This window comes from Hakea prostrata, chromosome 9 (genome assembly GCF_041222555.1).
Source record: "Hakea prostrata isolate BN-2017 chromosome 9, UWA_Hpros_2, whole genome shotgun sequence".
NCBI lineage: Eukaryota > Viridiplantae > Streptophyta > Magnoliopsida > Proteales > Proteaceae > Hakea > Hakea prostrata.
Genome location: NC_142608.1, coordinates 57,259,699 through 57,331,787, shown reverse-complemented (window position 1 = coordinate 57,331,787; position 72,089 = coordinate 57,259,699). Strand labels below are relative to the sequence as shown.

Sequence of the window (72,089 nt, the reverse complement as noted above, 5' to 3'; positions counted from 1 at the left end):
ATGCACAATTCTTTAAAAATTATATTATAATATAATTTTATATGGAATTTTAGTTAGAGTTTAGAGAAAAACTCAAAGTTACTCCAACAATTGGTATCAGATCAAGCTTCTACTAATTTAATTAAGACATCGATATGCTAATATGTAGGTATGATCACGCCAGAAAGAATATAACCAAATTAAGCTTGTAACTACTTTCACACATTTTATTTGAAAGTTTTAGGTGTATGAACACGTGAACCTATGGCAATGTAGAAACTACAAGATATTTACATGGTTGGTAAGATTGTGAATGTTTATAAATTCTCACATCTACACGCTTTCCAGATTATACAGGAAGGAGGAATCTGTAGAACACCCAAAAAAAAAATTAAAAATACTCCAATGGAGAGGAAGTAGATTTCGTAGATCCATTTGTTGTCTATACATCACTCTTTGATAGATCCCTTCCCTAAAATACCCAACTGCACCTAACTTTTATTCCTCATAAAAATTTTGACCAAATTCTTCCAATTCTAGAATGAGTCCAATTCACATTTTGAATTGCTTTCTACTTTTGCTTTGTGTCTTGAATTTGATTATGTTTTTTTGACGAAGAGCTTATTTTATCGAGTTCAATTGTAAACGCAAAAAGTTATGTTAAACAAGTATGTATCACCTTTGCTTTTCGACCCAATAAATCAAATAAAAAACTGGCATTGATCTAACATTGATTGTTTTGGGTTTATCCACGCCAAAGTTTACTGTGGTATTTGTGTCTATTCCGTATTAAGAAACAGATGTTTGTTAATTATTAGGAAGAGTCAGGGTTTCATAAGTAGAGAGAGCTAAGCATGAAGTTGCGACTTATCGTTAGAGAAAGCTAATAATCGCTCGAGAAGAAGGGCGTGGTGAGTTCATAGAGGATAGAACTGTGGATCTCTAAGGAAACCCTATTCTCTCGTTATTATTATTGTTACAATGAAGTTGGCCATGTAGCTAAAATGAAATATTCTTGGTCATGCAATTGTGGATTTAAATCTTAAGAGGACACTAAAAGAGACAATTGTTTAAATCAACTACATTTCAAAGATTCTTCTATAAAAGCAATTGGCATCAGAGCAAGATCTGGTTTAATATTGTTCAACATATGTCTGGTGTAAAGTATGCACAATTCTGTAAACACTATATTGTAGCCTAATTTTTATATGGAATTTCAATTAGGGTTTAGAGAAAAACTCAAAATTACTCCAACAATTGGTATCAGAGCAAGTTTCTTTAACAAGGTTATGAATTTTCTCAATCTCTTCATTTTTATCGTTTGATTAACTAGATGTTCTGTTGATTTGATTTTTAAATTACTTTGAATCTTCCATATTAAAAAATAGATGTTCATCAATTATTAGGAAGAATCAGGGTTTCATAAGCAGAGACAGTCGTGCAAGAAGTAACGCCTTATTACAAGAAAAAATTATTTATGGCACGAAAAGAAGGGCATAGTGAGTTCACAGAGGATGGAACTGTGGATCTCTAAAGAAACCCTATTCTTGTATACAAGACAGGAGGCAAGACTATCTGTTCATTCATTGTTGGTAATCTCTCTCTCTCTCTCTCTCTCGTTATTATTATTGTTGTAGTGAAGTTGGGCATGTAGCTAAAATGAAATATTCTTGGTCCTGCAATGATGAGTTTAAATCTTAAGAGGACACCAATTTAGACAACTGATCAAAGCAACTACATTTCAAAGATTCTTCTATAAAAGCAATTGGTATCAGAGTAAGATCTGGTTTAATATTGTTCAACATATGTATGGTGTAAGGTATGCATATTCTTTAAACACTATATTGTAGCCTAATTTTTATATGGAATTTCAATTAGGGTTTAGAGAAAAACTCAAAATTACTCTAACAATTGGTATCAGAGCAAGTTTCTTTAACAATTAAGGTTTTGAATTTTCTCCATCTCTTCATTTTTATCGTTTGATTAACTAGATGTTCTGTTGATTTGATTTTTAAAATACTTTGAATCTTCCATATTAAGAAACATATATTCATCAATTATTAGGAAGTGTCAGGGTTTCATAAGCAGAGAGAGCCAAGCAAGAAGAAGCGCCTTATCACCAGAGAAAGCTATTTATGGCACGAGAAGAAGGACATGGTGAGTTCACAGAGGATGGAACTGTGGATCTCTAATGATGAGTTTAAATCTTAAGAGGACACCAAAAGAGACAACTGGTTAAAGCAACTACATTTCAAGAACTCTTCTATTTAGCTTGAGTGCTTGATTCACCAGTTTTTAAAAATTGCTAAATCTTACACTCTCAGGATGATTTCGTCCTACGATGAACTCATTTTCATTATTTTTTAGATGTCCACTATAATGAGAATTCATAATAAACAACATTAGATGAGTAGATGACAGTGGTTTCTGAATTTTCGGCACTTGAACATTTTTGTTTTAGATGGATGTTCTTGTGGTCACAGTAAACCCCAACTCGTCTGATCACAAAGGACCAAAAAAAATAATTTCGTTTGATCAAAAATAAATTTTCAAAAACAAAAGCGCTACAAAAATAATTATTGCATGCCAATTTTGTGCTATATATTTCACTACATATTTCAAGCCATTTTCGTGTGGTATCACTACATTCTTATAGAATTTATTCAGATAAAATTAGGCCTGTAAACGGACCGGATTCGGCTCGGATACACCAGTATCCGAATCCGATTAGCAAATCCGCTATCCGAATTCGAATCCGAATTCGGCAAAAATTTAGAGAAGGCATCCGAAGCCGAAACTTTATCGGATATCCGATAATAATCCGATCCGATAAAATATCCGATTATTGATTGATAATTGTCACTTTTTACATTTTTTACTATAAATTTCTAATTTCCGATTACCGAATACCGCTATCCGAATCCGATTACCGGTATCCGAATCCGATTATCATCTATTTCTAAAGAAAAAATGTTAAATACTTTACTCTATCCGGATATTATCCGATCCGATAAGCAATTATCCGAATCCGAATCCGGTTGCTTAACGGACGGATACAGATATTTTCCGGTAAGAAAATTTTCGGATACGGATACCCTTAAACGAATACGAATGCGAATTCGGAGGCGGATTTCGGTTATCCATTTACAGGTCTAGATAAAATGGCTTTTTGGGTATCATTACAAAAAAAATCATATATTCTCCTGTTAGGCCTAGGTTTAGAATCAAATAAATTCGTGGATTTCATTTTATAAATTTATAAAATAATAAATTTGTTATTGTTAAAAAAATTTATATTTACGCCTGTATCCCCGCATTTTTTTATCACAACCATTTAGTTCGTTCTTGTACACGTGAGATCGCAACAACCCCCCAATACTATAGTAAATAAAAAATTGTCGACGCAGGGTTGGATAAGTGGTAAAAATCCATACTTCTCAATGGAGAGGTCGTGGGTTCAACCTTTGCATACAACATTTCATTTTCAATATTAAAAAAGCACCGGTACCCCAAAAAAAAAATCCAAAAATCTACTTGTTGGAGGTTGAGGAAACTTCTTTCTTTCCTTCTTGTTCATCAAATCAAAGAATCTCCATTCATTTTTAATTTATGCAAGGACAAGTAGTTATTAAGTGACAAACCATATCAGAAGTTATGCAGCTCTAGTCGGCTAAAAAATAGAAATACAAAACAACTGTTTTCACTCATCAGAAACCCTAAGCCCAATTCCAACCTATTACCTTGGACATTTCCCTTTCCACCTACTTAGCATACCTTAACTATTCAAATACATTTTTTTCCATATTTGAAAGCAAAGAGATTACATATTTTAAAGTATCGAAGTAACAACATCTAGTAAAGAAATGGTGGTTGAAGAAAGTGATATAAAGCAATGACCTCCCTTTTGTTTGTACCATGGATGTGTCTTCTACTCTCTTGAGTGCTATTTTGGCTTCAATCTCAGACCTCTCCGCAAACACATTCATGGGTAGATATAGGAAAGACTTGAAGGTCATCAGCACCCATTGAAATACAAGATTTGAAGAATAAAGACCAGATTGAAGTCTGCGTATCTCATTTTTCTTCTCTTGTAGATTAGGGACTTAGACACCATCGACCCATGCTCCTATTTTCGATCTGCAGAATTGATTTTCTTGTTCCCCTTTGTAAACTGAACTGACGAAGATTAAAGTATTGCATTTCTTCAATGTTTTGATACATTTTGCCGTTTTGTTAAAAAATTTATCATCCGTTTGCCGTTGAAGGTAAATGAGAGGAGCCAGGATTCAACATGTGGAATATTCTGATCATATAGCTTTAAGATTTAACTAGGCACTTAATGGGTCATTTGTGGTTAATCTGACACATATAAGTTAACCAAAATTTTGATGGGCAAAACCAAAGCACTCTTGAGAAAACGGAAAAACAAAAAAAAAAGGTAGGTGGTCCTATTCATTTTCTTGTATCGCTATCCCAAATTGATTCTCTTTAAAAAAATAAAAAGGTAAGTGGTATCAAAGGTATGCACAATTCTTTAAATACTATATTGTAGGTCAAACGCAAAGCACTTTTGAGAAAAAGGAAAAACAAAAAAAAAGGTAGGTGGTCTTATTCATTTGCTTGTATCGCTATCCTCAACTATTTCTCTTGAAAAAGAAAAAAAACCAAGAAAGAAAGTAGGTGGTATCAGAGAGAATTATATATTTAGGGAATTATGTTTGAGATGGGTCAATCCGATCCATTGTGAAAAGTGGATTAGGATTTGAGATTGCTATTATAAATAACTATGATAGGGTCCCCCAATCACTTAAGTCTTGTTTGTTCTATTCTCTCTCCACTGCAAAAATGTACGATAGAAAAGACGAGGAGATTGGAGAAGATTTCGTCACTTTGTACATTTTGCATTCAAGATTTAGTTTAATATTCTTCAACATACATCTAGTGTAAGATATGCACAATTCTTTAAACATTATATTGTAGTCTAATTTTATATGAAATTTCAATTAAGGTTGAGAGAAAAACTCAAAGTTACTCTAACAATTGGTATCAGAGCAAATTTCTATAATAATTAAGGTTATGAATTTTCTCCATCTCTTCATTTTTATCGTTTGATTAGCTAGGTGTTCTATTTATTTGATTTTTAAAATCCTTTGAATCTTTCATATTAAAAAACAGATGTTCGTCAATTATTAAGAAGAATTAGGGTTTCATAAGCAGAGAGAGCCAAGCAAAAAGTAGTGCCTTATCACTAGAGAAATCTATTCATGGCTCGAGAAAAAGGGCATGGTGAGTTCACAGAGGATGGAACTGTGGATCCTATTCTTAGATACAAGCCTGGAGACAGGACTGACTGTTCCTTTATTGTTGGTAATCTCTCTCTTTCTCTCTCATTATTATTATTGTTGCAGTGGAGTTGGCCATGTAGCTAAAATGGAATATTCTTGGTCCTGCAATAGTGGGTTTAAATCTTAAGAGGACACCAAAAGAGACAACTGGTTAAAGCAACTATATTTCAAGAACTCTTCTATTTAGCTTGAGTGCCTGTGATGCGTCCAAAATATGCTCAGCCCTTAGATTTTCTCGTGATTACCTGCAAAACGAAAGTGTCAGATGTGGCCCGACCGCTGGGGTCGGGAGTCCACCTCCGAAGGCTAAGTCAGTTGATGAACTTAATCACAAATGGCTCTGCTAGAAGCACAGAGCTAAGGAATGAAGAACCGGGAAAGGTGATCTAGATAGCGAGATCGGCGTGATAGTTTAGGTCTATCAGTACGTATCTGAACCTGAGTCTCAGATAGTATTCTTTTCGATCCCCTCACCTTGTATGGTAGTGAGGTTTATATAGAGTGTACCTTCGAATCTCCTTCGTTGGATGCACTTGAGCCTTCTTCGGGTAGTCGTTGGATCTTAACAGTTAGATTCGTTGAGCAATAGACTTCTACTAGTTTGGACTAGTAGAGGACTCCTGAGATAACCTTTAGGTTATGTGATGATTATCCCTTCGATAATGATTATCCGCAGCCGTCAATTCGAGTCTGCCATCATTAGGGTGATTACCCTAATCCATAAGTAGGATTAGGGCACGCTTGCAGCCGAATAAGCTTTCTTCTGGATCCGGTTCGCTCGGGAGCGAGTCGGTTCTCTCCGTCTCGACTGGAGTCGAGGGTCGGACCAGGTATGAACCCGGTCTGATCATAATCTCTCCGTATCACAAGCCCCCCAGACCAAGCGTTCGATCGATCCCGAGGGCTTGGTTTTTAACTGGGTTCGTCGTCAGGTGATAATCTCTGCGTGCTTCATTAAATGTCATATCACATTTAATGCGGTGGTCACTTTTCCTCGAGCGTTGTGAGTGTAAGGCCACGTATCTCCTTGCAGTTGATCTGTCGTGGCTCACGTCATCCAAGCGACGGTTTCCGAACGCCTATTTCGGATTCGTGAGTTCAAACTTTCAAAACGTCTTTCAATCTTGATCGTTGATTTTGAATCAATCTCGATCGTTCAGATTCCCGAACACTCGTGCGGGAGTTTTAAAAGCGGTTCGTTGTCTTCGTAGGTTTCATTCTTCTGTCTGGAATTTGAACCTTTGTTGTGCCTTCGCGCCTTCTTGCTCTCAAGCTTCCGCCTCCTTGAATCGGTAAGTTTCTTGGTCTTTTTCTTTTTGTAGTTCTTGAAACAAGTAATGGCGGACGATAGGGCTTCTCTGGTACCCGGTGTTGGTAATAGCAGTGAGGCTTTTGCTTCTCCTGCTCCCGAACAATCGGATAGTGATAACAAAACCCTAATTGTCCTCTGGCGCGAGTTTGCTGAAGTTTCTCAAAAAGGTTTAGAAAGAAAAAACCGAAACTTCTCTGTCCTTCTCGAGTCTGGATCTTCCAAGATTGTCGAGTCTTCTAGGCAGCCTCAAACTTTCGGGTCCGATGGTGGACACGGCTCTCATTCCCTCCATTTATAATGAGGAAACCCTTCTTTCAGCTATCCAAGATTTTGATTTTCCTTCCTCTTATCAGGTTAGGGCTCCCCACCCTGATGAGAGGGTTGATTCAACCCTTTCGGGTGAATTTTCTCTGTATATAGATGCACTGGAAAGCGGGGTTCGCTTTCCCTTTTTTAATCCTTTGTTCTCCACAGTTCTGAATCATTGGAACATTTGTCCCGGAATGCTCCTCCCCAATAGCTGGCGTCTCATCGTCGGCTTCTTGGGTTTGTGTTTTGAACTTGGCATTACGCCATCTCTTTCTCTCTTTGTACATTTTCATGTTCTTTCTATCTCCCATCCTCCCGGATGGGTTTTTCTGTCCAAACGCAATAAGGCTGAACTTGATTGGAGGGGCAACATCCTTGCCAAAGGAACTTGCCCTTCTAACCACAAAAGATGGCGCGAACGATACTTTTTCTGTCGAGCGCCTCCATCAGATCTTAACTTCCCAACCGCCTGGAGGAGGTGTACTTCTTCTTCCGAGAATAACCGAGGCCTTCCCTTATCCAGAGAAGACGAGGCGGCCGTCAGGAAGATCAAATCCATTCCATGGTATCAAGAGATACATGGACTTGAAGTGGAGTATAACTCCATTCTTGATCTTGGGGCTTGGCTCATTGTGAGCTTCTAACCACCATCCTTTAATTTTCTTGAAGTGATATGTCTTTAATTCGACTCTTGTCATTCTTCTTTGCGGTGCCTCCAAGAATGAACCACGAGAGCACTGCGGGTGAAGGCCGCTAGGGCCGTTGTGACAGCCGAGCAACGATCACCCAGAGCCTTGACCGTAGATCAAGAGGCTTCTGTTCCCTCTCCCGACCCCTCTTATAGGGGTATCAGGAATATCAGGCCCGTGGCTGATGCTTCGGGTAAAGGGAAAAAACCGATGGTGGAGAGGTCCAATGTCTCTTCCTCCGTCCGAACCAAAAGGAGGCATGACACAATTGATGCTTCCTCCAATAAAAAATCCAAAGCTTCAACGGATTGTGAGGAGGTCTTCACCCCCCAGTGGACCCTGAAGCTGACCGACAGGGTGACTCGGGATCCTGAGAAAGCTGCAGAGTGGAGCTCCCTCAGTCTTGCTCCTTCTGATCGCCAGGAATTTGAAGCCCTGGATGACACCTCCCTTGTTAGTCAATCTACAAGGTACCGGTCTTCTTGCTTACTTATTTTTTCATAATTTCTTATGACTTCTTCGATATTTTCCGCCTTCCCGGGGAATCTTTGTGTTGAGCTTTTATCAACACATGGAAGCATTGAGCCGGGTTGGTCGCACCAGCTCCTTGCTGCAAACCTGTGAAGAGAATTTGGCCAAGGCCAATTCTGAAATAGACCAGCTGACTGCAGCTGCCGTGGAGCTGCAGAAAAAGCATGAGGAAGAAGTGATCTCCCTCAAGGAGGCCCTCGAAGCTTCGAAGATTCGTGCCGCTGCTTTGCTGCAGCGCGAGGCCGGGAAGCAAAAAGCAGCTGCCACGTTGTTTGGTGACAGGCTTGAATTCAAAAGTAGGGAGCTCGAAGAACATCTGAAGTTGGCGATCCCTAGCAAGCCCGAGCATATAAAGCCAGAGCTTCGGAAGGAGTGTGTTCGGAAATACCTGAACAGCGTACCTTTCTCCGAGCTGCTAGGTATCTACAACATTCAAGCTTATCGCTTGGGGCAGAACGACGTTTGGGAGCGAATTCTCGCATCAATCCCTGCCTTCGACACTGCTCCCTTTCGTGAGGTGTGCCACAAAGAGGTCTTCGGGAAAGTTGGTATGGATCTCCCGGACTGGGCTCAGGAAGAAGATGATCCTTTTCCAGGTGACCCTCAATATGAGGCATACAGGGTGACGAGCCGGCACTTCCGGAGGAGAAATCACAAGCCGAGTCTCAAGTTGCTGCTTTGTAGAGGACTCGGCCGATGCCATTCTTGAGGAAGGCTCTTCTCAAGATCTGAGAAAAGTCCTCCCGACCAGGGTCCCTCGGGCAACAATGAAGAAGAGGCTTAGGGAGTTATCTTTTATTGTAAAGATTTACCCTCTATTTAATGAATAGACATTTCTTTTTCATGTTGGCCTTTATATTTCCCCGTCTCCTGCCGAAATCTTGCCTTGAATATCAAAGTATAAATGATAAAACTTATCACTTAACTTTACATTCCTCACCGAATAATAATCTTGTAGAAATATTGTGAAGATGCGTTTCGGAAAGATGCATTAATCTTCCCCACCACTTCATTTATTGCAAAGTCCGCACGTTTCCCTTCTGCGAAGTTCAAACGTTTTCCTGCTTTTGTATACCATTCATTGTTTTCAATGAATCGGAAATACATCCATTATTTTAATGGCGGTGCGACGATTGGAGGTATCTCTGCGTCAGGTGCTCGTTTCCACATGTTTCCATGTGGCATCCCTCCGACCGTTGATCTTGCTTTCTGCGGATTTCGAAGCGTCATTTTGATCTAGGTCGTCGGTTGTCCTTAGCCTTCAACCGTCGTCTTAGTACCTGAGGCTATTTAAAGCCTTCGTGGGTACTCTCCATCTATCGTGCTATCTGCAAGTTAGATTTGCTAAAGTGCTAAAGCGACCTTTCGTCCTTCGGCCTGCTTCCGTATTCCTCGTACTCCAACAATAGCTCTATCAACTTACGAACAAGTGAGTTTCTTGATTACTCATCTCTTTCCCCACTTCCCCCACAGAGTAAACTGCCACGGTAGTTATACTTGGGGTTTAGTTATTTGGTTTTGTCGGAAGTGATAAAAAACTAGGGTTTTCCCTCTTTTTGTCGTCGTTTGATTTCTGTACTGATACGGCTTGTTTGTTTGCATAGTGGCTCCCAAGATCAACCCGAACTTTATCAGAGCAAAATCTTGCAAGAAAATCGTTCCGTCGGTGGTGGTTGGGGCCAGTGAGGTGGTTTCAGCTAGTGAATCCTCCAAGCGTAAGGCGACTGCTGTCGGTGAATCTTCAAGTCAGATTCCCACAGTTTCTATTGATGCCGTCCCTGCGCCTCTTTTGCCCGAAGTGATCGCTCGTCTTTCCCAGGAAGATCTTGATCACTCCGTTGCCGATGGTCTTTGCCGACGCCCCTGTGTGGTGAGGCTGTTGGTGCACCCCCGAAGGAGACTCTTCGGGCATACGAGGCAACTATGTTGGCGTCTGATGAAGGTGTGGTCCCAGCAGGTGCTGCTCCTATTTCCCATTCTAGTGCTTGTTTGGCATCCTCCTCCTCTCCTTCCGAGTCGGAGGATTTTGCCACCAGGAAGCGCCGTCGGTTGACAAGTGATGCAGCTCATCCTTCTCTTGGTGTAGCTCATCCTTCTCATCCTTCGCTGAATTAGTGTCAAACGAGTTTGACTGGAGCGTTGGAATGGTGTCTTGCTGCTCGAATGACTTACGAGAGCGCAGTTCTTTCCAAACTTCCGGATGAAGTCTTTACGAAGTCACTTTGGTGATGTAAGTCTTTCTTCATTATCTTCGATTCTGAAAAATTACTCTTCTGCTCCTTCTTAACTCGGAAGTTGTTTGCGGGAGTCTTCTTGGTAACTTCCACAACCAAGTGGAAGCGGTTTCTAGGCTCGATGGGTTGAGCAATGAAGTTTCCAGGCTTCGGGAAATCTCTGAAGCTAAAGATGTTGAGATTGCTCGCCTTCGGAATCTAGCTTGGGAGGTGGCGGCGGAGAAAAAAAATTCAATGATTGGTCGTCTTCGATCGGACTTGGATGATGCCGGGGAGAAGATCCGGCGGCTGGAGCGAACAGTTGGAAAGTCGGGAGCCAAAGGATCTGAAACGTTACCTCAAAGGCAAGCTGTCGTTCCTTTGCCGAATCCCTTCCAAGCGATGTTCGCGAGAGCTGCGTCTTCAAGTATTTACACGGTAAGCCCTTTGTTGATATGCTGAATGCTTATAACTTGCGGGCGTACCGGGATGGTGAGAACGAAGTATGGGAATCAATATTAAGGAAGGATCCTCATTTTGATACGACTCCCTACGGTCTTTGTTTGCCATCCTGAAGTATTTACCGACACGGGTATTCCTCCTCCCGATTGGACCAAGGATAAGATTGATCCTCCACCTTCCGATCCGGATATTATGCATTATCTGGAAGATTCTCTGTTTATTCTCCCCTGGAAGAAGTCAATTATGGCGAGCTTGTCTTGAATGCGAGTTTGGTCGGGGACCATACTTCTCTGGACAAAGTTGGACAAAGAGTATGAAATTGCGGAGGATTTTATGCATACCGAAATATTTTTGTAATCCTCATTTCTTCTCTTCTTTACCTTGAATCCACTCCAATGGTTGACTCATATGTTTGTTCTAGCAAAGTCGTGTCGATCTTGTATAACCGACGAGTCCACGATGATGACTTTCTTTTTTGACCGAAGATTGTATCCAGCTCTTGTAATTGTTTTGATCTTGGCCTCTTTCGATCTTTTGAAGAAATAAGAAATTAACTTCATCTTGAACTTTGCTAGCCACTTGAATCGCTGTTGCATTAGGTCTTAGTTGTTTGAAACAATGCCTTTACTTAAAGATTTCCGGAGAAATACAATAAGTCTGAGAAGGAACTCACTCGGGTTTTAAACCGATGCCTTTACTTAAGGATTTCCGGAGAAATACAATAAGTCTTGAAGGAACTCACTCGGGTTTTAAACCGATGCCTTTACTTAAGGATTTCCGGAGAAATACAATAAGTCTTGAAGGAACTCACTCGGGTTTTAAACCGATGCCTTTACTTAAGGATAATTCAAAAATTCAATAAGTCTTGAAGGAACTTACTCGGGTTTCAAACCGACGCCTTGCAAAAGGAACTCACTCGGATTTTCATCCGATGCCTCGACTTAAGAAAGTCCGAAAAAATTCCATAAGTGTTGAAGGACCCACACGAATTTTCATCCGATGCCTTATAGTTGGATCTTGTTCTTGAATGTAGTGTATGATGCCCCCCAATCAAAAGATAGTTTGTTGAAAGCCAAAAATTGCATTGATTGAGTTGAAAATGATTACATCGCGAACAAAATTGAAATCATCATCAAGGATAAAACTTTTTGAGATGCCTGGCATTCCACGAACGATCCAACTCTTTACGGGTGTTGATGTTCTTCAGCTTGTAAGCTCTGAACCAACTGGTTTTACAACCATATAAGGTCCTTCCCGGGGAAGGGTCCAATTTTCTTTGGTGATGCGGGTCGGAAGCTAGGGTGTTTCTCAACACCAAATCTCCGGCTAAGTACCGACGATTCTTCACTCGAGTATTATAATGAGACGCTATCCTTCTTTGATAATGTTGAGTTCGTGCTATTGCCTTTGCCCGAACTTCGTCCAACGAGATCAAGACTATCAAGCGATCCTTGTTCATTTGCTTTTTCCTCGAACTCACGATCCCGTAATGTCCCCGCCATTATCTCCACTTGGTGCCAATGCTTCGGATCCATATGCCAACTTTGAATGGAGTTTCTCCTGTGGGTGTTCGAACCGTAGTTCTATAAGCCCACAGTACATTATGAAGTTCTTCGACCCAAGAAGCTTTGTCAGCTTCGAGTCTTCTCTTTATTCCTTCCAGTAGCGTTCGGTTAGTAACCTCTACTGTCCATTGCTTTGGGGGTATGCCACCGAGGACATACGATGCTCGATCATATATGTTCCACAGAATTGCTCAAATTGTGGACAGTCGAACTGAGTACCATGGTCAGTGACGATAATCTTTGGAATCCCAAAGCGATATATGATTGATTCAAGCACGAATTTCTCCACTTTTTCTCGGTAATTGCCGCCGATTGCACCGGCTTCAACCCATTTTGTGAAGTAATCAATTGCTACTATCGGGATATTCCCGTCCGCTTTGATGCCTTGGTGAATTTGCCCATGATATCAATTCCCCACATCGCAAAGGGAATGGGATTTAGAATTGAAGTCATAGTTTCCGCCGGGCGCTTCGATACTGTAGCATGAATTTGACAGTTACCACATCGACGAACATATTCCATAGCAGCCTCTTGGACCTTAGGCCAATATAACCCAAGTCTCAGAATTTTGTGAGCCAGGGCCCGTCCACCCATGTGAGCTCCACAAATTCCTTCATGAACCTCGGCCAAAGCTGATTTTGCTCCTTCGGGGCCTATACATCTCATAAGGGGTCGAGAATAAGATCTTTTGTATAGTCTCCCATTCCGAATGACAAATCTAGCTGATCGAATCTTGATCAACCTTGCCTCTATTGGATCCTCGGGTAATTTGTCATCCCTTAGATACTCGATTATCGGATCCATCCGGCAGCGTTACTGCTTCAATATAAGAAATTTCTTTCTCATGATAACTTGGAAAAGTTATCTCTTCAATATAGACCGAAGGGTCTAGATTCTTTTCTTTGGCATTGGCTAGTCGGGATAGCTCATACGCCCTTTGAATTTTCATTCCTCGAAATCCGAGATATCTTCAAATTCCGAAATTGGTTTTGAAATGCTGCACTATCTCTTGATATTTCTGCAAGCGTGGTTCTTTAATACCATACTCCCCCTGGACTTGGTTGACTATAAGTTGAGAGTCACTATAAATAGTAACATCTGCAATAGATAATGCTTTTGACAACCGAAGTCCTGCTATCAGAGCCTCATATTCTGCTTCGTTATTACTTGCTTCAAATGCAAATCTCAAAGCATATCGAATAATAAATCCTGCTGGACTTTTTAATAGAATTCCAGCTCTGCTCCATCTTTATTACTCGAACCATCCACATATACCTCCCAAGTGGTTGGTATAATGGGATCCTCGATGGTGGGTTCCACCGGTGCGGTAGTTTCTACTACAAAGTCGGCTAATGCCGAGCCTTGATTGCGGTTCCGGGCTTAAAGCTCACTTGGAACTCGTTGAGTTCAACCGACCAGGACACCATCCTTCCAGGACAAATCGGGTTTATTAAGAACTTTACTAAGAGGAAAAGTTGTAAATACCTCAATTGGATGAGCTTGAAAATATGGCCTTAGCTTCTGGCGGCCATCATGAGAGCAGAGCACTGCTTCTCAATCTGTGAATATCTTGTCTCCGCATCTAGCAACACGTGGCTTACATAGTAAATCGGCCTTTGTTTTTTATCTTTTCACGAACAAGTCTGCGACCGACCGCTGAAAGGGACGTCGCTAGATATAGCTGTAATATTTCCCCTTTCTGCAGTGCGGACAGGATCGGTGGTTGTCCAAGTGCTTCTTTTAACTCCTCGAAAGCTTTACGGCACTCTTGAGTCCATTTTGCTTCCTTACGCCCTTCAGGTCTTTAAGTGCCTTGAAGAAAGGCAAACATTTTTCTCGAGACTTGGAGATGAATCGATTTAAAGCGACAACTCTCCTGTTAAACACTTGCACATCACGAACAGTTTTGGGAGCCTCCATATCAATCAGAGCTTGTATTTTGGCAGGATTAGCCTCAATTCCCCTCTGTGATACCATGAAGCCCAAAAATTTGCCCGAGGAGACTCCAAAGGCACACTTTTCTGGGTTTAGCTTCATTTGATATTTCCGCAGTACTGAGAATACCTCAGTCAAATCTGCAATATGATTTGCTTTTGTAAAGCTTTTCACTAGCATGTCGTCAACATAAGCTTCAACATTCTTTCCTATCAGCTCTTTGAAAATCTTGTTGACGGCCCTCTGATATGTTGCTCCTGCATTCTTCAGGCCAAAAGGCATGACCTTGTAATAATAGCTTTCACGATCAGTCATGAAAGCCGTATACTTCTCATCCTCCTTATTCATAAGGATCTGATTATACCCTGAGTAGGCATCCATGAAACTTAAAGTTTCATATCCTGCAGTCGCATCTATCAAGAGGTCAATCCGAGGCAACGGATAGCAATCTTTTGGGCAAGCCTTGTTAAGATCTGTGTAGTCTGTACACATCCTCCACTTCCCATTCGCCTTTTTTACCATTACCACGTTGGCCAACCAAGTTGGGCATTCAATTGGTTCTATGAAACCAGAATTCTTGAGTTTTTCAACTTCGCTTTGAACGGCTTCATATTTTTCAATGGAGAAATTTCTTCTTTTCTTTATCATTGGTTTCGCCTTAGGATCTATCCAGAGTTTGTGCTCTGCAATGGCCCGATCGATTCCTGGCATGTCCTCAGCAGACCATGCAAATACATCTTTATTCTGTTGAAGAAATAACTTCAACTCATCTTTAAATTCTTCCAGCTGTTCAGACCCGATATAAGTAATCTTTTTCTCATCCTCGGTACACAGCTGGATTTGTTCCAGCTTCTCCACTGGTTCGGGTCTTTGCATCTCTGTCTCTTCCCGATCGTCTCGAACTTCTATAGGTAGGGCAGTTACCTTCCTCGGGCCCTCCTTGTCTTTTAAATAGGCAACGTAACACTGCCGAGAGATCTTTACGGTCGGAGGAGACTTGACCAATTCCCATATCGATCGGGAATTTTATCTTCGAGTGCTTTGTCGAAACAATAGCACCTATCTTGGATAAAGATGGTCGCCCGAGGATCATATTATAAGCTGGCAGTTCCCGAACCACCAAAAAATTGATTCGGACGGTTGTTTCCTTAGGAAAACTTCCAATAGATAAATCCAACTGGACCGATCCTTCCGCCACTGCAGATGACCCTGCAAAACCATATAGATGTGTGGATGAAGGTTTCATCAAGTCCTGATCCACCTTCAATTTTTGATACACTTCGTAAGAAATTAGGTCAGCTGCAGACCCTGTATCAATCAAAACTCTATGCACTTCCCGACGTGCAATCTCTACCTTGATGACTATAGCATCATCATGAGGTAAACAAACATCTCTTTCGTCCTCCTCGCTAAAGGTGATAGAATCTTCACCATTCAGCTTCTTCCGCTTCTGCGTCTCTCCGGTTCCAACAAATTTGGATTTTGTTTTTAGACTCCGGAGTGATTCGGGCTCTGGTCCCCCGAAGATGGTAAGGATTGGTGACCGAGTAGCTTCAATCACCTCCTTGCCCTTCTTAGACTTCGGGGCCTCCCTTGATCGTTCCGAACTAACCGAACGATCCCTTTTAGGAGCAGCCGCACGTGGCTCACGTGGCTCCTCCCTTCTTCTGCTAACAAAACTGGACAGATGTCCCTGAGATATTAATCTCTCAATATCTGCTTTCAGATGACGACAGTCATTAGTATAATGACCATAGTCCTTGTGGAATCGGCAATACTTTTCTCGATCCTGCTGCTCTCCGGGTTTCAAAAGAATTTTAGGCGGCCACTTTAAAATATTTTTTCTTTTGAGGATATTTAAAATATCAGCCCGAGGAACATTCAATGGAGTGTACTCACTTTTACCGGGGGACCTTTGGCGCCAAGCCTGAGATTTTCCAACCCGATCACGGACATTTTTCTTTGGCTTTTCGCTTCGCTCGAGAGCCTTTACATTCCTTATTGGAGACTTTATTATCTCCTTGGCGCGCATCTAGAATCTCCATGACTTCAGCTCGCTTCGGCATCTCCGTACCAACTCAGCATAAGTCGCAGGCATATCCTGTAGTAATAACTCCAGGAGTTTCCGATTAGTGAGTCCCGTAAATAGAGCAGTTTTGGCTACTTGCTCATCCAAATTTTCTATCTCCATCGTCACTTTGTTGAATCTTTTCAGAAACTCTCTGATTGATTCGTTCTTTCCTTGTTTGACAGTAAACAAGGTTTCTTCCGTTTTCTTGACCTGTATTCCACTCTGGAATCGCCCTATGAATTGGCGCGCCAATTCGTCAAAGTTTACGATCCTTCCAAAAGGGAGGTTCGAAAACCACTTTTGTGTTGCTCCAGTGAGAGATGAACCAAAAACCCTGCATAAAATTTCATCAGAATTACCTGAAACTGCCATGGTCTGTTGGTAATAGCCGATGTGAGCTGTTGGATCTCCGGAGCCATCGAATGTTGAAAAGGTAGGCAAACGGAAGTTACGGGGAAACTGATATCCCGCAATTGGCTCGGCAAAGGGAGTCTTCCGAATGACTGAGTAAATATCCTCGGTTATTCTTCCCTTAGCCAACTCGCCCTAATTTCTCATTGATGTTGGCCAATTTCCGACCAATGCGGGTCGGGTGATCTTCAAGCAATATGATCACGACCTCGATTAACACGATCATCCCGTGCTACTCGATCATCACGAACAGCCCGTCCTTCCCGAGCATTCCGCTCATCGCGAATCGCTTCGATCATCACGAACGGTTCTTCTGACAGTGGGTGAGTGAGTTCTTACCCCTGTATCCAACCTTGTATTTGAATCAGTTGTACTCTCTTGCGGTCTGTCGAACCGATCGTCTCGCCTAGGTTGATCATCAATCCTCCTAAGTCCTCGGTCTCCTTCACGAAAATTCTGACCGATATTCCGGTCTTCAGCCAATCTCTGGTCACGTGGCAATGCACGTCTCCCTGAATCGTGTTGATCAGGTTCTTGTGGTAAAACCACTCGTCCGCAGTGAGCATGCGGAGTGCTTGGCTCACCTCCAAGAGTTGAATCTTTACCTGATCCAATTGATCTTGGAGTGTATCGGGGAGGAGGATTACGTCCTCCCTGGCCACCATCTACCTCGATAGGATTTTGGCTTTCCCTGGGGAATATCTGGATTATTCGCTCCAGGGATCTGAACACCGGAATTGCGTTGTGCAGCGGCTGCTGCGGCTGCTGATCTAGTCACCATGGCTTTTCAAGTTGTTTCCCACAGACGGCGCCAATTGATGCGTCCAAAATCTGCTCAGCCCTTAGATTTCCTCGTGATGACCTGCAAAACGAAAGCGTCAGATGTGGCCCGACCACTGGGGTTGGGAGTCCACCTCCGAAGGCTAAGTCAGTTGATGAACTTAATCACAAACGGCTCTGCTAGAAGCACAGAGCTAAGGAATGAAGAACTGGGAAAGGTGATCTAGATAGCGGATCGCGATAGTTTAGGTCTATCAGTATGTATCTGAACCTGAGTCTCAGATAGTATTCTTTTCGATCCCCTCACCTTGTATGGTAGTGAGGTTTATATAGAGTGTACCTTCGAATCTCCTTCGTTGGATGCACTTGAGCCTTCTTCGGGTAGTCGTTGGATCTTAACAGTTAGATCCGTTGAGCAATAGACTTCTACTAGTTTGGACTAGTAGAGGACTCCTGAGATAACCTTTAGGTTATGTGATGATTATCCCTTCGATAATGATTATCCGCAGCCGTCAATTCGAGTCTGCCATCATTAGGGTGATTACCCTAATCCATAAGTAGGATTAGGGCACGCTTGCAGCTGAATAAGCTTTCTTCTTCAGCAAGCCATCTTCTGGATCCGGTTCGCTCGGGAGCGAGTCGGTTCTCTCCGTCTCGACCGGAGTCGAGGGTCGGACCAGGTATGAACCCGGTCTGATCATAATCTCTCCGACGCGGCGGCCCCGGGGGGGAAGAACCCCCCCCCGGGGGGTTTCCTTTTTTTTTCAAAAAAAAGGGGGGGGGGATCACAAAGGACCAGACAAAAAATTCGTTTGATCACAGAAACAATTTTTCTAAAACAAAAGTGCTACAAAAACAATTATTCCATGCTGTTTTGTGCTATAGAAAATGGCTTGTATCACTACATATTTCAAACCATTTTCTTGTAGTGATACAAGCTAGTGATACAAGCCATTTTAAATTGAAATATGTAGTGATACAAGCCATTTTCTTGTGGTATCACTAAATTATTATAGAATTTATTCAGGGAAAACGGCTTTTTGGTATTACTACAAGAAAATTCTATAATCATCTGTTAGGCCTAGGTTTAGAATCGAATAAATTCATGGATTTCATTTTGTAAATTTATAAAATAATAAATTTTTTATTGTTAAAAAACAAAATTACATCTACGCATGTATCCCCGCATTTTTTTTCACAAGTAGAGTAATTCTCAATCGGGTGATGAGAGGATTGTCGTTGTTGCAATTTATTCTTCAATGCATGAACAATGCACATCCTCCTTGCTTTTCCTTGATGGTGTTGTAAGACAAAAACGACGGAAAAAAATTTGATGATTTTGTTGAAAAAAATAAACTCATTTTATTTATTTTTTTTTTTTTTTTTTTTTTTTTTTGGGGAAATTTGTGTTGTTTTTTTAATTACCTTATTTTTTTTTTATATACACTATCACTAAAAAATTTTTTTTTTTTTTTTATTTATTAGATAAGAAAAAAAAAAAAAATTATTTTTTTCTTTTCTTATAAAAAAAAGGGGAAGTTAGGTTTTATTTAGTTCTTCCAACATATATCAAAGCCACCTCTAATCCATCATTGAGCACCACCACCTTTTCCAGTTCTCTCTCTCAACACCTCATTCCATTGCAGGACTCCTCAACTCATCACCACCATCACAACACCTATCGCAGCTCCTAACCACCCTTTCTCCAGGATCTGAGCATTTCAGATCCTGGCGCCTCCAACTCCTATGGTGGCCTAGAACCATCATCTCCACTTCTGGCAAGTTCTAGGCCCTCCTCCATCTCCATCTTCCCCCATTGCAACATTGCCACCACCATTCCCTACAACCTGAACTCCTTCTAACCCTTTCGCCACCTCTACAACCTGCAAAACCATTGCAAGTGAACTGAAAGCTATTGCAGGTGACCTACGACTGCTTTAAAACCCTAAAAAACATACATGCGATAGACCAAGAAGAAGCGATTCTAACCTACAATCTTCCTTAGCCTATTGATCTTTACTGTTGGTCCTTTATCCCCCTCTATAGCTTATCACAATCTCTAGGAGGCATCAAGTACATCCAGCGATCCTCCTAGGGTCATTTTTTTTTCTTGCTATGATTGGTTCCACATTGATTCTATGTTTTGCAATTCCTCTTAGCCCTTGTGTGGCCCTTTGGGAGGAAAAAAAGAGTTTTCCTAAAACATCTCCCAATTGTTTTTGGCGGTAAGCACTCTTTTCTGACCAAAAAATAGTTTGTTCCTAGTACCCAATTTGCTTATTGGATCTTGCAATGGCCGACACAATCTCCTCCAACACTTCTGGCACATTTTGCATTGAGGATCCTCCTATTTCTTAAGTTTCTTGGAATCGTGATTTTTCTTTCTTTCAAACAAGCACAATTAAGTTTAATGGGACAACTTATCTTCGCTAGTCTCATTTTGTTTCCCTCACAAATGGTGCCCGTGGTTTGACTGCCCATCTTCATAGAACTTCTATCAAGCCATCATCATCTAGCACTGGTCAAGATAAGTGGGAAGCAAATGAGTGCTTGATTATGGGATTTCTCCTTAAGTCCACTGAACTAAGTATTCCAAAGAGTTATCTTCTTCTTCTCAATGATGCAACAATTTGGCAACGATTTATAAGGATGTAAAGGAAACATATTCCAAGCTTGGTAATGATGATCAATGCTTTGAGAACAAAGGAAGATTCATCATAGTTACAGCAAAAGGAGCTTACCCTTTCTCAGTACTATAACACTCTTCGAGGCTATTATCAAACCCTTGACTTCTACAGCCATTTTACTCCATCCTGAGTTGCGGATGTTGTTGCCTTTCTGAAGTGGGAAGACAACTCAAAGTGTATGATTTTTTGGAAGAGCTGAATATTGAGTATGATCAAATTCAGCCATATATCTTTTCCTGAGAGCCTTTTCCTTCATTACAGCAAGCCGATGCTTTGATTAAGATGGAGGACAACTATGGTACACACTTAGACATCTGAGAGGTCTGCATTAATGACAAGTTCTAGAAAAAGTAAATCTAGTATTGGTGATTTCAGTGCTGCAATGAAGTGTGAGTATTATGGAAAAGAGTGTCATACAAAAGACAAGTGTTGGAAGTTGCATGGACAACTAACAAATTCTTGTGGAGGAAGTAGGAATGGAAATAGGGGCAGCAATCATCTACAAATCAAGCTAGTTTTGAAACCCTAAGTACACTAGAACCTCTTTCCTTAGATGAGCTCTAGCATCTTTGCCAATTGATGTCCTGACTTGATGTATCTTCTCCGGTGCCAACTTCCAGTGCAAGTGTAGCTTCTACAATTGTTCCCTTTGCCGATCCACAACCCTCTAAAGGTATTTTGGTCATCACAGTGTCAATTCGACTTATCCCTACTGAATAATCGACTCTTGGGCAACCGACCATATAATTGAGGCTCATCTTCTTTGTTTCATACTCATTCCTTTGTTCCTTTTTCTCAAAATGTTCGAACAACTGATGTGTCTTTTTCCACTATCTCTGGGAAGGGATCTATTATATGTTCCCTTTCTCTTACTCTGGCATGTTCCTAAGTTTTCTACTAATCTTTTATCTATTAGTAGCCTAACTTGTGATATAAACTGCAAAATAATCATTTTCCCTTTTCATTGTGTGTTTTGGACTTGGAAATAGGGTGTACGATTGGCAGTGGTAGATAGAAAGGGGGTTTCTACTTGTTAGATGGGTCTCTATTAACTCTGTCTACATCCTCCAATTCCACTTCTCTTGCATTTTTTACTTTATTACAGTGGCATTGTCGTCTTGGCCAAGTTCCTTTACTTATTTTGTCTAAGTTATTTTTGGATTTGATTAAAAAAATATAATTTAAATGATTTTTATTATGAGACATGTATTTTAGCTAAACAGATTATGCATATTTACCCTATTTTAGAACATCGTAGTACTATTCCCTTTTAAGTTATTCATTCTGATGAGTGGAGTCCTTGGATTATGTCTTTGTTCGGGCATTAGTGGTTTGTCACATTTATTGACTATGACCAAGTGGGTCTACTTACATCATTAAAAGAGTGATGTTTTGTCATGTCTCCAAAATTTTTATAATATTGTTAGGACTTAGTTTGGGGCCACAGTCAAAATCTTTTGTATGGATTATGGGACTGAGTACTTGGGTGCATGGTAGAAGATCTTGCTCGAGATCTCGCTACCATGAAATACCGAGATCTCAACCATCTCGGCAAGATCTCAGTCGAGATATGCCATTTTTTGGGTGACAACTCTGTAGCCCATCTCGGTGGGTTTTAGGGTCCCAGTTGGGTTAAAACTTGGTATTTAGCCTAGTTAAGGCCTTTCGAACACATTAATGGCCTTGGATTTGTGAAAAAACAGCCCTAAGTATGATTTCTAAGTCCACCCATATTGTGAAACCGAAATGCTGTAGGATTAGAGAGTGCAAGGTTATATAACATGTAATATAAAACCATTAAGGCATATAAATAAAAAAGGCAAGTGTATCAAATAACTTAAACGTCATCAAGATTCCATCCATATGAGTATTACAATCTTGACTTTCAAGAATAAAAAGATAAAATTATAAAACCGTTAGAAGTTCTATATAAGTCATTAACACATAAGTTCATAAGACAAGTAGAGAATGATTGAGCTTCCTTTGATGTTGTAGATGTGCTAAAAGTAGTTGCAAGTGAAAATTTGGCTGAAATCCGCAAAAAATGGGCAAAAATTGAGAGTTCTAGCAAGATATGGTGAGATCTTGAGCGAGATATCCCATTTTGCAGATCTCGATCTCATCTCGGCTTATGAAAAAACTTAGATCTCATGAGATCTCCGCGAGATCTCCCACCATGCTTGGGTGGTGCATTCCCTTCTTACCTAGTCTGACCCTAGCACCATACACAATTCTTTTTCTTGATAGTGTTGGGAAGCCCCGATCTACGACGGCCCTGCTTTGTCATTCTGGCTTGTTGATGAGGAACCAACATGGAAGGTGGAATCACTACTTGGCAAAGAGGAGTTGAAGAGGTAACAACTTTCTTAGAGGCCTAGACTAGACCAATTGCGTCAACACTCCACCTCAGAATGGGGTTGCCGAACACAAGAATAGACATTTACTTGAGGTAGCACATTCCCTAATGTTTACCATGCATGTGCCACCTTAGTTTAGGGTTGATGGACTTTTTACTGTAGTATCTAATTAACCAAATGCCTTTCCAAGTCTTAGAGCAGCAATGCCCCCTTGAGGTAGGGATAGCAACCTTTATAGTACCACCTAGTTTTTGGCTCTATTGCCTTTGCCCAAAACCACCATGTTCATGGTAAGTTGAATCATCGTGGATTACAATGCATTTTCCTAGGTTATCTACCTACACAGAAAGGGGTGTAAGTGTTATCATCCTAGTTCTTGCCGTTTCTTTGTCTCTATGGATATTGTGTCCCAGTAACAAGTTCTTTTCTTTTCCCTTACACCTCTTCAAGGGAAGAGTCTTAATGAAGAGGTTCTGATCTTGATTCCTACTTTCGATATTCCTCCTGAGATCTTGAAGATGATCCTCCTTTGGGAGATGGAGTGATTGGATAGGAACAGCCAGTGGATGATGTGCGAGGGAAGCAAAGACCTCTGAAGACCTATCAAAAGAAGCAACGAGAACCCCCTTCTATGCCAAAGCCAGCTAAAAGCTTCAGCTCTAAGCCCTGAAGTACAAGTCCCCCGTTGAGCCTATCTCTGACCCCACTTTTGATCCTACTATGTACCTACCAATTGCATTAAGAAAGTAGCCCCAGATTTGCACCAAACATCCTATTTCAATTATGTTTCATATAAGTCCCTATCCCTAGAGTTTCAAAGTTATGTTTCCTCTTTGTCTCTACTTTTGTTCCTAACACTTAGCGGAAGCATTATCTCACTCAAACTGGATGGAAATAATGAATGACAAAATACGAGTTCAAGAGAAAAACAAAACATGGGAATTTGTGACTTTGCCTGCATTCTTGCAAACTATTGGGAGCAAATGGGTGTTCATGATCAAGCATAAGGCAGATCGTACTGCTACCAAGATGTATACACTTCGGGCTATTCTTTCATGTGCAATGAATAAAGGGTGGAGCCTACAACAATTAAATGTCAAGAATTTTCTACCTAGAGAACTCCAAGAGGAGGTGTACATGGATGCAAGGTTGTCAAAGCGACCAAGGCAATGGAGGGCATCCAAGGCACCAAGCCAAGAAAGTGCCAATAGAACGACGACTAATCGGTCAAAGCATTTTGTTGTTAAATTTTGGGCAATCAACGCATTCTAGTGTTACTTTTTTTTATATTTGATCCAAACATCAAAAGTTACATAAAATTCTAGCATTTAAATATGAAACATTTTGAAAGCTTAATGAAAAGTTAATTCATATAATCTACATACAACATTGAAAAATGAACATAACCATTAACTTCAAACATAAACACATCAAAGTCACAAATCAAATTTCAAATTTTAACAAGCACAAGAGTTCCGTGAGGAAGAAGCCTTTTGCAAGAGAGCGAGAGTGATTTAGGTTAGGGTTCTACTTTGCGAACTCGTGAGGAAGAGTGTGTGGGTTTTGTTTTTTTTTTTTTAATTTTTAAATTTTTTTATTACATGTGGGTCCCCTTAGTGCAATATATTATGTGTGGATCCTAACCAAACACACATCGTTAGTCACCGTTAAGCATATTCAAATTTCAAACATGGAAGGACCAAAATGCCCCATAGGTTATTTAATACATTGTGTTATCATATTTTCCCCCCTTTTTTTGGATATATATATATATACAGGAACTGGATCTATGGAACATGCAGGCTCCGACCGTTCATCAACCACGCAGGGTCGGTATTACATAAAAGCAAGAGAGAAGCAAGAGAGAGAGAGAGAGAGAGAGAGAGAGAGAGAGAGAGAGAGAGAGAGAGAGAGAGAGAGAGAGAGAGAGAGAATAGGCTAAGAGTCCTCAAAATTCGTCCCTTCAATATTAGGGGGGAGAGGTCCTTTTACAGAAGAATTTATTCAGCGCCGAGAATTAATGCATCATTAGTCGTCCGTTGGATTCTGTCGGCAAAACTTCGGCCGTTGGATTCTGTTGGCAGGACTTCGGCCGTAGGATTGCATTGGATTCTGTCGGCAAGACTCCAACCGTAGGATTGCATTGTTCTCTGTCTGCAAGATGTCGGTTGCTTGATTTCTTCAAAATTGATTTGATTGATAGTGACTTGTTTTGATAGTGATTTGGTGTGGTCTCGCGACGTCCCTTGGATTTGTCGGCAGGATTTCGACCACAGGATTGGTTTATTGTTTAAGGACCGAATCAGGGCATTCCACGTGTCTGAGACACTGTTTTCCCTTATGAATCGGTATCAAACGTAACCCTATTTGGATCGGCCGGGTTTTGGCTTAACTATTCATTGACTCGGAATAGTAACGATTTCAGGGACCCAATTTGGACCAGCCGGGTTATGGCTGTACTATTCAGACCGGAATAGTCAACGGGTGAAACAGTTTTAGCACCCTGTTTCAATAAGGTGGCCCGTGTTGACGCCAAAGCTAGCGTACCATTTTTTGTTGACGTCATGGTTGACGTATATCCAGCTTCAAGTCCTGGATACTGGACTAATTGTTCAATTTAATTTTGGGTACGGGGTCGACCTCGTCCTCGTCCTCCACCACGTCCTGATGAGGACCGGACAACAGAAGTAGAGGCAACAGATTCTTGAGAATGAGGGAGTAAGTCGATCTCAGCAAAGGGATCCTGAGCATATCCCGCGAGTTGACATTGGTTTAGTGATTCATACATGGAGCTTGAGTCACTGTTATTGCTATCTTGTTCGTCATCTTCATTAGCGGAATCCAATTCTGCTAGTTGGGCTTCGAGTTGGGCCTGTTGGGCTAAGAGTAGGGCCTACTTTTGAGAGCTTGAGGAAGATGCAGTTGTTGGGACTGGTTCTAATCCAGTCAAGGATTTGATAAGAGCTTACTTTTCACATTTGCTAGTGTTGCAAGCATCCCACCACTTGATGTGGAAATTCCTAGCGAGGGAAGGGAAAGACCAGTTGTTGACTGAAGAGCCAGGACTCCTTGAGTATTGTTCAATGATACCGTAATCCCAGTACATAATCCATGCAAGTTTGCAATGGTTATAAAACCTGAGGAGATCAGGTTGAGTGGGGACTGCGGCTGTGTGTTGACAGAACAAGGTGAAAGCTTCTATTACTCTGATTGGTAGAATTTCTGTTGTAGGACCATAAACTTCCCACCATTGGTTAAACCATAAGGGAAACGTTCCTGCGAACTTATGGTCAAAGGCAAAGAACCACGAGTGGCGCTCCTTCTTGTTCTGGAAAAGGAAAGCATGAGTCCAAGCCTCCATATAATCGTAGTAGTTGTACTTGGGGACAGATCCGTAAGGAGTTGGGAATGTCCTTAGATCAAGGGGATATTTTCCCCATTGTTCAGGAGTGATGATTTGTGTGATGATGACAGTTGTGTGAGTCACCAAAGTTTTGTCATATTGGTCAAAATTTTGTTTTAAAATGACAGAATCAGTGTCAACGAGGATATATTCATAAAATTGTTGGTCTCTAGCAGGGCTTGCCGAGTGGTAATTCCAATCTTTGTAAAAAAGATGTCTGGCAATTTGTACTGGTTACATCCCATTTTCGGTCCAACTAGGTTCCATAGGGAAGAGGGGGACAACATAGTCCTTTTTCACAAACTGGCTTTTACCGGTTGATCTGACGGACTCAGATCGGGTAGACCGGGTTTGCATTGTTTGTTGGGTTTGAATTGTGGCGGGGACCTGAGACGGGGACCCAATTGGTTTAGCAATTGATGAGGTATTGGTTGAAGAAGGAAGGGGGAGGATTCCTGCAGTGACATGAGAATAAGGCACCAGGTGGGTGTTTGGTTGATTTGATGGAGAAGCAGGGAAGACTTTGTGATAGGAAGCTCGGGTTTTGCGGATAGAAAGAGAGGACTCCTTAGGGGGAGCCATTATAAGATTGATAGACTTCTGGCCCTGGAGGAATTCACGAGTTAAGAAGTCAGGAATGTAATTGGTTTCTCCTTTAATATATTAAATATCAAAATCAAAACAAGAAAGTAATGCTTGCCAACGAGCAAAAAATTGTTTTGATGCAAGATTTTTAACATCATTTTTCAAAATTGATTTTGCTAATTTGCAATCAACTCTGACCAGAAATCTTTGATTTAGAAGATCTGGTTCAAAAGCTTGGACGCATAAAACAATTGATAAAACTTCCTTTTGAACGGTGCTGTAATTGCACTGAGCATTGGTCCAGACACTTGAGGCAAATCGTATTAGTAATTCTTTGCCTTGATCAATTTGTTTTAAAATGCCCCCATACCCTAGGTTAGAGGCATCAGTCTCAACTACCCTGGGGAGGTTGGGTTTGGGAATGGATAAAAAGGAAATATTTTTCACTAATTGTTTAAGTTGTTGGATTGCTCGAGTTTGGGTATTAGTCCAAGCAGGAGGAGTTTTCTTTAGCCGCTCATATAAAGGTTTACTAATTTGAGCAATGTTCGGGATGAAGTCACGAATGTAATTAAGGCTACCAAAAAATCTTTGCAATTGTTTTTTGTTAAGAATTTGGTCAGGGAAATGGTCAGCAAAGGCCATAGATCGGTCAATAGGGATAATGGTTCCATGATAAATGTCATGACCAAGAAATCGAATTTTGGTCTTGAATAATTCTATCTTCTTGGCACTTAGTACTAAACCATTGTTTTTCATTATTTGGTAGAATTTATAGAGATGTTTTACATGTTGGTCTAGGCTATTAGAAAAGACGGGAACATCGTCAATGTAGACCAAAGTAAAGGATTGGTAAGGATTGAAAATATTGTTCATTATGTTTTGGAATTCACTGGGAGCATTTTTCAATCCAAATGGCATTACATTCCATTCATAATGACCAAATGGGACCGTAAAAGCGGTCTTATACCTGTCCTTTTCATGGATTTGTATCTCCTCATCAGTAAACCCAACCCAAAGACAAGGAAATAAGATCACTGACTACACAAATGAGGAAAAATTGCATTTCATTGATTTCACAGAAAAATGATTTTGACAACTGAAATAAAAAAGTCCAAACCAAACCTCTGCAAGACGATCTTCACATATACGCAGTAAAGCAATAGCCTTCAAACTTATCCTATGAGAGCTCTTGTTATTGGCAAATCCAATAAGGCAGTTGACACAATCCATGAAGCAGTCCCCAACAACCTGATCAAAATGCTCCAAGATAACTGGAACAACCCCAACCCCCCCCCCCCCCCCACCAAAAAAAAAAAAGAGAAGAAAAAGAAAACTGTTAGAAAAACTTAGTCCCCAACCATCCACCTTCCTCACATGAAGCCATGAAGGAAGACTAGAAATTAGATCAATTTAGGATATCTACCATTATCTACAAGAAGAAAAGGAACAAGAATCAAAGCATTGCATACCTTGTTCCACATTTTCAAAGGCACTTTCAACAATTGATTCTAATTCGTCATCAGCAGCAGCAGTGAAGATCATAAACACACTTCTCCAACCTGATTTAATGCTTCCTACCTTAGATTTTATCATCTGCATTGAGCATTGGTAACAGTCAAGTACAAATTTGCAGAGACAATTACACCAGTGGAGGATTTATCATTTGCCAAACTAAATAAATGATTGAAGCTAAAATAAGAAGTTCCAGCATACCTGAACAATGCAGTCAACAATTAAACCCCGTATTGATTCACTTCGACTGTTCCGCATAAGAACGACAAACGGCTTCAAAATATCATTCTGGAATGTGAAGTTGGCAAGCTCGGCGCGCTCCAAATACTTGATACCAAGTTGCCTTAACGAGTCAATGGCATACATAGCAATTTTCTCATCATGGTGGCTTCCTGCTGTGATAAAGTGATGAGCCAGAACAGACCATATTCTCGCCCAGACCTGAGGGAAATTTAGCAACAAAAGCTTTTTACAAATTGAATGCAACAGTACAAGAATTCAGAACATATCATAAGTATCCTCAAACAGTAGCTAGTGACGCTTACTCTTCAGACAACAGAATCTCACAAATATATTAAATAAATATATTCAATCTACTGAAACAAATGGAACATTCTTGGGATGGTTGTGGTTCATGAGAATTTATCTAGTCGACGAATCTTATCAGCAGCTATAACAGATTGATTTGAAAGCTGGATAGGCATCACTCTTTGCCATACAGAAGGGCAATGTCAATTCTAAAGGACATAAGTTTCCATATTCATCCTCACATGCATTAGATCAACAAGCAACATATAAAAATTTAAGTTGACAGAGTAATTGCCAGCTTACCATGCGTATTCGAGCCATATTATAATAACTGATCTCCACAAGCTTTTGCAAACTAAAAATGCGAGCAGGTGTTTGTTTCAGTTCTTCAGCAGATACACCACAAAGAGCTGTAAAAAACTCCACAATTGAATCACCGGGAAGTTTCACACTGTTCACGAATATTTGTTCAGCTGGTTTCCCAGCCAACTCCCGGAGTGATTGAAGAACAGAATCCTGGGAAATCTGATTCGAACCATGCATGACAGTTGCAGCAATTGATGGAGTTGAAGTAATAAATTCAAGCCGAGAAACACATTCCAAGACAGCATTCCATGTGTCTTGAAGGGAGTCTGTCTCTGAGTCACACAGAGTTAGTAGAGTCCTAAGTGCCTCCACATTCTTGCTACGCATTTCCTTTGGAGCATGCAAAAAGGTAAATAAGGACATAATTCAAAACCATGTTCATGATAAAGATTTTTAAGCACTAAATTTCAATATGTATGATCATTCTTCACCAATACATCTAAAAACCTCATTGGAATCATTAACAGGTAAGGAATTAAATTGAAATCATACCTGACTAAAGAAGTCAGAAAAGCATAGCGCATGGTGTCCATTCCCAGGACACGAGTAATGTGTATGCCAGCTCTAAACTCCTCCATACAGAGAATGACTCTTGGTTTATTGTCTCCCTCCTCCATAGTGACAGAAAATGTAGCAAGCAATGGCCACCCCACAGCTTCTACCATTGGTCTCACAAGTTCAATATGCTGTGCTGTATAGAAAACTCCCCTTTTCACACCTTGATTTTTTAATAGAGACTGTGTTTGCTTGATGATGTCTTCACTTTCTGATTTCGCATCTGTAGCTAATTTTCTCCTGGGGAGGGCCAAATTAAGCACACTAACTAGTGTTCCTCTTTCTTCTGTTTCTGGCCTTTGCCTGCTGTTTTTACCAGTAAAAGTTGCATCATTTTTCATTTTTATTTCCTCTTTAACAATGGAATCATAGATATCCTCAAGAAGCCCAACTGGGGCACCCTCTTCTGCATCACTGCTACTATTCAAGCGTACGAATTCAGACTTCGACATTTTAGGCCACACCATCGGATTATGGGCATCAGTGTTCAACAGAATAACAGCATATGCAAGAACATATGCAGTATCTGCATTCTTGAAGAGTCCTGGATTACCAGCACAGTATCTGCAAGTGATCCAACAGATTAATGGGTAACCTCTTGTCTTAGTGTTATATACATGGAAAAAGTGCCAAAAATAGCATCCTAGGCATGCATCAACAAAACTGGTTCTACCAAGAAGATAATTTGTGCATCATTATTGCAACCACCAGGAAGAATGTCATAGTAGTATAATGATTAGTATTCACCGGCAGTTTAAGCATAGAAGCCCATCAGATAAAATTTTCCAGAATACATAAAACTAATCTTATTCTCCTAATAATGGACACAAAACATAAATTATAAATACTGCATTAGTCATAGATTCTAATAATAGGAGCTTGCAGAATTGTATTTGTTAAAAATACTAAAAGATTCCAGAGGGAGGGGGAAAACAAGATAAGATAACTAAATTTGCAGACTAAAAGTTAATAACGATAGATATCTCCACAGAGCATAGTCAAATGTTGAAGCAGTGAAACAAACATAGTACTTGAAATGGCAATGTTGAGAAGGATGAGTGGTAAAACCAGAAAAGAGAAAATATGGAATGAATAAGCTAGAGTAATATAGTAGTACCTACAACACACGATAAGTTAGAAGAAAGCTGTTTGAGATGGTATAAACATGTAAATCAAAGAGAATTGAATACACAGGTCAAGGATGGTTAAATGATTCAGACCAGAGAAGCTAAAGCAGTCAGGGTGGACCTAAAATGAATCTAGGAGAATTGGAGAGTACATGCATTATTACGACTTCAGACCAAAAACAAATACGTACTTGAATAGAATTGATTGGCAGAATTGGATATGTGCAGTCAACCCTATGTGGTTAGGAATTCACTGACCAGTAGATATCTTTATAAAACCAGGAACATATTCACCAATTATATTCACTATATGTGATATATATCCATTTTTGTGGTGTACATTAATTACATGAAGCATCTGTATGCATTTTACTCGTACTGTTCAGCAAACTTTTCCATGATTCGATCTATCTTCTGTGCTTCCCCAGGAAGCCGAAATCCTCTCAGAAATTCACGTATTGCAGTATCAAACTTCATTCCCGAAAAATCCATCGAGTCAACAAAAGCATGCATAACAGCAAGGGGAAACTCTTCATGTTGGCCCAAATAATCACCTATCATGGCCAACAAAATCAGAAGAATTTTAGCTGTCTTCAAAATCTGAATGAAAGAAAAACTTATTATGGAAACTTACCTTGTCCAAACTGGGAGTATTCCTAAGAAATTGAGCAACAGAAGCAGGTGTTTTCTCCACCAACATATTGGATATCAAGTACTCTATTCCCTTTGCTGGTTGTCTGTTGAACTGTCAGAGACATGAAATCATACTAAATTCTGAGAATACTGCCTAATAACCATGAAGTTTAAATTTTCTTCTTAAAAAAAAAAAGGTTGACTGAAACTTTCTGAAACCATGAAATAAGAAAGTGAACACATTTCTGAAACTTATTCTGCTCAGTTAACATCTTTCTAGCATGCATAGTCAGGAAGCCAGCAACTAAGCAATAAACTCAGAGATGGCAGCTTCCATGGTTGACTTATGGGCCTTAGCCTTCTCAAAACTAGGCTCAACAGATTCTCTAACCAAGACATCTTCTTCAGGCGATTGACTGCTCTTATTCTGCTTTTCAGATTCTCTACGAGACCATTCCCAATCACCAAGCGACTCTAGGACGCCAACAAGGCACTGCAAAATTAATAAAATGGAAAGTGAAAGTAAGTTGCATATTAAACACATTGTTAGGTTACTGTGCACATGAAGGTAACTTACCTGAAGAGATGAAACTTTGATAGAAGTGGTCTGGGTTACAACAGCAGAGTTTGGATCAGCATTTAGGGTCCCTTGAGCTATTCTTGATAGAGCTGTAACCTTAGCAAATAGGTGAGTGGAAAATGTGTATGCATTAGCAACATAATGAAAGCTTCACAAGGAGAATTAAGCACAGTTCTACAATTCCGCTGAAAAGTCTGTTAGCCCATACCATGTGTTCAAATAAGTTTGGTGCCTCGAGGTCACAGTCATAGTTAACATATATGTCAACAAGCATTTGAGGATCCTTGCAAATTTTCTCAAGCATCCTGCAAGAAGAAGTAGATCAAAGTTGAAAAATCAGAAGCACAATTGGCAGGCATAAATTACACTGCCATCCAGAATTAATGTTCCATCAGAATGGGAGAGCCCCTCCATAGTGAAAGCAATGCAGCGTAAGAAACTACAGAGATATTCTAAATCACTTAAGTCATTAATTAGGGGGAGGGGTAGAGGTCATGATGAGCAGAAATATGTCCAAGAGAGGTTCTGCTCAAGGTTCCACATGTCAATTGTAGTAATCACCCACTCTTATTGGCAATCTTGAAATCAAGACCTAAGCATTCCATTGCCAAAACTCAAATAGGGTTTTACCTTAGAAAACCCCAAATCCCATGTTCCCTCCCTTGTTACGTGCAGGGATATACAATGTAAAGGGAACCAGAGAACAACTAAAAGGAGAGAAGAAGAAGGGAAAAAAAGAAAAAAAGGAAAGAGAAAAAAGAAAAGTGAGACCGACAATTCTTCTTTTTGCAAGCTACACTAAATAGAAGGCTGATAGAAAATGAAGGAAACCTCCTGCTCTTCTCGCTCGGCTAATAGAACCTTCTTCAAAAAGGTATGAGGGCTCTATCGAGCGCCTGCCTACTGGTCCGCTTGGACATCTTGTTCCTGCAAGGGTCTTGCCACCTTCTTGATTGACAAACAGCTACTGTTATGAAGTGATGGTGATGTAGGAGTAGTAACAGCGAGACCTGAGGAAGGCCCAGGAGGTTGCCCGGCAGGCCAGCACCCAATGGACCTGCCAGCAGCCCAGGAAATTTTGGCCAGCATAGCAGCATTTTGCATACCCCAAGTCCAACCCAATTTTACCTAAGTGGAACCAGAATTTTACTAGGATTCTAGTCTTCTTCTTTATTATTTTTTTCATATGAGCCCAAATTTTACTAGGAGTCCAGTTCTACTCTTCATGTAATTTGATCATTGTAGTTGAGATAAGTAACCTACTTAAAGAGTGACTCTTGAGGTGGCAGCAGGTGAGGTTAGGGTTGAAAGGGAAGGCAGAAGGAATGTAGGAGAAGCTAATCCTAAAAGGGTTTGAACTTCAGTTAAGGGGTGTAGGAGTTCTATTAAAACTAGCATTTAGGGTTTCTAGAGGTCAAAGACACAGTGCAGGAATTTTGAAATTAAGTGTAGGGAGAGGATATAGGGAGGGGAGTGGAAGGCAAGATTGGAGTTCTAGGAGTTTAGAGGAGAGAGGTTCTGCTGCTGCAGCAGAGAAGAAGGGATGCAGGAGCTCATGGTTAGTAGCGAAGGAGTGGGAGTGGGAGTGGTTGGGAAGGGGCTGGGTTGGGTTGTACTTGGGGATAGAAGGGAGCTGCTGGGTTGAAGAAACCTTGCTGGAAATGGAAGAAATTGCAGAAATTCACACTTCAAAGGCTGCTGTAGACTTCCCCAAGGAAACCCACGACCTCTCTTCCCCCAAACTCTCAATCACAATTTTATTAATCAATTCAACTTACTGGTTACAGAGAATGAAGGCTTATTTATAGCCTCTGAAAGGAAACGCACTAGAACTCAACTTAGGAAACCAACTTGGTTTCAAACCAGCAATCCAATTCTAGTTAAGATTCTGACTTGACTAATGACTCTGACTCTAATAAGAATCTCATTATATCTCACTCTAGAAGGATTTTTGCCATCTCAGAGTAGATATAAAATCCCAAAAAGAAGTAGACTGAAACTAGGGCACTCCTTCACAACTTAAGAATTAAAAACTAACAAGGACTCTTCAATAACTTGCAAAATAATGATTCAACTGCAAATATAAAAATAGCTCTAGAGTCCTACTAACATGCTGGACCTATTGATACCCTAACTTGAACAGGAGTACGCCATGTGCCTTGGATGATCCAAATCTCCAGACCAGGCGCTGATGAGAACATTGAACTATCCATGTGGCTAAGAGCCCTCATAGCCCAGCCACAATGACGGCTGACACAATTATCAAGGGCAAATGATGAGCACATTTATGTGTGAAATCTTAGGGCACAAAACATGCATTTTATACACTTAGAGTGGAATTACCTTGGGTTTTATGTTGTTTTTGCAGATTTTAGGACTTTTCAAGATTTAAGCAAATATTTGGAGTTTTGGGCTTGAATCATGCAATTTTACGCGTCAAGAAGTCCATTCAAATTCTCAAATGTGAAAATGGGCCTTATCTGGAGCATGATGGGCTAGAGATGTGTGACTATGGGCCAACTCCGAAATATTGAAGAGATGAAGAAGGCAAATTTGATCTACGGCTGAGATTAGGAATTATTAATCAAATCTACAGAGATATTATTGAAAGAGTCCTAATGGAGAAAAAGAGTTCTTGCACACCTCAATATCTTATTTCCTATTTGGGACTTGGTCAAAGAAAGAAAAAGAGGAAAAAGAATTATATTCAAAAAGAAAAAGAGGAAAAATCCCGTTTTTGAATGCCTCTGTCCAGTTTCGATCAAGCCCTTCATCGAACAGTCATCCGGTGTCCGATCGAGCTGATTTTTCGAGGAGAGCTTCACGACTTCTTAACCCTAAAATCCAACGGTGGAATTATGTATCTGATCTCTCTAAGTCGGAGCGATTAGTACGTCAAAACCCTAATTGGTTGAGTCATATAGGAACCCTGAGTTTTATTCAAATTCAACCGTGCTTCATATCTCATGTAAACTCTATAAAAGGAGAGCATACTCCATCAAAGGAGAACGTGTTCTAGAGCTTAGTAGAAGCATTCTTTCTTCTCTCTTCAGTTTACTTAGGCTTTCTCTAGTTTTCTTTGCTTGCATTTGTGAGATTTAAATTTCTAGATTGAATGTTTAGGTTTAATTTTTTTATGTAATGCAATTCAAGTTCAAGTTTCAAGTTTTTAGATTCGTTTTTCTCTGGGTCTAGCAATTGCAGATTTAGATCATTCTAGATCTAGATCTGGTTGTTAGGGTTGGTTGAGATTCGAATCGTTTGTTCAATTCGCAAGTAAGTAACCTTCTTTATTAATCTTCTCTCCTCCCTCCATTCCCGCTTCTATCTACCCCTCCATATTCTTAATTTAGGATTTACTTTCAGCATTTACTTATTGTTCTCCCATCCCCTGGATCCTTGATCAGAGATGCCTACAGTCGTGCCTCTCTTTGGTTAAGGCTTCCTTTTTACTTTCTGCAATTTACTTTCTTACTTTCTACAATTTACTTTCAGCATTTATTTATTGTTCTCCCTTCCCCTTGATCCTTGACCAGAGATGCCAACTGTCGTGCCTCTCTTAGGTTAAGGCTTCCTTTTCCTTTTATTGCTTTGTTTATTGCTTTCTTATTTACTTTATATTATTTACTTTTTGTACTGTTTCTTTTCTTTAATATCCATTCCCCCGATCGGTGGACTGTAAACTACGGCAAAGGGTCCAGGGTCAAAGTCATTATTATTATACTCCCCTTCCCTCGATCCAGAGCCGACACTCAGATCACTTCCCTTTTCCTTTTATTTTTATTATTCGCATTTTTTTCCTGTCTTTTATTTATGCATTGATTGTGTTTAATTTATTTTTCGATTCAATTCGATTGCATTAGATATATAATTAGGATCTTTTAGTTTAATTAATTAGTTAACAAAAATTGAATCATTCCACTCTCGCATTACTATTAAGAAGTTGAATTCTACGTGGCATATCTCCTTGAGATCGACCCGTTAGCTACACAATACCGTGCGCTTGCGGTTACTTTTAAATTTCACAACCAGCACACTCTACCACTGAGCTGATAGCCCGTTGTACAGGCCTCCCACAGGGTGCCCTCCCTGGTTGAAACCGATCATTCAAATAAATTGGGGTACACTAATGAGTTTGGGTATTAACAAACTCTATAGAAGAATCATTTATCAGAATAATCTTCTTACCAATTTATTGAACTCGACAAATTTTTCCATAAATGACTAAAATGTCACTGGTGGGATCAGGGGCCGTAGGGTTTGGGGTTATGCTGCCTCTCGAAACAATTTACACCAACTAAGGCCCCTGAAATGTCCAAAATGCCCTCCACGTGGCTTGACCTTCCTGCAGGGCTGCAAGGTTTTGGCAGCAGACCTAATTATTTCTTTCAGCTCTGGTGACTTCTCTAATTTTTTTTTTTTTTTTTTTTTGGGGAGGTTGGGAGGGGGTGGTTTCCTTTAACTTCACATCATGGGGCATTACCATAATTCAAAACTTAAGTGTCCAATGTCAGATGGATAAAAAATGTCAAATTAAGAGGGGCTTATCAAAGTCTATGGTACCGGTTCAGCCATCCAGCTGAAGGAATCTTGGAACAGCAAAGTAACAAATTGAGGACTGAGCCAGTCCCTATCTCCTGGCTGCAGACTCTTCTAAAGTTGAACCACCAAAAAGCCTAATTTTGGATACAACTTCTTTCTTCCACAAAGGGTACAAGTCAGAACAAGAGAACGTCATTAACATACCCAGCAACTACAGCTTTGTCTAGAAGATCTATTTATTCCAAAACATAGGGCACTTTATATATTTGTTGGAGAAGGTGCTAAAATTAGGGAATTTCATTGTAACAATTTGAACATCAAGGATAATCTCCCAAAATCCCTAAAAATTACAGAACCCCGTGCAACAACAATATTATGAAATGCCCAGACCTAGCAGGTATAAACCACCATCATAGAGTACCCACACTGAAATTCTCATAAGCAATATATCCAAATCATCACTGTTCAGGCAAAGAGTCATCTAAAATCAATCAGAAAGTAGGTTATACCGGAGAACACTTGCTCTTTGGTTGAGGGGACAATCTGAGCCATCCAATGAACGAAGAACTATCAAGGCGAAAAATATACCAATTTCACCCTGAAAACAATTGTAAAAACTAAAACATCAAAAAACCAACAGACAAATCTTGTTAAAAATGATGGAGGTTTGTGGTAAACATACTTTAAGGCTTTCCCTAAATCGCAGCAAAAGCACTGTAAAGATTCCAGTTGCATACTGCAGAAAAGAATATGCATAACATAAAAAAGAGTCCTGAAAAGTTGATTACAAATAAAATTTGAAGCTGACAAATAACCTGAATTATGACAGGGGACTGAGAAACTGACGCCCGCAACAGAACGTATGAAAGATATGCTTTGACTGAGTCAATAAAATGGAAGTTCTTGGTAAATGAATTGCTAACCCCTTCCAGTAAACCCTGCAGCAAAATCATGGCGTTAACCATGCATAGTGTATTCATCAACCAAAGGAAAATAGCACAAGAACAAAACGAGGAAGAACAAGCCCTCTTGACTTTCATCTCCCGTACCTTCACAGTTGAAAGAAGCCTGACATAGAGTGTCTACAGTATTTCTTTGATACTAAGATGGTATAATAATTCGATTGATTGGGAATATGTATTGCATGGAAATGCATGCAAAAGATACACAGTCACTTATCTGACAGGTCTCCATTAATGGCTAGTTCTGGCAAAAGTAAATCTAGTACTGGTGATTTTAGTGCTACAATGAAGTGTGAGTATTATGGAAAAGAGTGTCATACAAAAGACAAGTGTTGGAAGTTGCATGGACGACTAGCAAATTCTCGTGGAGGAAGTAGGAATGGAAATAGGGGCAGCTATCATCTACAAATCAAGCTAGTTCTGAAACCCTAAGTACACCAGAACCTCTTTCCTCAGATGAGCTCTATCATCTTTGCCAATTGATGTCATGACTTGACGTATCTTCTCCGGTGCCAACTTCCAGTGTGAGTGTAGCTTCTACAATTGTTCCCTTTGCCGATCCACAACCCTCTAAAGGTATTTCAGTCATCACAGTGTCAATTCGACTTATCCCTATTGAATAATTGACTCTTGCGCAACCGACCATATGACTGAGGCGCATCTTCTATGTTTCATACTCATTCCTTTGTTCCTTTTTCTCAAAATGTTTGAAAAGCTGATGTGTCTTTTTCCACTATATCTAGGAAGGGATCTATTATATGTTCCCTTTCTCTTACTATATCTTTTGCTTGGCATGTTCCTAAGTTTTCTACTAATCTTTTATTTGTTAGTAGCCTAACTCGTGATATAAACTGCAAAATAATCATTTTCCCTTTTCATTGTGTGTTTTGGGACTTGGAAACAGGGTGTACGATTGGCAGTGGTAGACAGAAAGGGGGTTTCTATTTGTTAGATGGGTCTCTATTAACTCTGTCTACATCCTCCAATTCCACTTCTCTTGCACTTTTTACTTTATTGCAATGGCATTGTCGTCTTGGCCAAGTTCCATTACCTATTTTGTCTAAGTTATTTTTGGATTTGATTAAAAAATATAATTTATATGATTTTTATTGTGAGACATGTATTTTAGCCAAACAGATTATGCATATTTACCTTATTTTAGAACATCGTAGTACTGTTCCCTTTTAAGTTATTCATTCTGATGTGTGGAGTCCTTGGTTTATGTCTTTGTCCGGGCATTAGTGGTTTGTCACATTTATTGACTATGACCAAGTGGGTCTACTTACATCATTAAAAGTGTGATGTTTTGTCATGTCTCCAAAATTTTTATAATATTGTTAGGACTTAGTTTGGGGCCACAGTCAAAATCTTCTGTATGGGTAATGGGACCGAGTACTTGGGTGCATGGTAGAAGATCTCGCTCGAGCGAGATCTTGCTACCATGAAATACCAAGATCTCGACCATCTAAACAAGATGTGCCCTTAACATATTGTTGGCATTCTAACATACTGTTGGCTCTCTTCAACGTAGGATAAATACCTCAGTAAATCCCCAATATAAGATGTATAAATTTTAATTCTTCAATCTCCTAAATGTCTTGTATTAAAATAGAAATCAACAACGGAACACCTGCTAGGGATCAGAGCCAAAGCCATCACAAATTTAGAGGTGTAAGCACTTAAGATAGAAGTACTAGTAACAAGACACTGGACAATGACTAACACTGCACCCATGACATGTTCTTGGGCTGACTACTCTACATTGCACTATTGCTAGGTTATCTACCACATCACTGGATGACCTTGCTGTCCTATGAAGATGAAGTTAGTCAGGAAGGCCAGTTGTCCAGAGTGCAGATGCCTAAGAAATCTTCCCCTTACCCTATATATACATATATAAAAGAGAGATGCATACATCAGCGTTTTTAAAATCATGTATGCTTTCAAACATTAAATAATATTGAAGAGTAAAGCACATGCATAAGAAGGCATTGGTGGTAGCTTAAAACCTGCAGAAGCTCAAGAGACAACAATCTTGTCTTAGTGGTAACCTCTTCATTATCTTCCTTCATGCCCATCTGCAAAGCATTTCACCCAAAAATAGGAATAAGGGGGTATTACACATTAAAAGACTCTCTGCAGCCCAAAAAGCTTACAGCAAGGAAAATTTAACATATATAGATCCTTGACCTTGAAAAGCGTTCGAAAAACCAGCAAAGCATCTCGTTTCCCAACACTCATGCCCTCAAGATCTATCCCCCTATAATTTTAAAAAAATAATAATAAAGAGTCAAGTATCCAAAGCATGAAAATGGTAACTTCATCAAAGAAACAGAAGTAACAGAAAATAAATTGCCTTCATACCTTTCAATCTTTCTTCCATCTTCAAGATGCACAGCCTTGTCGAGAACAGCCTCTAGACCCTGATTAACAAATACAGATATTGTAACACAAGAATCCTTGCACTAACAATTACAGCCATACTGAGTAACCAGGGAACCAACCAAAAAATAATATAGAGAAAGCACAAATTCGTTTCTAAAGGGCATATGGAAATGCAAACCTTGATATCAGCGCCTCCTGCCAGACTCTGCAGCTCCTCAACTGACGCAACAGACACATCTTTGTCCCCATTAATAGATAGTTCATCCCCAAGAGTGGTTACTTTATCATCTTCGTCATTCTGCGGAGTCTCTCCATCTTTTGACTTCGACAAAACCAAGGTTGTGGTTTCAGAATGTGAAGCCGTACCAGATGACAAAGCCTCAACCGAACTACCCTGTGAACTACTTATATTCTACAAGAAAATAAATGTGAATAAAATAAGATCTGTCTGTTGGCAAGTCAGTCCACCAAAACCAACAACCCTATCACGAAACAGCAGTTTGCTTGGCAATAAAAAAACATTAGAAAAAAAATACCAAAATGGAGGACATCGGTACCACACCTGCTCAGACTCCATTCGCCTGAATATGATGCTGATCATCTGAGTCAGCATAGCTTTTGATGTTGCCTGATTAATTGGGCTCTAGCTAAACATCCAAATTATAAATGTCAGAATTTTGTGTTCCAATTATAAATTAAACTTATACATGGGGAAAGAAACAAGTACCTGTTAAGAGCTATGTTATAGCAAATTCTGCTAACTCCCAACAAAGATTCACCATGCACTGCATGTAAGAAAGCGAAAGCTCAGTTCCTCATACAATACTTCAAATTACGAGAAAAAAACCACAAGAAGGATGCTGATTCAATCACTTGACCACTGAAAATATTCACTCATAGTTTCGATGGTCCAAAATTATTGAAAGGATGGAGGATTGTTATATATTAAACACATATGTCCACATCATAAAACTGCTCAAAATTAGTGGTATTTAACCGCATTTCTTCAATTTAAATTGATGTTGTCTCAATTCCAGCAATAATCAACAATAAAAAATTCACCAAACCTACAGCGATAGCTTACCCTATCCAATTTAAATAACCCAATTATCAAAGCTAACCCTAACCAAACATCTGCCTTAGTTTTGACCTAGCCGAACCTACCTGTTCGTAGCAGCTTCTGAAATTTAACTTATAGTTGATCTCCTATCAATCTAGAACCACATCCAAGTCTAAATCCAATAGAAAGTAAAAAAACCAAGTCTAAGTCTAATTACAAAAAAGACAATAACGAAAAGAAAACTATAATACAACATTATCCACTAATCCCACGGTATACAGTACCACACAACATACTTTTAACACTCCCCCTCAAATTGAAGTATACATGGATATCAAATGCCAGACCTTGGAACAACAAGAATAGATATTAACAGCTGAACCTAATATATACCACTACCAGTTATAGAAGTCAATTAGCACAAAGAGAATTTCGTTCTGGCAGCAAAACCAACACAAGCACACCATCATCAGTAGCAAAAAAAGTTCTACCCAGTGAGCATGACTCCCACAGTTACCACAGTCTGGGGAAGACCAGATGTAGAAGAATGCCAAAGTTAGATAATGAAGATACTAATGGGAAAACCAAGTGGAAAGAATACAAATTGCAATCCAATATCAGTAGGTGAGCCTTGGAATTGGTTAAGTTCTAGTGTTATAACCATTAGGTTATGGTTTTGAAACATGGAAACAGCCTCTCCAAGAAGTGCAGGTAACGCTGCATACATTTGCCCCTCCCAGGCCCTACAATAGCAAGAGCCTCATACACTGGGACTGTCTTTTTAAATCCAAAATATGATAACAACAACAGCAACATAACCCCATCTCAAGGGAAGGCAAGTAGTAATCTTCACAAAGAAAATAAAAGATGCAGCATAGTAATGTGATCTGCCAGGATCACCCCCGGAAAGGCCGAAAGAAGACCTAAGGGCTAGGGCTACCGCAGATCTGCCCAATTTGGTTTATTAGAAATTTAGAATCAGATAGTCATTCGGACTCCAGTCCTAATTTTATTTGTAATTTGAATTAGTCCTTGTTAACCTATGACAGAGTCCCAGTCTAGTTAGGAGTCCTATTTGGAGAAGGATCCCCTTATTTGTTTTCCATGATTTACTATTGAGATTACCCCTATCCTTATTTTTTTTCGATTCAATCCATTATTAGCTAGACAACCAGCCCTAGAATAAATAGGATTATAGGAGTTCTACTTAAAACAGAATTCCTCCTAGTTGCAAGTCTATTTGAAGTGGAACTCTTTGTTTTATTGAGTCCTAGTAGATATACCTTAATTCAGGCTATAAATATGAGACCTAAGCCTGTAATAAAATCAGTTTTTGTAGATGAATGAAATTTGCAAAGAGATTACAGCCAAGGAGGTAGTGATGTGGTTGCTCAGGGTTTCAAAGTTGCAGGAAACCCAGTGGCAGCTTTGTGGTGATTGTTCCTTTTAAGTGTTTTTCAATTCCTAGCAGTAAACAACAAGTAATGGAACATCCCACCCCATTCCCCCACCTCCTACGTTATCTCAAGCCTCTCTAAACCCCCCCACCCCCTTTTCTGTCTTGCAGCACCTCTTCTTCTATTCCAGACCCTTAAAACCCTATGACTCCTAATTCCCTCCTCCAAACCCCATCCCCTTTGGGAACCAACCTCACCCCACTCCTTTGCAATTTGGCCCTCTTCCTATTGGGTGTTCATCAATAGGGCTGTGACCAATTGGTAAAAATACAGCACAATCGCCATGCACCTTTGATAGATAACAGCACAAGGTTGCTGGGAACCACACGTAATAGCATGAGGTTGCAGCCTTGCAGGGAACCACATAACACAGCATAAAGTTACTGGGAACCACAAATAAGAATATTGCCACTGAAAACCAGAAGCAAACATCCTCACCAGATTAAAATGTTATTGAGATAAAGAAAAAAAAAACAATAATCTTCCAATATGTAGAAGCCACTATGTGAAAATGACAGGTACATAATAAACTCCAATCTTTCCCTAGTTAGCATTCACGTGGACAAATAAAGCACTAAGAACAAAAAAGAATACTCTATCATCATATGGCAGCAATGCCAAAGATCAGAAGCATTTAAATGCTATGGCAACAATAAAATAGAGGGCTAGGGCCAAGATCTCTAATCGGAAACAACTCAGATTTGGAACATTAAAGTAGGTCAATTTTGAAAATATGGGGCTTTAGGGTTTACTGATGAAATTCAGGACTAGAAGTTGGATCAAATTCTAGTAAAGGGGAAGGTTATGCTCCCCAAAAATCATCTAAAACTGATAGTTAAAGTGTGAGATCTGGAAACTGGGTCTTCCGAGAAAAAACTAGCAGGAGCAAACCTTAGGTTTCCAGAGATGGCCAGGGGTGTAACTTTGATTGAGTGAAGGGGTTGCTGTGAGGGATAAAAACCATTCAAATATGGAAGGATACAGATAGGTGGAATGCCTGTAGCTGAATGATAAGTGGTTTCTATTGTTTGGGCTTCTCTGTGAACTTATACCAAAAACAAAAAAGAGGCATCTCTGTGAAATGCAGAAAATAAGAAAACTAAGGATGGAGAATTACGAAGATGAGAGTGACTTCCAGTGGGGACCAAATGGAAGGGTTTAGGAAGTGGATATGTGGTAAAGTTCGGGGTCAAACTAACGATAAACTTGACTGGAATTCAGGTTTTTCAAGTTAGGATTAGGGTTTGCTCAATGGGCCTATGTAGGCTTCAAACAAAATAAATAGAAGGGGAAAAGAGAGAGAATGAGGAGACTAGATCTCCTCACCAGAGGTGCTGATTCCCCAATGCAGCCGCTTGCTTGGCAGATCAGCAGCAAAAGCTTTCCCCTAGGAATTAAGGTTCCAAATTACCAATCAATAGTCATGGATTTTGAACCACCAGAGAACCCACAGCTTGAGTTTGAAATCAAGAAAAAGACTCTCACCAAGAAAGGAAGGCAGCAGCCAAAAGAAAAAGCTCATAAGCTGATTTGGGATTCAATTAATCAAGTTTGTTCTATTCCTCCAACTACAAGGTATTAGTAAGGGCTATCATCCTTAGAAAATAAAGTTCTATTCACAATTGGAATGGACCAATCATAACTTAAAGGAGGAAGATGATACTCCAACACATCGAGGCCTTAATGATCCTATTACTTGTTAATTAAGTTAATACACCTATTTTAACTACCTTAAATTGAATCAACGAATCAAACAACTGAACCTATTGGACCAGCCTGAACCATGGACTTCAAGCTAAACAACTAGAACCTGGAAAATAAAATAAACATGTATAGAAACTACTTGACCATTATTGGTACTATTACTTGAGCAGCTATATGGAGTAGCAGATATAGGCCTTCAGATCTGCATGACTTAAACCCCAAACAAAAAACAGTGATAGCAAAGTTATCCCAGATGGGCCAGGTTAAGACAAACACATCAAGACCTTCAATAATAGCAGCAGCAGAAGTAGTGGCTTAAAATTCAAAATTCCTTACCAAACATAATATAAACAATGTGCAGCATACACTTACAAGCAACATTAAGACTTACTCCATGCAAATACCAATCTTCAAACAACTGCAATCCCAAATGGCTGCAATCCAGACGGTCCAAGTACTGCTCAATTTCAGTCATAACGGACCAAATTTTTGCTGAAATTTCAGTCCTGGGGTAAAACAAGACAAAAATACCTGTGCAAAATATTTATACCATATCTCGGTGCAGCTCGATCAAAGCCGTCTCAAGACTCTCAACCGGATTGAACCTTTTCGGTCCACTTTGCTCATTAAAATGCCATGTTTTGAAAAGCCTGCAAATCTGGCCTCAACTCGCCTCTGCAGGTTTCACCCATTTTGCCAATATTTTGTGTTCTTGCTTCTCGATTCTCATTTCTCCAACCCCCCAACCCCGACCCTCACCAGAAAATCCAAATCCTCGGGAAGGAAGTCAGTGCTGAGATTTTATCTACAGACCCTCCACACACACACACACACACACACACACCCCTCCCCCAAGAAAAAAGGGAAGTAGACTTGCTCCAAGTGGACTCTATTCTCACAATCCAAACCCTAGGAGCAGCAGCTTCTTGATTTCAAACCAAAATCAAGAACTCTAATCCTAAGTTCCAGATTTACACAAAGTCAGTCGTTAGTTTTAATTCAACCTTTAGGCATAGCCTTCCAACATTATACCCTAGGCTTGATCCAATTTTCATTGCTTTCCAGCTAGAGAAAGTCTGTTTATTCATTACCCCCATCAAACTCCCTAAAATCCTATCTGCCCAGGAAGCCAAGTTTTGCCCATCCAGATTTGTTTCAACCTCGAAACAACCCAAGAGTTGCCCCATTTCATAACACCTCTTCAGCCAAATGGATCCCCAAACTCAAAAGGAGATACCCCTTATCAACCATACCAAAAGAAAGACACATTCATATCCAAACACCCACAACCAAAACCTACCATTCCCACCCAATTCAAGCTCACTCCCTCATAGATCTTGGTCACTGGCCCTCAAACCCATTCAGGCGACATCATCCCCTCTCTCAGACAAGATTATATGGCTCCCCAAGTGAGATTTTTAGCTCTTCCAATGTAGGGAAATTGTCAGAAACCATGCTCCCCTTGTAACCAGGTCCTCTATTGCCTGGTTCACATGTCAAATCCCCCACCATAGCTTTAACATTTGGAAAATGCTTATCCAATTCAATCATTCGCCTCTCCCCCCCCCCCCCCTCTCCTTTTTCCTTTGTCCTTTGCTGGAATGGTACTAAGCATGTCAACCAGCTCTTTTCCTCCCTCCCCCTCTTTATCTGGGAGAAAACCTATAGACTCCCTCTGGCATCAGAGTAGAAGACCTCGGTCACCAGCAAAAAATGTGATACCACCAGCAAGCTTATGTTTGAACTTACAACTGGATGAGGCCAAATCTCCGAAGCTGCACATCCCATTCTCACTTTTTGGACATGATTTGGAAAGCCACCTTCTTCAATATCAGCTCCAATCTCCATATGCTTCCTCATAGATCTCTCTCTAACATCTCAAGGAACAGGTTTATTGCCATATCTTGAAGAGTTTGTCTTCTTCAATCTCTTGGTTCTTCTTCGTAGGGCTTGAACCTTGTTTAGCTCCCAATCCCAACCCTTTCTTTTCCCTCTCTGCTTTAGGTAATTATTATTAGGTAATGATTATTTAGAAAAAGGGTGAATCCAATCGGCGGCAGGGGATGCGGCTCGGGGGCGGTGTGTGGATGAGGAGGGTGGGAATTGAAGCCTACAACTGTCGTCCACCGTCCATTACGCAAAGGCCTTCCCCATAGGTAATGAGTTTTCATTAGAAAAAAACAACAGCCTACAATACTGATTAATTAGTTGGGGGCACACCTCGGAATTTGGTTGATGATACAGCAGTGAGAAGCACCTTCAATACTTGTAAAATGGTACTGCATATCACACATGCATTTTACACATAATTAAAAGCATGAAGAAACGACATATATGATACAAATGAATGACATATAAAAATAAAAATACCTGTCAGACGATGAATTATCAACACAACCACAAACCATATTGAGAATGTCCGCAGATACAGAAGCATTTTTACCACCATCTAGACCAGGATCACCTTCTAGATGATCATATGCAATGAGTTTCTGCATTTTGTCAAAATATTACTTTAGCCAGGGATGATAGAAAGGAATCATGCATGCATTTCTTACAATACAGACAAACAAGGAAGTGAATATGAAAAATGACATAAAGGGGAAAATGCATGTCATCTAGCTCACGCTCAATGCAAGGATCTTATAGACAATGAATTTCCATACACAAGGTATTATTATTTTAGCCAGGATCATGCAGAATATAAGAGAAGTTTCATGAATAAATTCCATGAAGCAGGAGAATTACAAAGATCTATAAATATAAAATATAAAATATAATTCAGAAGACTTGTTTGTCTTCCTTAGTGTTCATAATTAATGACCTCAGTCAAATGGATGAACAACTTGATAAAGCACACTGGAAACTGGTTTGTCCAATCTTACCCAAGCCTAGCTGAGTCCTTCAAAACTCAGCTTTCTGAGAAGCAGAGTCAATTCAAGATAGCCAAATCCAAGTCCAACTTCGATTTTTTTTATTAGCACAAGGAGACATGAGGTGAGCAAAGTTGGCTAGAGAGTACCAAAGAAATGGGAAAAATGTGAAGTAAAGATTGAATATCTCTTTCTCTCCCACTCAGCCATGGCAAAGCTTCAAACTAAAAATTCACATACATACCGATGTCATGTTTATTTTATACAAGTAATCTGGGATACATGAACATTCCAGATAAAATAATCACTCAGCATTGTTTTTAATATGCATGGGCTGAAAGCAGCTCTAAGTTCAAGATGGTGATCCATCATTTGAATTAGGAATCAACCTTTCAATAGTGTTTCTTCTATCTCTCTTTAGAATTTACCAATGCTGAATAAGAATTAGAAACTAGGGATTTTGGAAGTTGATTCGACAGATTAAAAAGCAGCTGACACGACAAATACACAGGTCACTTGGAGAATATTTGAGACTTGCATCTAAAAAGAACTTAAAATAGCTCATATGTGACGCCTACAACAGAAAATGGACACAAGAGACTACTGATAAGATTGATGGACAAAAGAAGGGTATGGTCAACCAACAGTGTGGTCACCCAACAGACATAACAATTGAGGAAAACTATACCAGTGAAGAATCTGGAATCAAAAACTGGCTATAACAGTAAAAGAAGACAATGACAGAAGAAAGATATGCACATATCTCAACTACTGCAGGGCATGGAACAAAATTCGACCGAAATGGTCGAAATTTCGGTCAAAATGCCTGCATATTTTCAAATTGAAACGAAATACAAGGACAGGCACGAAAAGTGTAATTTTTTTCTGTTAATTATGTAATTTTACTGTATTTAATATATATTTAAATAATTAAAAAATATTTAAATATTAAAAAAAATAACTAATTTTTGTTTTAAATTTAAAAATAGGAGAGTATTAGTGTAAGCATGTATGGGATTTTTGAAGCATGTTGTGGAGCTTTTAAGATAGTTTGTGTGTACTTTATATATTTTTTAATTATAAATAATTAAAAAATACTTATATAGTTATATATATATTTTATATTTAAAAATAGGAGGTTATTATTAGAAGCATGTAGTCATTTTTAGAGCATACTGTGGAGCTTTTCAAGATACTTAGTGTATATTTCTTTTATCATACACTCTCTTTCAAAGATGTCAGACATAGCTTGGCAACACAGGAGGCCACTGACAGCTGATAGAAGGAAGAGCGAGCGAGTGTAATTACTGCAAGAAACAAATAGGAGAAGGTAGGGCCACTAGACTAAAGGTGCATCTAGCTGGTGGAAACAGGGATGTAGTAGAGTGCCAAAAGGTGTCTGTAGAGGTCAAGAAGGCAATGGCCTCATATATTAGTGGGGGAAAGCAAAAGAGGAAAGAGAGGAGAACACAAAGGGAGGAGTTCGAGGATGCATGCTTAGATGACCTTCCAGATCCCGAGGATTATGGTCTAGATGAGCCAAGAGAGTATGGATGTGACCTTGAACCAGAGGCCGAACAGATCAGGAGGGCGATGATGATGAGTAGGGAGCAACAGAGGGTTGATGACATGAGGAGGCAACAAAGGTCTCTGGGTTGGGGGTCCTCTAGAGAACCAATAGGTATGGGAGGCACAGGCAGCTCCCAAGTCCCTATGAGGAAAAGTCAGAGTGTGAAGTAGGAGGTTCCTATCCCACGGGCCCCTACAAGGGGTCGATTTTCGTCAGCACATCCTACAGATCCAGATCTAGAGATTCTTCGCAATAATCCGGCCTATTTGCGAGGCCTGAGCATAAGTAGAGAAAGTTTAAGCACTTATGGGGGAGTGTGAAGGAAAAACTTGGGATGGCTTTCTCTAAATGGGCTTATTACCATAGTATTCCAGCAATCCAGCACATACAGCCTAAAGGCCCTACTATAGAGATATGATTGAGGAGATAGGCAAGGCTGAGAGTGGTGTACAGGAACCCACTCCATATGAGATATATAATGTCTATTTGCCTAAGCATAAAGAGGACTTAAATGATTATATTAAGTGATTAAAGCCCATGTGGGCTCATTATGGAGTGACTGTGTGATTGATGGCTAGATTGGTCCCACTAGACAGTCCATCATCAATTTCATGTTGAATAGTGATGGGAGGACAGTGTTCCTCGAGTCAGTAGATGCATCCAATGATTAGAAGGATGCAAAATATATTTATAAATTATTAAAGCAAGTGATGAAGGAGGTTGGAGTGGAAAATGTGGTCCAAATTGTGACTGATAATGGCTCCAACTACAAAAAAAAGATGGGTTGAAGATGCAGGAGAACTCTAGGTATCTAAACATATAGTATTAATTTTCATAATTTTTAAATACACATATTTACATTACATGTACATTATAGGTCTTTGTATTGATGCCTTGATGGATGGACAGATATAAGTTCTTTTGGACTCCATGTGCTGCTCACTCCATTGACTTATTGCTGAAGGACATCGGAAAGGTCAAGCATGTGAAGAAGACCGTGGAGCAAGCCCGACAAGTTAGCACCTTCATCTATAACCACACATATGCATTAAAGATGATGAGGGACAAGTGTCAGGGTGAGTTAGTGAGGCTAGGCATAACCAGATTTGCTACTAATTGGATAGCACTGCAGAGCTTTGAGAGTAGGAAAACAGCCTTAGGAGCATGTTTGCATCAGAGCAGTGGTTTAGCTAGGAGGGTTCTTCATCCATTGGAGGAAGGAGAGCACAGTTGAACATACTCGATGAGACTTTTTGGCATAATGTGAGGATAGTGGTGAAGATGTTTGAGCATGTGGTGCATGTGTTGAGGATGGTAGATCAGTAGAAAAAATCTACTCTACCACACATATTTGCTACAGTAGAGAGGATGAAGCAGCAAGTTGATCAGGTCCACCCACACAGCAACAAGAAAGTCCTCAAAATCATCCAACTTAGATGGCAGTCTATGTTGCAACATCCACTGCAAAGGCTGGTGAGCTGTTAAGTCTAGTATTCAATTTAATTTCTATTATGTTATCACACTATTAAGCATTAACTATTCCCTTTTATGACATACTTATTTCTTACACATCATAGTATTTAAATCCCAAGTATTATTACAAGGACAATCTTAGGATGTGTCAAAATTTGATGCATGCCGTCCAAACTGTAGTAAAGAAGTTGGAACCGGGTCCATTTAAACAAGCAATCATCCTTATGGAGGTGAGATAGTGATTTGAATCATTTGATATTCACAATTCATAGTTTTATACTAAGTCATTAACATAGTAACTAGTTATTGTTTTTTCTTCTTATATATTAGATAAAGGCATTTAGGGATGCCACTAGGAGCTTCGGTCGTTCTGTGGCCGTATCGGAACGGGAATTCGCCCCTGGGGATAAGTTCATTCATTTATTTTATTATATATTTAATTATTATATTTTATCTTTAATTTAGTTATTTAAGCATTAAAATGACTTGGAGCCTATGTTTGTTGCAGCTGAGTGGCGGTTGCAATTTGGACGTGACTCACCCCACTTGAGTGTGATTGCAAGCAAAGTGTTCTCCCAGACATATTCTGCCACTGGTTGTGAGCAAAACTAGAGCACATTCAGCCTCATTCACTCGAAGAGGCACAAGTGATTGGGTGTGAAGCGTCTAGAGGACCTTGTCTACATACACAATAATATGAGACTGAGGGAGGATCATATTAGACAGGGGATGGACAGAGAGAGTAACAATATCAAGTTGGCCGACATATTTGAGATGGATGATGATGATAACCCAGTAGTTGACTAGATCAGGGATAGTGGAGAGCCATTGCTGGATGAGGAGGGAGGTCGTCCCAGAGACAGATTGCCAGAGGAGATAGGGGTTGATGTGGAGGATTTCATGGCCCAAGAGGGGAGTGCACATGCAGCGCCCGCCCGTCCCTTTGTGCCACACCCTAGTGCATCCACCCAGAGTGAGGATTTGATTGTTTGGTCCGACACTAAGGATGATGTGACTCAGGCCTCAGGCGATGACGACGATGGTGATGATGACAATGAAATGATGATGATGGAGGGGATGAGGAGGGTGTTGGACCTTGTGATCAGAATTCAGCTGATCCTAAGGACAGACCACCACCACCAGCAGTACGTGAGAGTCAGAGGGGAGGACAACCATCGAGATTCACAGGCAAGAGTCAATTCACCCACGCGACTCAAGATTTAGACCATACTGGAGCTACATCTCAAGGCCAAAATGTTTCCTCTACATATTCGAGGAAGGGGAAGGGGAGACAGCACGGCTATAGCATAGTGGACACGACATCATATGGGTCCCACCGTCCAGCTGATGCCGAGAGCTTGGTGGGATCTATGAGATCAATGAGCATTGATGATTCTAGAGACTCCACCTCCAGAGGATTCGAATGGCATAGGCCTGCAGAGTCCTCATATGATACTGTTGTGGAGAGTATTGGTTCTACTGGATCGACTTATGAAGCTTATAGTTATGGACCATATGGTATCCCTACTGGCTATCAGATTCAGGGTCAGCCACTAGTGGAGCCTTATGGTTATGGAGCATGTTTTTTAAATTAAAAGTAACTGCAAGCGCAAGGTATCGTGTAGCTAACGGGTCGATCTCAAGGAGATATGCCACTTTAGAATTAACTTCTTAATGATAATGCGAGAGTTTAATGATTCAAATTTGTTAATTACTTAATTAAACTAAACGAACGGTCCTAATCCATACATCTAATGCAATCGAATTGAAACGAAAATTAAAACAAACATAATCAACGCATAATTAATAAAGGCAGAAAAAAATGCGAATAATAAATAAATAAAAATAAAAGGGAAGTGATCCGAGTATTAGCTCTGAATCTAGGGAAGGGGAGTATAATTATAATGACTTTGACCGTGGACCCTTTGTCGTAGCTTACAGTCCACCGATCGGGGGAACGGATATTAGAGAAAAAGAAATTACAGAAAAGAAATAATTAAAAGCAATAAAAGGAAAGGGAAACCTTAACCAAAGAGAGGCACGACTGTAGCCATCTCTGATCAAGGACCCAGGGGAAGGGAGAACAATAAATAAATGCTGAAAGTAAATCCTAAATTACGAATATGGAGGGGTAGATAGAAGCGAGAATAGAGGGAGGCGAGAAGATTATTGATGAAGGTTACTTACTTGCGAATTGAACAAACGATTCAAATCTCAACCAACCCTAACAACCAGATCTAGATGTAGAATGATCTAGATCTGCAATTGATAGACCCAGAGAAAAATGAATCTTAAAACTTGAAACTTGAACTTGAATTGCATTACATAGACAAATTAAACCTAAACATTCAATCTAGAAATTTAAATCTCATAAATGCAAGCAAAGAAAACTAAAGAAAGCCTCAATAAACTGAAGAGAGAAGAAAGAGTGCTTCTACTAAGCTCTAAAACATGTTCTCCCTTGATGGAGTATGATCTCCTTTTATAGAGTTTACATGGGATATCAATCTTGAAAGAATTTGAATCAAACTCAGGGCTCCTATCTGACTCAACCAATTAGGGTTTTGACGTACTAATCGAACTGACTTAGAGAGATCAAATGCATAATTCCACCGTTGGATTTGAGGATCAAGAAGTTGTGAAGCTCTCCTCCAAAAATCAGCTCGATCGGACACCGGATGACCGTTCAATGAAGGGTTTGATTGAAATTGAACAGAGACATTCAAAAACGAGATTTTTCCTTCTTCCTTATCTGAATATAATTCTTTTTCCTCTTTTGCTTTCTTTAATCAAATCACAAATAGGAAATAAGATATTGAGGTATGCAAGGACTCTTTTCTCCATTTGGACTCTGTCAATAATATCTCTGTAGATTTGATTGATAATTTATAATCTCAGCCGTAGATCAAATTTTCCTTCTTTAACTCTTAAATATTTCGGAGTTGGCCCATGATCACATCTCTAGCCCATCATTCTCCATATCAAGCCCATTTTTGCATTTGAGAATTTGAATGGACCTCTTGACGTGTAAAATTGCATGATTCATACCCAAAACTCCAAATATTTGCTTAAATATTGAAAAGTCCTCAAATATGCAAAAACATAGCAAATATTGAAAAGTCCTCAAATATGCAAAAACAACATAAAACCCAAGGTAGCTCCACCCTAAGTGTGTAAAATACATGCTTTATGCCCTAAGATTTCACACATAAATGTGCTCATCAGAGCAGCCTATGGAACTTCTGGTGTCCCTCCCACTGTCACCCATCGAAGTCAGTCACTGAGACCTTATTGTCAGTATGGACCTTATCCTTCTGCTAATAGCCAGGGTGCTCCTTCGTTTGTAGAGCAGATCTTTCCACTATTCCACAGCCATCAAGCCCACCACCAGCCTTTCCATATGCAATTGAGTCAGTTCCTTATTTGGAGATTCACAACTTTCCACCGTCAGGAAATCTTAAGCATGTGGATGAGGCAACATACAGAGCTACAGTTGCTGACTACGTCAACAACTATAGGGGGCAAACATCATGGGACTTGTATTGTCATTTGTATAGGGTGCAGACGGAAGAGGGAGACATTGAATAGAGTAGACTTGTAATTAGTAACATTCTCGCTTCTTCTCATATGTAGTATATACTTGGAAAGTTGGATGTTACATTTTCAATGGTTTTTTGGTAAACTAGAAGTTCTACACTGTTTATTATGCTTGAAATAGGTAGTATGCAAGAATCCAAATCATTTTGAGTCCATATGAGGCCCGAAACTGAAGTTACAACTGTCCAAAAAAAAGTGTCCAGTTTCGGTCAAAACATAGGAATTTCGGCCTTTTGCAAGGTTGAAATTCCCATATCGACCGAAATTGTTCCTTGCTGCAGGGAATGCATCTCACTTGTCTCCTCTTCAACCTAGAACCCCACCAGGCTACACTTTCATGTCACACCCTAAAGGCTGCAAATCCAAGCTTCCCTTTTGAAGAGTCAGAAAAATGGGGTGATTTCAGTCACCCTCCTTTATTTAAAAATTAAAATAAGTGAAGTACATCGACCATATAGGAAACTCATTTAACTGAAAAAGATCCTATTACAATTTAACAACTCCAGAAAACCAGTAATCTAAAGAGGGGGGGATAACTCAGTAGCAATACTAGGTTATGATAAAAGTAACTACCTAAAGAATTTAAAAACTCGCTTCTAAAAATGCAAAGTAGAATATTCCAGCGGCAATGATGAATATTCCCATAGCATTTATCCACCCAAATAGGGTCCCCACATGCTGAAAAATAAATCAGGTTGATACCCTGCCAGTTCTTAAGTCCATAATAGAACCCTGGGCTGATTGGACTGCTGGTTCAATTACTGGCTGGACCAGCCTACCTTCTCTTTTTACACCTTCAATCTACATCAGGTTCAATCCCCTTTTTTAATATAATTTCTAAATTTTGATCAGAAAACCTCAAATGTTAGGTTTTCTCAAATTTTTTATGTTTTCTATAAGTTATTAATGAGACAGCAAGAAGAGTACATACATGAAGACAGTCCAAAGCAGGCTCCACAAGCTTCAAATTCTTGGTCTCAAATGCAAGTCGCAGTGGCTGTAAAACAAGCTCTGCATCAGCAGCTTCTAATGTATGTCCAGCACTGGATAAGGCCATTACAATATTTCCACCAGTGCTGATGTGATCTTCCCCCTCAGTAACAACTTGAACATCTTGGCCTTTCACAGCTTCAGCACCATCAGCGTTGATTGAACTAGCAAAAATGGAAACAAATCAAAACAACTTAATTGACATGAGAATCGTAAACAGAAAGAGAAGTGAATATGAAAAGTTTTACTACAAATTCATTAGCCTTCCCATAAGAGACGGTATGGGCATATTGAACAATGGGAAAAAGCTGAAGCTTCAACAGTAAGCAGCATTAGCATAGTTAGAATATGATCAAGTTTTTAGTTAAACAAGACTCAGTGCTACCGATCACCACATTTACTGAACCGGGATCAAAACATGGTGCAGGTAAGGCACCAAATTGGCCAACTTCTCTTTGAAATTAAATTAAGATTGATAGATGTGAGTGTTGGGCCTTTGTTCAGCAAATTTATGCAGTCATGGGCCCATTCATAGGCCCATAAGTTTAATGTTTAGGTCAACTACCGAAATAGGTTTTATTTTTTTTCCCGATCAAATTGTTTTTATTTTAATTTGATTGGTCTAATTATGTAAATTCTGTCCAACTTAATTTCTAAGGGCAGAACAGTATTTTATGTTTATGGTAGTTTAAGTAATGTCTGAGTAAATCTAGGATATGATAAAGAATCCTGTTAAGTTTAGTCATAACAGTCCTATTTGAATTTGGATTAGTATGTTGAATACAACTAGGAAGGAAAGTTTCTCCGTCCTAATTTCACTAGAACTTCTTCTGTAAGGTATAAAAAAAGACTTGGCATGGCACATGTAACAGAGGATAGATTGAAGAATATAATTAATAAAGAGTGTGATCGAGTAAGCAACCAAGTTTTCTATTTGAAGGATTCTCCTCTGGCAGTGGTTGTAGCCTGCCTCCACTTCTTTCCATCTCCATCACCCCCCCCCCATTACAAGGCTCATGTTATAGGTAAGTAAAAAGTCAGCACTTAGTTCCATTCCCGTTCTCATATCATCTTTCTTTCTTATTTTATTCAATTTACAGACTTTTCTTGAGACCAAAAATTCAAGATCAGATCTTCGTCAATCTAACCATTAGATCTGTCCCAAACTTTAGGAACCACATTCCCCCCCAAACCTAGTGACCTTCCATCCCAATTTCAGCCCTACCAGACCTATCAAACCCTAATCTAAGCCCTATTCCTTTACTGCCCAGAATTCCCAAAGCCCATTCTAGACCCTAGTTCCTTTGCTGCCTTAAATTCCCAAACCCCATTCTAAACCCTAATTCCTTGATACCCTAGATTCCCAAACCCTTTTTTTCTGTAAGCCCTAGGTTCCCAAGCCCTAAATTTAAAATGGTGAAACCCTAATTTGAACCTCAGGGTTGGTTTTGATAAGATCCTGGAAGAACTGGCCCTCATTCACTTGAGGCTGCATCAAGACATGTATGTAAAATACACGGTACAAGAAATTCAAGTTGGTCTGCAGTTCAGACCTTCATGGCAGTCTGCTAAGAGCTTTAACATTGCGGGAACATGGATGGTTTCATCTATGACTCAGACCTCTTGCTAAACAGGTTTTATTCATAATGGCAAGCCCACATCCAGAATTCACTCGGATTACATATTTATTTCAGGTATTTACTTCAGCTAACTATAGCAAAGATTATGTGAGGAGCTTTGAGACTGTTTTCTCAGTTAGTAGAAAAATCAGAATATGGTTTCATAAGTGCCATTAGAAATTTATTGAAACATAATGCCCTCAGTTGTAATAATGTTTTAGGAACTTTATTTCTTTCTGAAAATTAGGCAGATTCCCAGGGTTACAGTTGGTGTTTTAGAGTTTCTTTCAACTGAGATTTGTGCTGAACCTTACTGTCCGTTCCATTACAGTATCAGAACAAGCAAATTGTTCCTGTTTTACAGCCTGTCTTCGATAATGAATAATTCATAAAAAGCAGATTGCAGGGTCCCTAACTGAGGCCCTTATTACTTCAACAGGCCAGGTCACAAAAATGAGCAAAAGGTGAGACGGATTACTCAACTGATGGAAACTTTCTTGATGACGTTGCTCCCAAGACACCATTTCAAATCAAACTCCCAGTCAAAAGGAGACAAGAACCTCCTCGACTAACCTCTAACCGACATCAGTTTCAAGAAAGTGCTGACAGCAGGTCATTTCCTAAACTATTAAGTGGAGACTGGAGTAATAGTGTTGGTGAACCGAAAGGGAAGACTGATGAAAAGAAAGTAACAATTGTTGAAAATAAGGAGAGGCGGGCTTTAAAAAGAAAAGATGATCGGACGAAAGCAGATCCATGAACGCACAGGGAGGGATGAGAACATTATTATGCCACCCCACCACCCCAGTCATGAGCTTTGGGTTTTGTACATGCAAAAGATTAAAGACCAGTATATGACTGAAGGAGTAATGGGTAAGATAAGTCGGAAAAGAGAGAGATTCAACAGTTAAAAGCAGACGTGGATGCGGAATTATTTTACTACGCTTATGTGAATATAAGCTATAGATCATGGGAGATCTTTCACCTTGAATAGCACTTTCCCATTTTTGGAGAGGCAAGGTTAGTTTTTGTTGTATAGATTTCTTCTGGATACCCCTTTACTCTGGGGCTCTCATATTCATTTTCCTTTATTTGTTTAATATATTTTTGTTTCTTTCTTTGTTCTTACGAACAAGTTGAATAGACCTAATCATCCTTTTATTCATTGATGCAGTAAGGACTGTCCAATTGTGCAAATCAAGCATAGGAAGACTTCAATGGGAGGGCTCTATAAACTTTGGGCTTCTTACTTTTGGGTTTATTAGTGTAATAGGCTTCTTTTATAAGACTAAATTTGGGGTCATAAGTCATAACTCTATACAGGGAATCTAGTAAATAGACATGAATGTGTTGACCTTCCCACCTTTTGAAGAAAAAAAGAGGAACATATGCGCCTTATGTTAATCATGTTAGTTTAGCATAGAAAGTCCTTTCAAGTAAAGAGTTTTGAGGTAGAAGAAAACACCCCATAATTTTTAAGAGTTCTGCTTTAAGCTTATTATTTTACTGAGCATGTGAGATTGATTAAAAGTCAACACATTCATGTCTATTTACAAGATTCCCAGTATAGAATTTTGACCCCAAATATAGTCTTATAAAGAAGCCTATTGCACTAATAAACCTCAAACACCAAACCTAAATTGCTGAAACTTTTCAGCAATATTCTACCATTCGTGAAACCTAAACGTTCATCGATAGCTTCTCCTAACACCTGCCTAGCCTAATAACACGTCAAACCCTAACCCCAAACCTAAAACTGACCGGAAACCCTATGTTATCCCTTCTGAACCTCACTGCTCGTTGAAGATCCTGTTAAGTTGATGTCCTATCAATCTAGGACTACATCAGTTTATAACCTCATTTATATACAATTTAGCTATAGTATATTTACTGTTAAGTCTGAACAAGTATCTTAACCTCCCATCACCCATGACTTATTATCTTTAAACTTGTTGATACTATCTTTAAATGCTAATCTTACAACCAACAATCCCAAATAGAGGAAGTGCATTGAATAACTGATTAACAGATGAATACAATAGCACACCAAAGAAGTCTTCTGGAAACCAGTACAGTGAAACAGCGAAAAGAAAGGAATCAGCTTTCTTCCCTTTTTTCTCCTTCACTCCCCCCCCCCCCGCCTTTCTTTCTCTAAATGCAACAGATTATTACTGCTAGATTTCTTAAGAACTTTTAAATAAAATTGATGAGCAGAAAATAAAGAGTTAACAAATATTAAGTTATTGAAGATCAAAAAGCTTTAGATGCAGACCTCCCATCTCCAACCACAGATTGTGCTTGATTTGTCTCACTTGGTGTAGAATGCTGATTGATCTCCTTTGAATTATCTGCAATGAAAAGAATGCAGAATCACAGATGACTAAATTAGTTAGTGAAAAGAAAACTATGGAAAATAAAATTCAACATCCTATGAACCTCTGGTACATACCAATGTAAAACAAACAAGTAACAACAAAGATGATTTGGGAAATGGATAGCTGCTAAATATCCAATGACATTTTTTAGCACCCCATTTCTTCTCCGGTTTGTTTCAAAATACTGAAAAACTGGAGGTGCAACAAATGCCAAAATACACATCAAAAATTTTAACACACACAGAGTACAGAACTTCTCTCTAAAATTAAAAAGGAGGAATCAGGGGGTTTATTCACAAAGAACTATTCAGAAAATTTTTGCTCATCCAATTCATTTTTTCACCATGAATACAAGGCCAATTTAGCAGGAGAAAGCACCAACAGGCCACCTGAATCTGGCCCAAGCACAAAACAATAATTTAAGTTATAAACAACTATTCAGCACGCACTAGGCCATTACTTAATTATCATATAGGTCCACAATTAAGCCTATACTATATTTATAACTCAGGCCCATTGTAGATCCTCAGTTTCCCTGGTTTGTAGGCATAGAGTTCATCTATTAGGACCATCTTTCAACTTTAGTTTTACCCCAATTGATTAATTTGATAGAGAGGATATCATTCTCATCACATTCTGCCCAATTTTCCCAGCATTAAAACCATAGTACAAAATGACCCAGCATCACCCAAACAATCTAGCACTGCAAATAACCTGATGATGTGAACCAAAATTCTGCCCCCTGACAAAAACTCAGAGCTGGGCCCCAAGGCCAACTCCAAGCGTACCTAGGGCTGGCTGAACCCTCTTGGAGGGGTATTTTGGTCAACCCAGCCCCGAATATCTGCTGACTCTAATTTTCAGAATTTTATTTTTATTCTTCAGAAGAGTCAGAGTCCAGTTTAAGTCAAAGATGAGTTCTTGAGTCCCTGGAAATCTTCCTTAAGATAAGACCCTTATCAGTCTTTATTTACAAGAAGAGTTCCTTTAGTATTTAAGTCTTAGGGGAAATCTATTTTCAAGGAGATTCCATCAGAACTCTTATTATTTATTAGGACGGTTGAGATTAATTGTAAAGGGATTCTATCTATGCAACTAGGATTAGAGTCTCTAGTCGGCTATAAAAAGCTTATTCTTCCTTTTTAATTCTCAAGTTTGATTATTTGAACAACGTTATTGAGTTGAGGCCCATGGTTCCTGTTTGAGCGGGCCACAGAGGATTTAAGTAAGCTTCTTCTTCAAAGATCAGCAACATACTCTGTCTAGCACTCTTCTTACCAGAAATTCTAGCAAGTTCCCAAGAAGTTTCCAAAGAAGTAAAGCAACCCTAGCCATGGTGGGAGATCTCGCGAGATATCTCGCTATTTTGAGATAGCTAGACAAGAGGAGAGACAAGATTTAAGAGATGGGAGATCTCACCACATCTCGCCGACATCTCGCCTCTCTCTCGCTACAACCATCAAAACTTGCCAGAAACTTGATTTTTTGCCGGAATTTGTGGGGGATTCAACTTCCAAACATCTTTAAGACATCTACAACATTAGATTATCATCATTCAAGCCTATTTCAACTAGATCTTCAATAAATGTAAGATTTTTCCCCAAATTTGAATTTTTTTCAAATACAATGTTCTACAATGGGTGTGTGTGAGTCTAGTGTCAATATATGTTGATCCACAAGCTTTGATCTACACTTTCATGAAACCAATTTAATGTGACATTTAAACCGATATGTAACATACTACAATGATGAGTTGACTTGGGAGTCACATGTGGCCACCGTTCAGAATCAGTTGATGCAGAATGCTGAGTGATACTCTTGATGTCTTGTAGTCTTGTAATCTTATTACTCACATACTCTTGTGATTGTGAACTTATGGATTATGATTTATGACTTACTAGAAGTCTAAAACTTTTTATGGCTGTAAAATTTTGAAGACATTTAAGTTCTTTGATAGTTTGATGTGTAATGTATATGATACTTTATAGTTGATAACATGAATTACTTGATATCTCTACATTACATGTTGTCTAACATTGCATTTCACAGCATTTCGGTTTTACACATAGGGTCGACTTAGAAGACATACTTAGGGTTATTTTCTCACAAATCTAAGGCCACCAATGTGTTCAAAAGGCCGTAAATATGCTAAATACCAAATTTCAGCTCAACAGGGGCCCTAAAACCCACCGAGATGGGCCATCAAGATTACGCCAAAATTTTTGTAGATCTCGACCGAGATCTCGCTATTTTGGAGTGGCGAGATCTCCCACCATGACCCGAACCCCTTCCTTGTGGCAAGCCAGAGACAGAAAACCAGAAAAAGGAAAGAAACAAAGAAACAAAAAGGAAGAAAAGAAAATAAGAGGAAAAGCAAGGAGTTTTTCGCTTTCTTAAGATCCAACCCATATCCATTACATCATCATCCAACTTGGGATTGTTAAAAGCCTAAAATTTCCCCAACAATCCCTTCATTTTTGTTACTCAAATCTCACGACCCAAACCATCCCTACACCCAACCATAGGTTTCCTTGGAAGATTTGATACATTCATATTTCTTTGTTAGATTTGATACATTTATATTTCTTTGTTAAGCTCAAACTTGTTCCCCTTCCATCCCATCTACTTTTGTTAAACCCATAACCTCCACATTTAGATCCCCATTATTTAACAATATTATCCTTCCCACCTAGGTCTAATAATTAATTTGCAGATTCCAAAGAAATTTATCCTGAGCAAAACCTTAATTTTAAGGAATCCTCAAAGAAACCTTAACCCTAAAATTGGGTTTCCTTCACCTGAACCATGCCATTGTCGTACTTAAACAACTTACCACCACGTTTCTAGCAAAAAACAACAACCAATGGAGCTCATTTTTTAGAAGTCCTAGACCTCATCAAGGGTGAAGAGGCAATGACTTCACAAGAATCTAAGACCCATGAAAGATCATTGTCAGCCACCAGCACAGCCACAACCCTCTTTTGAGGGTCAAGTATGTGATTTATGACTTTATGTTAAAGCATATTGTACTCCTAACAGTCATCTTAAGGACAACCATCATAAAATCATGTTAGCTTTAAAGGAGTACAACTGCATACATGAGCCTCAGGTGCAAACATATTACAATGGGTTTATTAACAACAAAAAACTCAGGTAAGGAGCTGGACCACAGTCACGCAGAGGTGGGGTAGTATCCTACTGCATGGTTCACAGGTGGCAAACCAAGACATAATTGCAAGACATGGTATTGCCTCCAAAAAACCCTCCCAACTAAAGATTAATCAATTACAATAAATGCCGCAGTCAGTCCTAAGTCCTAACCATTTTCTCTTTTCTTGGGTCTGGAATAGAAAGTAGAGATCAATTATTTTTTGAATGCTCCTTCTCGAATTCAACATTGAGAATGATACTCTAAATGTAGGCAATATTGAGAAAGACTGGTCGCAAGATCTTGAGCAGTTAAGGGTGATAATAAAGTTCGCTTTCTGCTCTATGATTTTTCACATATGAAGGGAAAGAACAACAGGATTTATGAGAGATCCAACAGAACAATTTTACAGATTCTTTATGTAATCAAGTTTGAAGTGGTAACCAAATGCACAGCTTAGACATTTGAGTGAACCAGAATGAGAATACCCAGAATCTGGTTGAGGCTTGGGGGTCAATGTTGGACGGAGGGTTCCTACGTCGAAAATCTGCTTCTGGAGCTGTCCTCCAAGAGAGATGGTGACCCAGAAGCAGGTTTTCCAAATGAGTCTGCTTCTGTGCTTCATGTGTTAATATACTGAGCAATGAGGATGGGGGAGAACATCTGTTTTTCCAGGAAAGGAGAAGTTAGCTCAGAGCTCTATACAGGAATGAAGCAATCTGGAGGGGTATTCACTTGTGTACGAGATTTGGTTCACGTTTCAACAAGAACCTCTGAAAATTCTGAACAAGAAGGTCATGGGTCCTTAGACAGTTCTGGCACTAAAAAGCAGGATTCCGAACTCCCCTAAAAGGCTTGACTGATCTGAAAGTAACTCATGTTAGGGGGAGGTGATAAAGCTACCAATTATGTGGCAGGTGCTAAATTTTGGATGATGACTTAATTCTGGAACACTCTGAATTGTCAGATAAGTTGGCTAACATAGTCTGGGAGGATAAGAGGGACTCTTCTATTAAAACGTGTTCCAGTTGTAGTATTAGGCATTTGTTTGGCAAGGGTTTTGTCATCGTTTGTTTGGCTCTAGTCCCTTTTGGTTAAGCCTGTTTAGCTGAAAGGGTCTTTAAAAACCCTCTCATTTCTTCCCCCCCCCCAAAAAAAAAAAAAAAGCCTTAGGCAATCTAGAGTTGCTGGTGTTGCTCAAATTACCAATTTGTATGGTTTAACTCCATAACACAAAATCAGAATTATGGATTTCTCTGTTGATTACTGGACGTGATTCTGCAGATATCAAACCTAATAGATCAGGTATAGTAATACAACAACACCGAAAACATTTAGACCAGTTTTAGGAACTAGATACGATGGATTAACCCAGCCACAATAAAGTCACTGCATCATCCAGAGTCCCACGACAGTGTGCATACCCTGAAGTTGAGTAGAGATAGGCAGTACCAGGACTTGACTCAGGCGATGGCAAGCTTGTTTTGGGCAGGAATTCTTTATGGACACATCGGCTGTTGATGGAAAGCATAAAAGAGGGGTATAAAATTGGCTTCAAGGTGTGAATTTTTCAGGCAGCTAAGGAAGCCATGGATCATTTATTTCTGAATTGTCCAGTTGTAAGCTCAATTTGAAAGGACACAGTGGCAAGTTTTAAAGTTAGATGGCTGGAACATCAGAAAATTGATGAGCTCTGTCAGTGATGGAGAAATAAAGCTTCGACAATGTCCTTGAGGGAGAGTGTGGCTAAAGGTTTTGTGCTGATTACTTAGTTCAGCATCTGAGGCTTATTCTCAAAGAGTGGATCAAGATTACAATCAAAGGAAATGAATCCACTCTGCAACTCAATCCTCTACCCCACCCCCAGCTTACAAACCATTTTGATGGAATCTAAATGTACAATTCAAAACTTATAGTTTTTCTAAAAGCAGATGGGTCAATTTAGCATATCCATGGATAATACGAACAGAAATCCACACTTAAATTTACTTGATATAATTACTTCTGGCCGTTACCAGGATTTTTTACGTGTTGGTCCTTGTGATAACTTTATACTTCAGATTTCCTATTTGACTTTGAATATGTTCCTTTTCCTTATGTGACTATATTCTAGCAACTATTTCCAGTCAAGAGAACTACTTCATTTCTTTATGAGACAAACAAACCAAAAAATAATAATAATAATAAATTCCGTAAAAAACAATGTCCTAAAACAGCTAAAAGTAATCCATGGCATCCTATCAATGCAAGTTTCGAGTCACAGTGACAATCAAAGCAATTTGTTTAACACATTCATGATATTCAAGTCCAAATCTAATAACTCACTAGGAGCAAAAGAACAGTTAAACCCATTATGACTATTTAGAACAGGCAGTTACTTAAAAGCAACAGTAACTAACCCAAATAGGTCTGGATTGATTTCTGAAGTGCGGTATATTTCTTTCCTGAACACTCCTTAAGCATCGACTCAAAGGAGCGATTGACAAAACCGCCCGCAGCACCTGCCATTGGGAAGCCTTTATGCCAACGCGTTGTGCTTTACAATCCAACTCAAACCCTAAAGCCAGATAAAGAAAATACAAACTGTATTAATTAGCTTCAAAATGTTGCAAGTCAATCAACAGATCAGACATGACTAGAATGAATCAAATATGTTATTCATTAGAAAAAGAGTGATCCATCATGAAGCGGTAAAATGGTACAAATGAAATTCTAAAAGAAAAGAAACGCAATCGATACTGATTTCGAATCATCTTGAAGCAATCAAGAATAGCATTGGTAGATAATGAAATTTTCGAATGTGAGATCGATTGACCTGAACAGAGTTCAATTTCAATATAAACCAGTCTCGCCAATTATGGCTTTACGCAGGAGGTGTAAATTGTGATAGAAACACATGCGAAACAGCGAGGAGGGAAGGGATGTGCATGGGAATAAGGAAGACAGATTAGCAGGAAGAAAACAAAGAAAATGTTAACCTATCACGCAGGAACGGCAGCCAAATCACAGATCGGAGGCCAGGTGAGCTTCGACGACGATTACTTTCAGGCTTGCCCGTGAAACCAGGAAGAAGTGCTGCTTAGATCTCAGGTGGTCGAAGAAAAAAGAGAGGCAATTGTCGCCATTAAGGAGCCAACGGATCTGGGAATCGGTTTGGGTTTATGTCAAAACCCGCATTTGAGAGACCGAAATGAAACAGGTGAATTTGTGACGATTGTAGTAAAAACCAAAACACACCCGGGAAGGTTATCGGGATCAAATATCATGAATTGGATCCTCTTGAATCCTACATGAACCGAATCGAATCGAACCGAACCGAACCAAAACTATATCATCTGAAAGGAAGGTAAATCCAAATATGATAGCGAAGATTGGTTCGCTACAGAGAACCCTCTGCAACTCAAATCTTGGTTCGGTTTTGCTCAAATAGAAAGTCGCAGGTAGGATTTAAGGTCGTCGGCCATCAGGAAACTGAGTCTCTGGCAGGATCAGCAGAACGATCGAGATCTACAGAGGACAATTGAATTCGCGTTTAGGCTTTTCCAATTCTTGGTTCGGTTTTTATGATTCTTGGTTCGTGGTTCAATGATCGGTTTAAAAGCACTTAGTTGTCATTTTATTCATGTGCGCCGTCTAACGATTATGATCAAATCATTACAGATGATGCGCATCCAACGACTGGACGTATGGAATCACTAGACGGTTTGGGCAACCTTTCTAAAACCCCAAACCAACCCACATAGATGGGCTAAGCCCATTGCTAGAGAAACGATAAATTCGGTCTCAATATGACGTTTTTACCCCTGTGTTTTAGAAACGATAATTTATTAGTTTTTATATTGAGCTTAAGGTTGGACCGGTTCGAACCGTGAATAAGAACAATTGTCACATGTCTGTCTCAAGGTTCACCATCCCAGATCAAATCGGTCGATTTTTCTCAAATTTATTCACCATCCCAGATATAGTTGTTTTCTCATTGAAAGAATCCCATTATAAATTAACTGCAAATAGGATTACATAATATTATGATAGAGTTATATGGAACCCACAAAAGTGGTAAAATATAATTTTATTATAATATTTTATGATGAAATGTATATATAATTACTGCAGAAATGATATTATGATGAAATAATATCACAAACCTTTCAAGGAATGTCTCCTCCAATCTTACCATCACAGAAGTTAAGCTTAAGTCTTTAGCAATCAATCCTTTTGAGAGCAGAACTTGAATAACTGAACACCGAGGAATAATTGTCTTGTCCAAGCTATAAGTAAGAACAGTTGGACATTTGGCTACTACGGAAGGTTCCAAACCCATTGTATTAACAAAGATGTCCATAGCTCCTACGATCTTCTTCTCAGACAATTTCATAAGTATAGGTTGTTTTCTAAATGCTGAAAGAATCTCATCTTCTGTCCAACCCCATTTCCCGAGAATATCCAATTTAACTTTCCAGGTGGATTTGCTCAATCCAGCTATCACACAGGCTGCCGAGAGAAACGATGCTTCCAAAGGATCAAAACCCATTTCCTTGACTTCCTTGATGATCTCATTAAACCGTTCAGGTCTGCGAAGCAACGCTGAAGGATGCCATAAAATTATCGGAATCAAGGCCTCAGGCACACCGTGATGTCACAAAGCTGCAATGTTGGGTATCGTGTAATTCTTGATACCCCATAAAGAATTTGATACGAACCAAAGCACCGGTCCTCTGGTGCAGAGCAGCCTTCAGCAGAACAAGCAGAGCAGGTTACGGCTACTTAAAGACCACCCCAGGACCACTTCTAGATGAGCCAATTTCGGTTACTCCAAGACAGGGACAGGGAGGACCACCCCAGGACCACTTCCAGATGAGCCAATTTCGGTTACTCCAGGACAGGGACAGGGAGTGATACGTTTCAATACCAGAGCACGCCAGAGGCCAGCTCGCCTAACCGATTTCGCTCTGTTGGTAATACTTCAAAAATAGTTCAATTCAATATTGTTTAATTGACGGGGGAAAGATTCCTTACCTGGATTTGCTTTCCCTTTTATGAAGTATTCGCAGCGGAAGTCTAGATCCACGTTCTCGTTCAACCACCAAAGCTCTACCAGGGTGATTCCACAATCACTAGGAAAGGGAATGATATCCACAACCCAAATGCCATGGATTAATGGAATGAAGATCAAAAACGAGGAAAGGAAAAAAATTTCAAGCCTGCAATTCTAAGAGAGAGAGAGAGAGAGAGAGAGAGAGAGAGAGAGAGATGGAGCCGCCGTTTCTCAGAGATAAATCTCGTGCGAATGAATCACACACTTACTCACTAATGCGGTGGTTACCAAAATATATAACCCTATTTTGTAACCGCCCTAATAGTGAGTTTCCAATATTGCCCTTGGGCATTTAATTTATTAATCATATTAATAAATTCCAACAGCTCCCACTTGCACAAGGGCAAGTGTTAATCTTTCAATATGTCCCAGACACACTTGTATATCCCAGATATACACATTCAATCTCTCTGCTATGTATCCCTGATACATAGACCTTTTGTGTCCCAAACACACATGTATATCCTAGATATACATATTCAATCTCTCTGTTATGTATCACAGATATACATATATATTGATCTCTAGATACACAGACCACCTGTGTCCTAGACACTAATATCCACAAGTCATATTGGCAAAATGGGTTGTGCGACCGGTGATATACCTGCACGCGTGAGCCCCAAACTATAAACCTTCCCAGAAGGCCAGAATGGCACATCACTCATAGAAACAAATCAAATAAGCATTAGTATAACACAGTGTCCTAGGTTTATTCAAACTCACTAGACTAAAGGTATCTCGATCCCTCTGAGAGATCACATTCTTGTCCTTAAAATGTTCACTATCGTAACACATACAACGTTGGCGCCAAGAAACACTTTTTAGGGTGCAAGTTGAATCAAACCTTTCCTTTCGCCCCTGCACCATCACTACACTTAGGATTGACTCCTTTCCCGGTAGTGCCCCTTTAGGTCGAATCAATCATGACCATAGGTAACACCCTAAAGTAGCCACATCAACCCTTCGTTTCATGATGTCGTCGAAAGTCACTAAGAACACTAATGGACCATAAGGTCCAGGACTCACACAATGAGATGAGCAGGGATCCATCCTCTTATTTCCAATGATCGCTAAGCACACATAGTATGATATATGTGCTATGGTGGAGCATTCTATATACAATAGAACGTATGTCCATCTCAACACCATACAGGTCTTAGTCTAGTCGCAACCTCTTGCGCCTAACTCGAGTTTCTTTATTGTCGCCACCCTAGCGCCACATAAAGTACTCTCACCTGGCTCTTATAGGCAACATGAATAGTGGGAACATTCATGTCGATTCTCTTCACAATAGAGAAACTCATCTTGATTCGAAATCAAGGCGACATCATGATTATGAATTGACCTACACAAAGTCATTCACAATCCGTCTCATCTCTGCTCGCCTCCAAGGCGCCAGAGGCGAATGCTCGTGTGAGTGAGCCATTCTCTTGCCTATTGACATATCTTGTTTTATGCTAGAAAAAACACAATCACACAGAAAGTGAATAAAATAAATGCTGGAATGAACTCATATTACTCATTAATAAGAAAGTCTCAGTACAAAAATAAGTCACAATCTACGCAAGCCCAAGGATTTTACATGAGAAATAAAAACATCCTTGGCTATAGGTTTGGTAAGAGGATCAGCTACCATTTGAATAGTAGATATGTTCTTAAGTACAACTTTCTTCCTTGATGTAATGTCTCTAACAAAGTGATATCTCAACTGTATATGTTTGGTCTTCCCATGATACTTGGGGTCCTTGACATAGCTAAGAGCTGCCGTACTATCACAGAGAGACAAGGGCAGCCTCTTTGGATGTCATCACAATCCCAAGTATGTCGAAGGAATCTCCTCAACCAAACAGCCTCTTGAACCGCAGCTGAGCATGCCACATACTCGCTTCCATGGTCGAGAGGGATATACAAGCTCCGCTTCTTGCTACACCACGAAATGGCCCCGCCATTCAGCAAAAAAGCATATCCAGAGGTTGATTTGCGCTGATCGATGTCTCCAGCCCAGTCGGCATCACTATAGCCAACTAACCGCAAATCCGATCCTTGGTAACACAACATGTAGTTACTCGTTCCTCTGAGATATCTCAATATCCTCTTGATTGCTTTCCAGTGCTCTATGCCTGGGTTTGATTGGTACCAACTAACCAAACCCACCGCATAACAAATATCCGGCCTAGTACACATCATAGCGTACATAAGGCTACCCACCGCACCGGAATATGGAACTCTTTCCATCTTGGTTTTCTCCTCTGGAGTCTTAGGACCCATATCAAGGCTCAAATGCAAACCTTTCTCCACTGGAGTATCATATGGTTTGCAGTTGTGCATCTCTGTATCTCGTCAAGACATTGTCAATATAGGTCTCTTGAGATAAACCCAGTAATCTCTTTTGCCTATTTCTGACAATCTTGACACCAAGCACATAGCTTGCTTCACCCATGTCCTTCATATCAAATACGGAGGACAACCATTTCTTAATGGTTTCCAATAGCTCCTTGCTATTGCTAGCCATAAGTATGTCATCTACGTACGAGTGTCGAATGACATAATTATTATCAGATCTCTTGGTGTAAACACAGTGGTCTTCCTCAAGCATGGAAAAATCATTTTCCATCATAGCTTGGTGGAAGCGCACATTCCACTGTCTAGATGCTTGCTTTAAGCCATATATGGACTTCTTAAGCTTGCACACTTTGCGCTTAAGTCCATTTGCTTCAAAACCTTAAGGTTGATCCATATAGATCTCTTCCTCAAGTTCTCCATTAAGAAAAGCAGTTTTTACATCCATCTGATAAAGCTCCGAGTCCAACTGAGCAACAATGGCTAGTATGAGGCGAATTGAGGCAAACCTAACCACTGGGGAAAAAGTTTCCTCATAATCAACGCCCTCTCGTTGGGTGTAGCCCTTAGCCACTAAACGAGCCTTGAATCTCTCAATAGATCCATCCGCCTTTCTTTGATCTTGAGAACCCACTTGTTCCCAATTGCCTTTTGTCCTGGCGGCAAGTCAACCAAGTCCCAGACATGATTAACTTTCATCGACTCCAACTCTTCCTTTATTGCTTTCAACCATTCATTTGAGCTTGACCCCGCAAGAGCTTCCTGCACGCTCTTTGGTTCATGCTCATCGACTGAAGTCATCTCACAATCGATCTCTTCAGGAGTTACCATGTAGGCTTCATCCTCTATGTCGAAACGTCGACGAAGAACTAGCCCACGCCCACTACGGCGCAAGTGCATGTCAGATTGCTCACCGTCTAAGGTAGCTATCACATCTGCACTCCCACTCCCACTTGGATCTTCTGGATGAACCCCGGGTTCATTATCCGAATCCGAATCCCTGGAGTGACAAGACCACTATCTTGTATCTCAAAGAATTCCGATGATTCTTTGTTAACTCCTGAAAGAGATGAAAAATCATTCTCCAAGAATGTTGCATCCCTAGACTCAAGTTCCATTCTCCTCTCACTCTCATCTAGTCCAATGAAGACATGGCCCTTTGAGGGTTCAGAATATCTCACAAAGATACACTTTCTTCCTCTGGGTCCAAGCTTTCCATATTGGTGAGAAGTAGAGTGAACATATGCTGCACATCCCCATGCGCGCAAGTAACTCAAATCTGGCTTCCTTCCGGTCCACAACTCATATGGTGTGGAAGGAACCGATTTGGTTGGAACTCTGTTGAGGATATAGGCCGCAGTCAGCAAAGCATCTCCCCAATAAGAGATGGGTAGAATTTCCTGCGCCATCATGGATCTCACCATGTCTAGCAAGGTTCTATTCCTCCTCTCAGCAACCCCATTTTGCTGTGGAGTCCCTAGAATCAAGGTTTAAAGTATCCCACGATACCATACAATACTAGCCGATACGTATCCATATTTGACCCAACCGATACGATACATCTCGATACGTCTCTCTATTGAATTACACTAAAATACATTAGTCTGAGCGATACAATACTCGATACAGGACGATACGTCTCTTAAATTCAACTTACCGATACGATACTCGATACCGATACTTTAAACCTTGCCTGGAATAGTAAGTTGTCTAGATATCCCCTTCTCATCACATAACCCTTTGAACATATCGGAGAGATACTCTCTACTTCTATCCGTTCTAAGAGTTTTAATCCTTTTATCTAACTGATTCTCAACTAAGCTCATGAATTTCTTAAATAATTCCCGGAGCTTCGACTTATGAGAAATTAGATAAATGTGACCATACCTTGTATAGTCATCTATGAATGTGATGAAATAAGACTGTCCTTTTCTAGTATGCACATTCATGGGTCCACACACATCTGAATGGATAAGTTCTAAAGGAAGAGAGGCTCTCAAAGCCTTTTTAAATGGTTTTCTAGTTGCTTTTCCCGCTAGACATGACTCACAAGGTTGGCAAATCAGATAGTGAACCTTGGCCTAAGAGACCTTCTCTTGCCAACCTGTTCATCCTATCTAAGCCAATATGTCCTAGTCTAGCATGCCACAAATTAGAATCAATACACACAGTATTTTGGCAAACAAAAGCACTACTAGAATTAAATGAATAATCAATTGTATCCAATACAATGAAACCATTATTAAGAAAACCATAACCATAAACTGTATCACCCAGATACAAAACCAAAGAATTGTTTTCAAATACAACTCTAAAACCATGTCTTAAAAGATAAATAAAAGAAACAAGATTTCGCCGAATGTCCGGAGCATACAAAGACATCATGGAGTAACAACGTCCGGCCACCTCGCAAAACTAATTTGCATGTGCCTATGCCATGAACCTCCACGCTTGAGCTGTTCCCCATCGTTATTCTTTTGCTTCATCTTGGAATACGACGGTATTCCATGAAGCTCGAGCGTTCCCTTGTTATGTGTTCTGTCGCACCTGAATCAACAATCCACAAAGGATTTAGTTCAGCAAGCATAGTAGAACTTGTTACATAACAAGATGAGGTATAACACACAAGACATACCTCTTGCTCGGTGCAATCATGAGCAAAATGACCAAAGCTTTCGGCACTTGAAGCAAATCAAAGCCGATTTCTTCTTGCACGCACTAGTCCCCCTTGAACGCTTGGGGCCACTCTTGTTTTTGTTCCCACCCCCGGTTACTTTGCTTGGACCGCCGAGGTTGAGCTTTCTCTCTCTTGCGCTTGAAGCCCGCACCCTTACTAGTGCTAGCTTCAGCAGCAAATACATCGCTTTGAGGGGCATCGGCCAACATCCGATCCTCATCAAGCTCAAGGTGCTTGGCGGCTTGATCGAAAGTCTTGACCTCATCAAGCATGAGTCAAGA

The 72,089-nt window shown here is 39.8% G+C and overlaps 1 protein-coding gene across 1 annotated transcript; it reads right to left on the bottom strand.

Annotated features, from left to right (window-relative positions):
- Positions 1–26,879: 26,879 nt before the first annotated feature.
- LOC149005681 (brefeldin A-inhibited guanine nucleotide-exchange protein 5-like) lies at positions 26,880–64,884 on the bottom strand. Its single transcript, XM_089168452.1, is given in 25 exon segments — positions 26,880–27,908; positions 28,107–28,230; positions 28,351–28,590; positions 28,981–29,398; positions 29,536–30,162; positions 31,105–31,316; positions 31,360–31,470; positions 31,669–31,851; positions 31,936–32,034; positions 32,147–32,243; positions 36,990–37,078; positions 37,163–37,216; positions 37,296–37,418; positions 39,452–39,520; positions 39,633–39,702; positions 39,807–39,865; positions 40,006–40,239; positions 40,390–40,474; positions 40,555–40,612; positions 46,269–46,327; positions 46,419–46,540; positions 54,493–54,715; positions 58,443–58,518; positions 64,093–64,250; positions 64,672–64,884. Coding segments are annotated over 24 exon segments (3,774 nt in total). The 5' UTR covers positions 64,202–64,250; positions 64,672–64,884; the 3' UTR covers positions 26,880–27,675.
- Positions 64,885–72,089: the final 7,205 nt, after the last annotated feature.